Raw genomic sequence first — 72,089 nt, forward strand, 5'->3', positions numbered from 1 at the left:
CTGTGAAGAAAACTTGTTTGTTTTTTCTTCCTAATTCATAATAAGTTAAGACTTTGCTTGTGTTTGTGTGTGTGTATGTGTGTGTGACTGTGTGATATGGCAAGTCAAGGGTGGGGTGTTAATTCTGGGGAGATGTTTAATTTGTCATGTCTGAAAATTAATGGAGCACGGAGAGTCATCCTTGAGATATATAGTCTTGATAACATGCAATTTAATTGTTTATATTAACATGATAATACCTATGAGTTTATAATATACTTGCTTATTATAAATACTTATGTGTATGTACAGAATAAACACAATAAGCCTATGAGATTAGGCATTGTTACCGTCATCCTTGGTGAGAAAATAGAAATAAGTAAACTTTCTAAGGTTACGTAACAAGTAAAAGACAGGGTTGGGATCCAGTCTAGGCAGACTGGCTCCAGAATCTACACTTCAATCACAACATTTTACTCTTTTCATAGTTATTTAAGTGTCCTTCATGACAACCATTTTATCTTGAATTTAAGTGATAATCACTTATGCTATGACTAGAATTGGCTGCAATATCAGGATGTAAAATGAGCAGCAACTGGCCATGAGCTTCAGTGTCTGAAGGTCCAAACCAAGAGGCCGATTCTGCAGGCAAAAATGCATTTTAAAACTATTCTAGGGCCTGGTAACCATGGCACCATTATATAAGTTTCTAAGTAGGCAGGGGAAATTAAAGCAAGAAGCAATAGGCTAAATATACATAAACCTGGTAACATGCAAGATTGGAAACAGGAGGCAGTTGGGAGTGCCTGGAGAATTAACTTTAAGCCAGACAGCATACACATTAGTTTACTGAGTCTGTCGAAACAAAGTGCCACAAACTGATTGGCTTAAACAACAGAAATTTGTTTTATCTTAAGTCTGCAAGCGAGAAGTTCAAGATTGAAATGTCCACATTGCTGGATTCTTCCGAAGACCTCTCTTCTTGGCTTATCCATGGTCCCCTTCCCCATGTCATCAAACGGGTCATTTCTCTGTGTGTGCTTGTATCCTAATTGTCTCTTCTTATAGAGATATCAGTCATATTAGGTTAGGACCCAGACATATGACCACATATAACCTTAATTACCTTTTAAAGACTGTATCCAAATACAAATACAAGAACATTCTGAGTACTGGGTGTTAAGACGTCAATGTATGAATTTTGGGGAATGCAATTCAGCTCATAAGAGGTTACTGAAAATTAAGGCACAGGCAGGTAGAGAATTATGGAAGTCACAAACCTGTTTGGGCACCAACCACTAAGCCAAAATTTTTTGGGCTGAAGTTGATGAGAAAGAAGATGGTTTATTATTCTAATTGGCCCTTTTCCTACTTTTTTCCTCATAAAAAGGCATGTGAAAGTGATCTCAAAATTCTGTTTGCACTTTCTTTTCATATTTTAAAACTATGCCTTAATACTAATTATATAATTTTGATTTGTATTAATATATGCAGTGCTTGATTATAGACATATATCAATCACAACTGCTTTTACAACCTTAGATGTTACAAACATAACCTACTGCCTGGATTCTTGAAGTATGATCCAAAATTTTTTTCCCTTAATTCCAAAATAGTACACCATGGTAATTAATATCTAGACCTAGGAAGGGTCTGATTCAGCATCGTAACTAAAACAATGTGGCCTTTGGCACCAAAAAGATCTGAATTTTAATTCAATTTTGCCCCTTTTATTATGTTGCTTGTGGCAAGCTACTTAAACTCTATGACTCAATATGTAGTATTACTCATCTAGGGAATTTATCAATACATATGCAAATACATGTTTGTATATACCCCTGATTTCTTGGCCAGTTGTCCATATTTGTTAATGAATGGGCATGTTTTCTGTAATTATAGGGCATTAGATGACCACAATTCCAACTTAAAAGCTGGGAGATTTGATCTCCAAAATTTGACCCACTTAGGTAGATTTGTAGATAGAAATTATTAGGTAAATAGTTGGTTCTCTCTCTCTCTCTCTCTCTTTTTTTAAAATCAGAGTGTCATTCTGTCGCCCAGGCTGGAGGGCAGTGGTACCATCTCAGCTCACTGAAACCTCCGCCTCCCAGGTTCAAGTGATTCTCCTGTCTCAGCCTCCCAAGTAGCTAGAATCATAGGTGCTCGCCACCATGCCTGGCTAATTTTAGTGTTTTTAGTAGAGGTGGGGTTTCACCGTGTTGGTCAGGCTGGTCTTGAACTTCTGACCTCAAGTGATCTGCCCACCTCAGTGTCCCAAAGTGCTGGGAATCCAAATGTAAACCTCCACACCCCTCCAATATTTGGTTCTTTATAAAATGTGCTATTATTATTATTAATGTCTTTCTCACTACAGCCAAGACTATCAGCCATGATTCTGTAATTGTTTCACTTAAGAAGTAACTTCAGTATCTATTGGACATCAGAATACCAAACTTTCTCAAGAATATTTATTGGGGGTTACATATAAATGGAATCTGGGTTATATAGTAATCTGTAAATACAGAAAAATATGCCCATTATTCCCCAAATTGGTGACCTTGTCAGTAAATTGGACTCCTGTATATATTATTTAACTCTGATAAAATCCCTAGATAAGTAAAGTATAGTCTCACATCATCTCCTGCATAGGCAGATGTGATTTTGTGAAATATTTATTTGGTCTTCATCCCCATCTCCTGGTATACAACTCCTAAATTCCTTGGAATTTCCAAAGTAATCAGTGTCCTTTTGTATGTTAATGAGTTGACTGGTGGCTGGCAGTCCCTGGGTAGCTTCAGAATGAGGCATGGTCACAGGAAAGACCAAGGCTATGACTAAAGGGTTGGAACTTTCAACTCCACGTCACAACCCCTATGGAGGGAGAGGGGCTGAAGGTTAAGTTGATCACGAATGGCCAATACTTAATCAATTTTGCCTATTTAATGAAGCTTGCATAAAACCAGAAATGAACTGGGCTGTTTGTTTGTTTGTTTTGTTTTTGAGACAGGGTCTTGCTCTATTGTCCAGGCAATCATGGCCCACTGCAACCTCAACCTGCTGGGCTCAAGTGATCCTCCTGCCTCAGCCTCCTGAGTAGCTGGGACTACAAGCGCACACCACCACATCTGGCCAATTTTTTATTTATTTATTTTTTTTGTGGAGATGGGAAAGAAAGGAAGAATGTTAAAAAAAAAAAAAAATGAGGTTGAGTGTGGTGGCTCATGCCTGTAATTCCAGCACTTTGTGAGATTGAGGCAGGAGGATCACTTAAGCCCAAGTGTTTGAGACCAGACCGTACAACATGGTGAGACCTGATTAAACAAACAAACAAACAACAAAAAAAGCAACTTTACAAATTAGCCAGGCTTGGTGGTGTCTGTAGTCCCAGCTACTCGGGAGGTTGAGGTGGGAGCATGGCTTGAGCCTGGGAGGTGGAGGCTGCAGTGAGCCATGCTTGTGCCACTGCACTTCCGCCTGGGTGACAGAAGGAGATCCTGTCATAAATAAATAAATAAATAAATAAATAAATAAATAAATAAATAGAAAAAAAGGAAAAAATGAGAAAAGACATAAAAATAATTCTAGATTCACAGATAGCCATACCATATGTCGGGGCACAGAAAACAAATATGGGGCTCAGAAAACAAAATGAAGACTACAGCAGCAGCCTCAAAAACAATAGCTTTTCTCTGACGTTCTCCAGGCCTCCTTTCTCTCAGTCCCATTCTCCCCTGAGACTATAGAAACAAGAAACTCTCTTCCCCAAGGCATGTCATAGAAACAAGAATGTCTTTTCCCGAATGCCAGCCATAAAACCTAAAATTATTCCATATGAAAACTGGCCATAATGAAATCATTTGACCTACCTTGTTTGACTGTAGGTCGTAAGACGTCCATTTCAGAAAGGGTCCTGCCTCATACTCAGAAGAAAGGAACGCTACACAGTGAAACCAAGAAAAATCTAGACAGACAGGCCTTGCTGGGTGATATAGTTTGGGTGTTTGCTCCCCAGGTCTTACGTTGAAATGTAATCCACAATGTTGGAGATGAGGCCTGGTGAGAGGTGTTTGGGTCACGGGGGCAGATCCCTCATGAATAGCTCGGTGCTGTCCTTATGATACTTATGAGATCGGGTTGTTTAAAAGTGTGTGGCACCTCCCCCCCTCCTTGCTCCTGTTCTCACCATATGTTGCGCCTGCTCCCCTTTCACCTTCTGCCATGAGTAAAAGCTCCCCCAGGCCTCACAAGAAGCTGAGCAGATGCCAGTGCCATGATTGTGCAGCCTGCAGAACCACAAATCAATTAAACCTCCTTTATTTATAAATGACCCAGTCTCAGATATTTCTTCAGAGTGATGCAAGAACAGACGAACACACTGAGTTTTCCCACTCAGTCTGTAAGCATTAGGTCATGCCTTTTCTGTCCAACCATTTCTTCATGACTGTCAATACTTTGTTAAACCTAAGCATAAAAATGGAAATTTCCCCTGTAGCCTGCCGCAAGCATCATCATAAAAGGAGCGAACTTGAATTCAAATTCAGATCTTTTTGGTGTCAAAGGCTACATTCTTTGGAGAGATATAAACAAGGCCAGAAAGAACTGGTTGGAGAAGCAGCCTAAAAGAGTGGCATGACTGGAGACAAGATCAGAGAGTATTTCACTAGGGGGCAGTATATTCTCAGGAGAGGTTCTATGCTAGTTAGGCTGAGGGTGAGCCAAAGTTCAGCAGCCTATGGGGAGGAGAGAAGCTTAACCAACTTGGTTAATGTGCATTTTTGTTTCAATTGATTAGTAAAAACAAGTAGTTCAGCTAAGCATTTATGCAGTAAAGTATAGGAATTTGGAGGGTCTGTGCTTGGCCTTGTCATAGGTAAACAAGGGAGTATCTGTGAGTCTTGTCTAAGTCGTATAGGTAAGGGTGCTTTCTTGCAGTAAGTCATTCTGGAACACAAAAGGGTGTGTGTATGGTGGCAGAGGGAATCCCTTTAACCTTCACCATTTTCTAAGAGCACCAGGCTCAGGTAAAATTAAATATCATCAAATCTCCACTGTTTAATATTTGGCACGTTAATTGAAAAACTTGTTTAAAATGAGAAAAAAGATTTAGAGAACAAAGATCCACATATATGCATTTATTCGAAAACCTTGTATTACAAGACATCGTGGTGTATTTTACCATGGGATAGACAGCTTGGCCTAATTGCACGAGTTGAGTAAAATGCATGTCAGTAAAAAGAAAAACAAAAAACTTCTGTGTGCTGGTTAAAAAAATGATGAGAAGATCATTTTGCCTGATTTTGCTCACTTCAGACATGTGACTTTTTAATATCATTGTGTATAAATATATAATGATATCGGAAAGGAATATATTACCCTGGACTTTTGAAGATGTCTAAAGGTCTCGCACAGAGTGACTGAACCTACAAATCATAGTGCAAAATTGTACAATTCACTACATGCATGAATGGTCAATACATTAAAAGGGATGCATTTTGCGATCTGATATAAATTCTCATTTATTTTTTATTTTTATTTTTTTTTTGGTGGTGGGTGGGCTGTGGATAGAGTCTTGCTATGTCACTCAGGCTAGAGTGCAATGGCGCAATCTCAGGTCACTGCAACCTCCGCCCCCTGGGTTTAAGCAATTCTCCTGCCTCAGCCTCCTGAGTAGCTGGGATTACAGGCCTGGCTAATTTTTGTATTTTTAGTAGAGACAGGGTTTCACCATGTTGGGCAGGCTGGTCTCAAACTCCTGACCTCGTGATCCACCCACCTAGGCCTCCCAAAGTGTTGGGATTACAGGTGTGAGCCGCTGGGCCCTACCTAAGTTCTCATTCCTAGCTCACTAAAAAACTAGTGATTTTAAGCAAACAAACAAACAAGCAAACAAACAAACAATAGTGTTTCTAGGAGACTAGTTTTGGATTGAACTAGATTCTTTATAGGTCAGATCCTAAAGATACTCCTATGTCTCCCAATTGTTTCTTCTTACACTATTTTGCTTTAGGATACTTTGCCCTGAGATTTTAAATTTAGCCTTCATTAATTAAATAATGTAATTCACTTATTCAAAGAATAATGGAGAGGTGTGCATCAATGAATGTGTGTTTTGTTTTTCTCTATTACAAACTAAATCCTGGCTGTCTGTTTGCTGGTGAAATCAACAAACAGATAACCAGGATATAGTGGAGCATCATAACAGCTCACTGCTTGTGTGCTCTGGTCCCTGCGTACCCTTCCTCCCTCCTTGGCAGCATTTTATCTGTAAAAGAAGTATGTTCTATGTGTTTTTGTCATGGACATGTAGAACTCACTTTGAACTAAAAAATCACTTTCTGGTTGAAATCAAGGATAAAATGAATTTCCTTAATGCACAACACATTAAACATCCACAATTATTAAACCACCAGTTTATGGAGCAGTACTTTTTAGTCATTTTATGCCCCATTTTGTGTATATTCCACTAGAATTTTGGAAGAAGGATGGCTAGGAATTTGTCCCCAGCTCACTCCTTCAATAAGAATAAAAGACTTTTCCAAAGTAAAATAGAGCTAATTCTGTAACGCAAGTCCAGGAAATAGAAATCTCCCAGGGTTATGGTTCACTACTCTTTATTCCTCTGCCCAAAATGGCAACTCTCTTTCTTGCTCTTCCTCTCTCATTTTTTCTTTTAATGAACAATTCAGTTACATAGCCATTGAGTTGGGTAGAACAAGGTAGGTGTCCACACCTGGTGATGAAGGGATGTGATGGTTGAGATCACGACATGTTGGAGCCTGAGCAGTGTGAGGAGTGTGTGCCTGTAAGAGGGCTGCTCCCTGGAGAGAATAAGAGCCAAGAGGCGTGAGAAGACTGACCACAGGGAAGAGTGGTCTGGTGTGCGTTGTCATAGCCTTGTGCAGGGTGAAGTGGCATACACACAGGGGAAACCCTGGTTATGGAGCCTGATTGTGAGTGGTGTGGAAGCCATGTGCATGGAGAATGGGGCAACAATAGTGATGAAAGACTGGCTACATACAGGAGCTTGATCAATTAAGTAATTATAGTAAGGATGATAGGAATCTGATTTGTTGTTGTTTTTGGAGAAGGGAGTCTCCTGTCTTGGACTCCCAAAGTATTAGGATTACAGGTATGAGCCACCATGCACAGCAACAAACCTATGGTTTTGGATAGAATCAGTTATTTTATGACATGACATGCTGATTACTTAAAATTGTGCCACGCAGAATTACACAGTAAAACTCACAAGGCTTATGGAGCACAAAACTCAAATACTTCCTTACTGACACACACACAAAAGATTGAAACTTAAAAATGATAGTAAGTTTACATATGGTAAGTGGGTAAGAAGTACATAAATATTATACTAAATATGTCACTTTACCTTGAAAAGGACCTGAAGTTTGCTTGTGGAAGTGGGAAACAGAAGAATTGCAACTTATGAAATGGTGGAAGAGGTTTACTTGAAATCAGACAGAAAGCTGTGACATTAGATGAGCTGGGTATAGCTCATAGCACATGAGATGAACTGAGGTAATATAGAGATTTGTGCATGTGTGCATACTTTATGTCCAGGCTTGTTTCAGCTGGATGCAGTTTTCTGGTTTCATCTTGTGTTTCTTATAAACAAAATAATGCATAAGCAAACACAAAATATATACTACGCTCAATTTGTTCCTTCGTATGTCAACTGTACTGAAACAGATTCTCATTTTCAAAACAAGCATTACAGCAGAACTTATTGAATATTAAAAAATATATATAGATATAGAAATAATTGTAGATGAAAATATATGCCTTCAGAGACATTTATATTCCCTATCTCTACAACTGAGAGGGCTGGAGAAAGGCAACATCCCCCCTGCCAGTAGCAATGAGCACACCTAACTTGCAGATCTCAGACTCTAAATACAACTAAAAGAAATCAGAGGCCAGGTGCGGTGGCTCATGTCTGTAATCTCAGCACTTTGGGAGGCTGAGGCGGGTGGATCATCTGAGGTCAGGAGTTCAGGACCAGTCTGACCAACCCTGTCTCTACTAAATACAAAAAATTAGCCAGGCTTGGTGGTGGGCTCCTGTAATCGCAGCAACTTGGGAGGCTGAGACAGGAGAATCTCTTGAATCTGGGAGGTGAGGGTTGCAGTGAGCCGAGATTGCACAATTGCATTCCAGCCTGGGAAACAAGAGCACAATTTTTTCTCAAAAACAAACAAACAAGCAAACAAACAAACAAAAAAACAAAAACAAAGAAATTAGGAATTGAGAAAAAGAACTAGAATAGGAAAAGGATAAGATGAGCACATCTCAGAGAGACATAGGAACCAGCATGAATAGACTTGCACTGGCAAATCTGGGACAATCTCACCATCACAACAAATGTTTTTATAATGTATTATAAATAGTTTAATAAAATAAAAAATCTATTGTGATAAAAGTTGATAAATGAATGCATTGAAAGATTAAGGAGGGATGGGACATTGACATAGGGATGTGGAACATTTCATATTGCTTTCACACAAAATAAAATGAACTATAAAACAAAACAAGAAACTTTATAGTGGAGAAACATGCTCTCCATCAATAATGGAAGTGAATAATCATTAATAATGGAATAAGTTCAAAAAGAATTCCACCTAGTAGGATGCAATTCAGTATATAGGCTCGCTTTTGTGATATTGCTCTTAAAGTTGTATAACCTAAATGTAATCATGGGGAAACATCAGAAAAACCCAGATTGAAGACATTCTATGAAATAACTAGCCTACGATCTTCAAAAGTGTCAAGGTCATGAAAGTCAGACAAACACCAAGGAACTGTTCCAGATTGAAGGACTAAAGAGGCAAGCAACTAGGTATAAAATGGGACCCTGAACTAGATCCTTTTGCTATAATGGACATCGTTAAAACATTTGGTAAATTTGAATGGGGTATCAGGATCCGATGGTTGTTACAGCCTGAATCGTGTGTCCCACCCCATCCTCAAAATACCTCTGCAGAGTAGGTATTATCTCTTTTTATAACTGAAATAAAGAGGCTCAGAGAGAAAGTATTTTGTCTAAAGATACTTAAATAGTAAAACACTAAGAAAGGATTAAATTCAAGGCCAAAAGAAGGGAGAAGGACTTTGTTCAAAAGAAGGTCTTATATAATTTATTTATTTATTTATTTATTTATTTATTTATTTGAGACGGAGTCTTGCTCTGTCGCCCAAACTGGAGTGCAGTGGCCGGATCTCAGCTCACTGCAAGCTCCGCCGTTCGGGTTCACTCCATTCTCCTGCCTCAGTCTCCCGAGTAGCTGGGACTATAGCCGCCCGCCACCTCGCCCGGCTAGTTTTTTGTATTTTTTTAGTAGAGACGGGATTTCACCGTGTTAGCCAGGATGGTCTCGATCTCCTGACCTTGTGATCTGCCCGTCTCGGCCTCCCAAAGTGCTGGGATTACAGGCTTGAGCCACCGCACCTGGCCATAATTTATATATATTATATATAATATATCATACATTATATCATATAACATATATAATATATGATACATATAATATACATTGTATCATATATTGTATATTATTATATATTTATATATTATATATATATAGAATACATATAATTATATATATATATATTTTGCAGATGGTGTCTTGCTCTGTTGCCCAGGCTGGGGTGCTATGGCATGCTCTTGGCTCACTGCAATCTCTGCCTCCCGGATTCAAGTGATTCTCCTGCCTCAGCCTCCCAAGTAGCTGGGATTACAGGTGCATGCCACCACGCCTGGCTAATTTTTGTATTTTTAGTAGAGGGGGATATTACCATGGCCAGGTTGATCTCGAACGGCTGACCTCAGGTGATCTGCCCGCCTTGGTCTCCCAAAGTGCTGGGATTACAGGTGTGAGCCACTGCGCCCAGCCTGATGGAATTATACTTTCTATCAGATTAATTCTTGGAAGTGTCTGTGTGGTTAACAAAACCAGGGTGCACTATAACTGCTGTCATTTCAGTTAGATGAAGCTGGAATAGATACTATTCCGAGAGATTTTCAATGAACACCCATCAAAATAAGGCCAAGATAAAAGCCAAAATTATTAGTTAGAAAAGACTCGATTTTATACTCCTAAAATAGAAGGGAACTTAGGTCTGGACTTGGACAGGGATAGAGGAAGGTGGCTCAGGAAGTAAAGGGAAGAGTGGAGAGATCTGATAGTTCATGGGTTTGTTAACTCCTCCCATTTGCTAATCTCCCCCGCCGACCTACTCCACGTTAGCACTCACACTCTTACACAAATAACTTCTATCTTCAAAAACAGAAGAAGAAATTGATTGAGCAGACTTCCAATCTTTCATTTCATGAGCAGGGTGGTCTCCAGAGAAAAGAGTATCAGTTTTACTTTCAGTAGAATTGGTCCTTAATCCAGTCTCTGCTTAGCTGTATGCTTTTTTTATGTCATTTAAAATTTTTTTCTGACAGGTTTTCCTTGAGTGGCTGAATTTGATTTAGGTTCTTGTCTCCTCCTATGTGTACCACTCTGTATGCTACCATAATAGAACTTGTTAGTATAGACACTTTAGTATGTCACTGATCCACCAGCTATACTCTAGGAAAAGCTGCAAACAATTTTTTTTTGTGGTCAAGAGTTTTATTTTATATGACTTTGTATTTATAGAGTAAAACTTAGCCAGTGCTTAATGAATTATTATTGAATAAATGAGTAACCAGATAAATTTTAAAAAGGGTCCCTTTGCTTCTTTGAGGCTGATTGCCTTGGTTTGTTCAAGTCATTCAATTATTTATCCATTCATCCACTAAACAAGCTTCCCTAAAACATGTGCTCTATTGAAGATATGAGGTTTACAAAGAAATAAATGAATTGTGTCTGCTCTTAAAAGAGCAGACTTTAAATGGAACATGGAACATTATCGAGTTGTAAAATACATGGAGTGACATCTTTTAACCTTATTTAAGTGGGGAGATGGGAGCTGCATTGTGTCCCTCTTACCTTGTACACAATTAAACTATAGGACCTCTCCTGAGCTAAGCATTAACCTGGCCTGAAGGATGTGAAACCTTTAGATTCTGGAAATACACCAATGACAAAACTTACAGAGAACTTCCCTCCTCTGTGTTGGAGGAAAGTCTGGAGGCAGTTGTAGAGAGTCATGGGGTAATGTTCTGCTGGTTTGCAGAGATTTGTGAATTCCCAATGGATGGTGATGTAGCTTCTCAATTGAGTGTTCCTGAAATGGCAGTGGTCTTTCTGGTCCCCCATAGGTGGCAGGAGGGCTTGGCAGATACATTGAGCTTCTTTTGGCCCTGATTCTAAGATAACAGGAAGCTTTGGCAGCTGAAAAAATCTAAAGAACAAAGAGGTTTCCTTTAGGTGCCAATCCAGGGGAGTTCTGTTTTGGCATCTGGCAAAACTTTAATCCATTCAGCCAGAGATTACTGTTCCTTTCTTCATTTTTAAGATTTTTGTCACCCAAGGTATCTCAGCAGCTGGAATTTAACCCTCAGTGAATAGACAAAAAGAAAACGGACAATCCACCTAATGGTTCCAGCACTCAAAGTGAAGAGAATCAAGAAAACACACAAAGTAAGTGGCTCCTAACAAAACACAGCTACTAGAGAAGTCCCCCCACACCCCTGTTCAGCAGAGTGTTCTTGTCTTGTGCAAGAAACAGGTTACAGACTATGGAAAAAAGGGTTGGGGAAGCTTGAAGATTGTAGCTTTCACCAAAGGATCTGAAATTGCAGTTAGTAATCATGAGTCAATCTTTCAGATTTAGATAAGAAAAAAAAAATAACAAAAACTTCCTGAAATTGATCATGTTAAGTACAACTTGAGATTTCTATTATCATAAATAGAGTATTAGTTAACATCCTAAATGTTTTTTTGTGTGTGTGTTTGAACAGATAAAGTATAATGTTATGTAAGTTTTGCAGATTTTGAACTTGAACAAAAGTAGCACGCCTCTCCAATAAACAAAATTATAAAAGTAAGGAAATTCAAGCATGGCATATATACATGCATGCGTGCGTGCGCGTGCACACACACACACACACACACAGATTTGCTGGACCTACAAAAACGGACCATGATTTGCAAACAATGAAACAAACAAAAATAAATTGATGAAATGGATGAATAGAACCAATGAAATAAAGATCGGGAAGATCTTGTATAAGAGTCCAAGCAGACTTTCCATATGAATAACAAGAGCGCCAGAAAAAGAAAAAATTAACAGTTGAAGAGGACAAAGTTACTAAATAGTAGAACAAAATGTATCTGAACAGAAGACTCAAGTATTACAATTGAAATGCTTCACCAAATTCCAGGCAAGATAGATAAAAAAGATATTATTCTACTGTGAAAAGAAGACCACTAACACAGAATTGGAAAAATAAGGCTTTTTTACTGACAAGAACTGCCCTGTAGAAAGGCAGGAGAGAATGTTTACAAGCCAGGGAGTGAAGATGATCATGAGCCAGTTCCTTAGCACATAAAAATGGCAGACTGACTTACATGTTCCTGAGTATACCCAAGGCCCTCCAAGATTTGCTTTATGACCAGCAGAGCGGGGAGGAGGTCTCATTACCCTGGTAATGAAATGATTCTTTGTAAGGATCAGAAGGGAGAGAACAGTGGACTTTGTAAGCGAGCACACTCCAAAACACCTATTTGAAAGAAGTTCTGATGTGTGTTTAAAAGAAGTCAACAATGTCAAGTAAGATACATGAATAAAATATACATGATGTATGTTTTTCAAGGAATAAAATATTAAATAATCCACTCTTAGTTATAATTTTTAAGTTCATTCAGAAGCTGGCGTTCTGTTAATTATGGGAGGACTGATTGCCTTGTTGGTACCTAGATATATCTTGAGAAAATTTCAGGACTCCAAGGCTAGAAGAAAAATCTTAAAAGCTTCCAGATAGGAAAAATAAGTTACTTGATTTTTCTTAAAAATGATCTTTTGACTATGTCAGTTATCTTTTCTAAAACTTAACTTTTTACAACATTCTATAATGAGTCATTAACTTGATTTTTTAAAAATAGCAAATACATGATAAATAATATATTTAAATTGGGCGTGGACTAAATATGAAGTGTGTGTGTGTGTGGTGTGCGCACATGTGCTTGTTACTGACATGAATTCCAACTACCAAAGAAAGGAGAGTCAAAGACTAATGTTTTATTTTATAACAATATTTAATTATTGGACATTTTATACAAAATAGACTTTGATCAGATAGCATTTGAGCTCATTGCAAATAGTAAACATGCAAAAGGAATTGAGAATAATATTCAGGCAAGGATACAACATTACTAACTAGAACATTTTTAAAATAAAAAGCACTACCTAAAATCATCATATTACTACTTTACACACATGCATTTCTTTAATTTGTTTTTTACATAGATTTCTGACATCTATTCTTGCTTCACGGGTTTCAGTTTTATAATTTTGGGAATTGAAGACATAGTGTCTACATTAAGAAACTGACATGTCTACTCTGTATTTACTCACTGCCAAAAGCATTTTGGGAATCCTGGAGAAGATCTATTCAATTATTTGTTTTATGAGTCACATCCCCTCAATTAGTCATTGAAGAGCAAGAGACAGCATCAGACATAAGGATATCTTTACACCGGCCATTTGAGATTTAAGATCTATTCACTCTGGTCCATACTCTCTTTGGTTACTGCCTTTTTTTTTTTTTTTTTTTTTTTTTTGGACTTGATTCTTGATAATGGGAAAGGAAGCTGGAGAGCAGGAATGGTGTTTAGACTTCAGGTTCCAGCTGGCTGTGGTCACCATGTCCATGGAAGTGATGGTCAGGTTCTCTCAATATAGGCACCTTTAAGAAAACAAGTTGGGGGCACTTAATAGTTTATTTCACTGTGCTTGTCAGAAGTTAGTATTGAAATAAAAATATTTTTGGTAATTATTATTCAAGCTTGGAAAGAACTGGGAATAAAAATTGTTTGAGTTGAAGAAAAATAAAAGAATAAAATATTTATCTCACCCACCCTGACTACATTCCTGCTTTTGCAAACTAATTCTCCCTGAAATTTTGCTGAGAACACCCAAACATCTATCCTTCTCAAGCTTTGCAGGAAATAATTTGGGGAAAAGTATCAACAGAGTAAAGAGAAACTGGAGGATAGAAAGAGGCTGATGTTTTGTTATTCATTTTGATGTGTACTCACTTTTGATGTGTACTCACTCAAATTCTTCAACCTTATGTATTTCACTTGCTTTTGACTACTTTTACCTATGACATAGTTTATAATTATTTTAAATTTCTTTTTTTTTAACCAAATAAACCTGTGGACCATATATGGTATAAAATCTCACACTATTTCTGATAATTCACATTATTTTTATGAATAGCTTTTTTATGGCTCTCAGAGGAGTGAAACAACATTTGCTAACTAAATTCTTTCTTTTCTTTATCTAACCTCTGCTTTAGAAAATACCATAACTTCTGATTTTATCTGGCTGGGCACATCATCTCAATTTCTCTCTCTCTATAGGTAGTTCATTCAGTTCCTTTTTATTTATTGATTTTTCTTTTACATTTGACATCCCATGGAAAGAAAATTTTAAAATTTATTATTTATTATTTATTATTTTTGTAGAGAGTTGCCCAGGCTGGTCCTGAACTCCTGGCATCAAACAATCCTCCAGCTTCGGCCACCCAAAGTGCTGAGATTACATGTGTGAGCTACCATGCCAGGCTAATTCAATTTCATCACACATATGCCACACAGATATCTAGGCTTGAAGTGAGTAAAGCTTTCACTAATGAAGCCATCATTCACATTCTTGTTTAGAATACTGTACAGTACCTCCCAATAAACAGAATCATCATAGCAGTCCTGGTCAGATGGCTGTCCCCAAAACGGCAACTTTAGAATTAAACCTGTGACGGTAGAGGGAAAATGAGTCATGTCGTGATGCTGAAGAGGAAAATCTACTTGCATAGTAGTTAATATCCTGTTATAAAATCATCCCCTTTAGCTGGCATAATTACTTTACTGCCAGAAGATTAGAACATTTTTGAATTTAGCAATTGACTTGCTCATTAATTATCTATTGTAAATAATCTGAGAGCATAAGATACAGGGAAGTGTTCACTTTTTATGCTGACCTGTAATCAGACCTCCAACAACTGCTGTTCCGATAGAGGAACACAGCGCAGCTGCCTGCATGGCCACAGACCTAAGGAAGCAAACAAAAAAGAATCAGTGTCTTTCCTGGACCTCAACCAAAGAAAGTCTCACCCACTGAAGGTGTGGATGACTGCCATCTTCAGGCCAGAGTGTAACATTACACACCAGCAAATTAAGCATTTGTTACAATTTTTCTTTCATATTCTTCTTTTCTTTGAAACTCTTGAGCAGTGTTAGAAAATTCTGAGATACACCTAAAAGAAGAGAATCATCTTTTAATGTAAACTTTGGAAATAAGACTTTCCTTAGAAAGGGTTTAGCACTCTCAAAAAATTGATCCCTGATCTGATTTATTTAATAAATATTGAGTATCCACTCTCTGTCAGTTTCTTTCCTAGGCATTGAGGATAGAGTAATAAATAAAACCACATGAGCTACTATCTATCCTCGCTCCATTTTAATGAAATAGTTATGACAAAATTAGAAAAATCTATCAATAAGTTCAGAAAAGCTAATTTCCACATATATTGTAGAGATACCTCATTGAAGATATTTAAGTATATCTCTATATGTCATATTAGAAGTCATTGCTTTAAACTGAAATTAGTAAAGGATTGTTTGTAATTTTGATAATGAAAGAATGTGATAAAAGGCCATTGAAGTGCATAAAGGTGTTGTATGAATGACAAATGACCTAGGAATGTGGGAATCTTCTTAGCAAAGTGGCTTACTCATAGCAGGCAGTTAATAAAGAGCTGTTTAAAGATTGAATGAGTGACTCCAATGAATAAAACAATAGGAAAATGAGGGTTTTGTTAGTCTTCCAGTCTCATCATCCAAGGGAGAGGATGCACTAAACTCAGATTCCTTTTTTTTTTTTCCTCCTTATTTGAAAGGTTTAAATATTTTAATATATATAAAAAACTGCACAAGTAACATGTAATTGTGAAAACATTAGAAACTGCAGATAACAAAAAGAAGCAGAAAAGTTTAATATTCCTCAGATTGTATCAGAATAAAAACGTAAAATAAAAACACGTATTTTTATAAAAATGCAATCATGCTATATTACTTATTTTCCCATTAAATATGTTTTAGGGGTCTGTTTATGTGAGTCAATGTAGATCTGGACCACAGTTTGAATTGCTACAGGGTATTACACTGGGCAAAGTACTGGTTGCTTCCAGTGTTTCATATTTTTTAAAATGCTGTGAGAACATCTCTTCTGAACAAGCTTATGAACTTGTCTGATTATTTTCCTAATATAAAACCTATCTAGAAATGAGAATATTGTAAAAGGCTACATATACCTCTTTTTTTGAGACGGAGTCTCGCTCTGTTGCCAGACTGGAGTGAAGTGAGGTGATCTCAGCTCACTGCAATCTCCTCCCTCCACATTCAAGCAATTCTCCTGACTCAGCCTCCCAAGTAGCTGGGATTATAGGCGCCCACCACCATGCCTGGGTCCTTTTTGTATTTTTAGTAGAGACGGGGTTGCTCCATATTGGCCAGACTGGTCTCAAACTCCTGACCTCAGATGATCCACCTGCCTCGGCCTCCCAGAGTGCTAGGATTACAGGTTTGAGCCACTGCGCCCGGCCTATATACTTCTTAAGAACTTTTCCAAATAGAAAATTGTACAATTTTGATTCCAATTTTTTACTTTAGCCACTATTCAGTATTATTATTATTCATTCATGCTTTATCACTTTGATAAGTGAAAAACTGGTAGCTTGTTTTAATTTGCATTTCTTTGATTCCAAATGAAGTTGAGTATTTTATATATACTTATTTATTTGATTTTCTTCTTTTGTAAATTTCCTATTATTTTTACAGGAATTTGCCAAGATCTTTTACAAGGTCTTAAAAGATATTTTTGATAACAAGTGTTCTGTGATCAAATAAACTTGGAAAACAATGACTTATACAAAATTAACAGCATTACTAAAGTTATGCTGCCATAATTTGCAAAAATGTCCCTTAAGAATATTAACTTTCCCTTGTTCTATGCTTATCAAAAATCTGATTTGCATTTTAATATTCTGAAGAGACACATGTAAGTAGTCCTGGCCCTCAGGCGGTATTTTATTTGGTGTGAGATATGTAAATTTTACCCAAGTGAATGGACCTTCAAGGCTTGCCCCCCTTCCCCTCTGATATTCCTCTACCTCCTGATCCCACCAACGAATAAATTGAGAAGATGTTTCTAAATCTGCATTTTCAAGGACTAGACCCACAACTCTGAGACTTACCCAATGTCTGACCACCCAGCGAGGCCTGCCCTTTGAGAGCCAAATAGACTAGTTTTATTGCATCTGTGAAACTGGTCTAGGCATGATACTCAAGAATTCTTAACCATAGGCACCTCCTAGTGTGTTTGCACAGTATATGCACACTGCAACACTGAGCAGTTGAGCTCATTCACACATGCTTTTATCATGCTTAATTTGCATTAAAATATTTTCGTGTTTGATTTCTGCAGTCTCTGGAACTGAAAAAGATATGCATATTCTGGAGTTGTCTTCTAAATTTGCAAAAAGGGTTAAAAAACATATAGAAGAAATGTGTCAACTGTACACATGAAGAAGGAAGCAAACTATGTAGTAGGAGATATGATTAAATGAGTTTTTCAAGTATGTACTATTATTGATCTCAACGGGGTTAAATTTTAATCTGCTAAAATTGAAGATAAGATTTTGCTTTTTAAATTAGTGGTCATTCAGACATTTCTAGACATACATTTCCCTCTTCTTCATGCTTTCAATTGGATTTAAAAATTGAGTGTTCTACTATGCAGCCATAAAAAAAATGAGTTCATGTCCTTTGCAGGGACACGGATGAGGCTGGAAACCATCATTCTCAGCAAATTAACACAGGAACAGAAAACCAAACACCACATGTTCTCACTTATAAGTGGGAGTTGAACAATGAGAACACAAGGACATAGGGAGGGGAACATCACACAACCGGACCTGTTGGGAGGTGGGGTACAAGGGGAGGGAGAGCATTAGGACAAATACCTAATGCACACAGGGCTTAAAACCTAGATGACTGGTTGATGGGTGCAGCAAACCACTATGGCACATGTATACCTATGTAATAAACCTGCAAGTTCTGCACATGTATCCCAGACCTTAAAGTATGCACAATTTTAAAAAATTGAGCATTCTGATTCCTCTTTATTTACTCTGAGGGATCTGGACTCTACCATCTTCCTAGCTTTTTCACATGGATGACATTCATACCAAGTCATTCCAATATTGTGGCATCCCTTCCATTCTCCGGCGTTTGCTTGATAGTTGTTCTTCCTCTGGTCATTTAAGTAAACATGTATACCCAACTCAGGGAAGAATCTACATCTGATAGAGCTAGAAGGGATTTTGGAGAATAAATATTCCAATTCTTATTTTACAGAGGAGAAGACTGAAAACCAGAAATGCTGAGTGATACCTCAGAGGTGACGTAACTAGTTAGTAGCAGAGTTGGGGCCATATACCAGTGTTGTTGATTCTGTAGAACTAACTGCTTTCTGTCTTATTCCAACTCATTCTTCTTTGTATGGATTGGATGGAACTGACTGTTCAGTTCATCATATGTGTCTCCTCCTCCATTTTGGAGGGATCAAGCAAAAGACTAAGCCTTCTATAATCTAACTGTGATTATCAAATTTCCCTATCTGCTAGGAGACAGTTGTTTCTGGTAAAGACATTTAAAATAAAATTATTAATTTTTTTAAATTGACAATTTCAGTTAAGATGCCTCTTTCAATGTAAATTTATTCTAATGATCTTCTCTCTCAGGTGCGTCTCTTTGGCTCCAGTAAAGACAATACAGACCATGGTCAGAACTGCTAAAATGAAAACTCTCCCATCACTAATTTCTCAAAGTGAGAGAAAACATCACGGGACCACAGGGGATGGAAAACCCAATCTTTTACTCACGTGTTGGAGGCCCCCAATGCTACTGCCGCAATGCCTGCAAGGCCTCCCACTACACCAGGTAAGCCGTGGAGGTTATGGACCCCACATGTATCATGGATCCCCAGTTTAGTAGTAAAAAGTGGCTAAAATTGTAAAAGGAGGAAAGTTGATTATTTTGTTAAATGTATAGAACTGAAACAGAGCTATAGCTGAGCTCTATTCTTCCATGCAGAATTATTTTATAAGTATTTTTATGTATATTTAAGGTATACAACATGATGTTATGAGGTACACATAGAGAGTAAAAAAAGGTCACTATAGTGAAGAATATTAACGTCTCCATCATCTTATATAGTTTCTTTTTTTGTGTGGTCAAAGCAGCTAAAAATCTCATTTAGAATAAATCTTGTATACAGATATATAATACAACTTTACTACTATAATCCTCATGCTGTGCATTGAGAAGTGTTCATTCTGTATTTCTGCTACTTTGCATTCTCTGACCTACATCTCCCCATTTTCTTCTCCACCCAGAAGAAATTTTGTGTATAGTACAGATCTCCATCCACATCTGAAGTCCACTTAAGTTAAAGGATTTGAGTAGATATTTGTGGCAAAACTGCCCATTTCAGTCTTTAGTGGATGGGTTTGAAGGGAGTCATTTCACATCCTACTCCTTCTCACCTACTGATGACATCCTATATCTCTCTCTCTTTCTTTTTTCTTTGAGATGGAGTCTCACTCCGTCGCCCAGGATGGAGGCTAATGGTGCCATCTCAGCTCACTGCAACCTCTGCCTCCCGAGTTCAAGCGATTCTCCTGCCTCAGCCTCACCAGTAGCTGGGATTACAGGCACCTGCCACAATGCCTGGCTAATTTTTGTAGGTTTTTTTTTTTTTTTTTTTTTTTTTTTTTTAGTAGAAACGAGGGTTTCACCATGTTGGCCAGGCTGATCTTGAACTCCTGACCTCAGGTGACCCGCCCGCCTCAGCCTCCCAAAGTGCTGGGATTACAGGTGTGAGCCACCATGCTTGGCCGACATCCTAAATCTCTTAAAAGAGCAGACTCCTTAATTGCATAAGACAAATAACAACAACAACTTCAATGGAACAACCCCAAAGGAAAGTAATGTCCATGTACTTAACATTTAATTCAAACTAAATTATAAATAATTGATATCAGATTCTTTCCTGTTACACAGAAGTTAGGGCAGTGTAGAACCACTGAACTACTGAAATGGGAGTAGTATTTCCTAAAAGAAGGCAAGTGGCCTCCAAATAAAAATGTTTATAAAACAAAACTTTATAGCTTTTTTCTGCTGGTGGGACATGTGAGAAAAATGGTGCATATTCAGAGTTTGACTGAGAACATCTGCCGTACTTACAGTCAGGAACTTGTATCCAATCACAGAGACCGCTCCTGCAATGCTCCCAAGGGTCATAGAACCGAATGGGTGAATTGCCATATCCGCACAAGTGCCCACGGCAACTCCTCCAGCAAGGGTGGCATTCTGAATGTGAACCTGTGTGAGCAGCAGAAACATAAATGAGGCAAGCTGGATGATGGAGAATTCAGAAGGATCAGAGGATTCTAGAGTTCAAGAGACCCATATCACATTCTTCAGCTGAAAGGGCTATTGGTTCTTTTTTAAAAAGAGGGTTGTTTGGATTTATAGAAGGCCTTTTTTTCGAGAAGGTGACATTTGGTATCTTTCTTGCCAGTCCCTTGGTAGTGAATGAGTAATCAGTTTAACCCATTAAGGCCAGTGGTGGAAGGCATTTGAGAAAATCAAAAGATGTTGTAGTGGGAGGGTAGGAGTGTTTAGAGTAAATATTCTCGCAATGTTTTGTCTATTTGTGCAGTTTTTGGAACACATTTGTGGTTATCATGAACCAAAAGATGATTATGGCCACCGTGTGTTTTGTAGTCTATGATATTCCAATATTCAAAGAGGAAATGTAGAGACGTTGAAATGTACACATTACATATTAAAGACAATAGTTTTTGCAAATGTCACTGGATTGAGGACATTTGAGGATGAAGGAAAAAGGAATTTTTTTTTTTTTTTTTTTTGAGATGGAGTCTTGCTCTGTCTCCTAGGCTGGAGAGAAGTGGCGTGATTTTGGCTTACTGCGACCTCCACCTCCCGGGTTCAAGTGATTCTGCTGCCTCAGCCTCCCTAGTAGCTGGGATTACAGGTGCACACCACCATGTCCAGCTAATTTTTGTATTTTTAGTAGAGATGGGGTTTCACCATATTGGCCAGGCTATTCTGGAATTCCTGACCTGAGGTGATCCACCTGCCTTGGCCTCCCAAAGCACTGGGATTACAGGCATGAGCCACCGTGCCCGGCCAGGAATCAATTTTTGTTTAGCAGAATTTCTCAGAAAAATTACAGTCTGGCTGTTCTGAGAAGCAGAGGTCATCGTACTTTTAAAAGAGAAACACTGAACTGTGCAATTTTTAATTTTCTTGTTTTTAATGACCTCTCATGAGACAATTTGTGGAGAATTAAGATACACGTCCTCAGCTATGCTTAAAAAATAAATTACAATAGCCTTTTCCTCCCCACTCCACCCCACCTGCCCCACCCAGCTAGAAAGGTAGACTGGCTGATCTGACGGGTTACTCCTTTACTGGTGTTTCTCTAGCTCATAGGCAAGAAACTCAAGAGACTAATCTGGGGAAATTTTAAAAAATTTTATTTTGAACTAATCGCAGACACATAAAAGTTGTAAAAATACTACAGAATGTTTCCATATATCCCTCGTCCATTTTCTCAAATAAGATGTTAATCTTACATAACCATGGAAAGGAAATTAGCATTGATAAACTACTAGTAAAGACCTTATTTGAATTTCACCATTATTCCCACTGAAATTTTTTCCAGTATCTTATTGAAGATCCCATATCGCATTTGGTTGTTATTTCTTTGAGAGGAATGTTTGCGGTTGGGAAAATAGAATCAGTGTGCATCATCCCACTCTCTTTTTCTGCTGTTTGATAAATCTTGTTTCTAAGAAATCTTTTCTCAGAACTTGGGAGCAGTTAACTCTATTATTAAAGAAATATACCTCAAATCAAAGATTTTTACAAGACTACCTTCATTCTCTATTAGACTGTAAATTCCTTGAGAACATTTTTTAATTTTCCAGGGTAATTTTTATTATTATTATTGTTTTGTGTGTGTGTGTGAGACGGAGTTTTACTCTTGTTGCCTAGTCTGGAGTGCAATGGCACACTGCAACCTCCGCCTCCCAGGTTCAAGCGATTCTCCTGCCTCAGCCTCCTAAGTGGCTGGGATTACAGGTGCCCGCCACCACGTCTGGTTAACTTTTTTTTTTTTTTTTTTGTATTTTTATTAGAGACAGGGTTTCACCATGTTGGCCAGTCTGGTCTCGAACTCCTGACCTCAGGTAATCCTCCTGCTTAGGCCTCCCAAAGTGCTGGGATTACAGGCATGAGCCACCACACCCAGCCCAGGGTACAGATTTGATGAATAAGTGAATTAATGAATAAATGTTGCTATTTTTAAACATTCTACAAGGTGTGCTTCTGATTTGTCTTGGGAGTTCAGCAGTGATGTGGAAATTACCTACTACTTATCTGAGCAACTGTCAGTGTCGTGAAGTGAAATTTCCATGAGGGCTAAGGCGGCACTTACCATGTTGAGCTTGCCTCGGCGCTCCACTAGGCTGGAGAAGGCAAAGGCTGTGACCACACAGGCAGCGAGAGAGAAGTATGTGTTTACAATGGCCCTGGACTGTTTGTCTCCAGGTTCAGCAATGGCCGAGTTAAAGCTGGGCCAAAACATCCATAGAAAGACAGTCCCTGTAGTGAACCCAAAGAGGGGATATTAGTTCTGAATATGGAAGACAGTCCAAAAGATGCAGCTTGCTTTATTTATTTATTTATTTTTGAGACAGAATGTCCCTCTGTCGCCCAGGCTGTAGTGCAGTGGCTCGATCTCTGCTCACTGCAACTTCCACCTCCTGGGTTCAAGCAATTCTCCTGCCTCAGCCTCCTGAGTATCTGGGATTACAGGTGCAGGCTACCATGCCCACCTAATTTTTTTTTTTTTTGTATTTTTAGTGGAGATGGGGTTTCAGCATGTTGGTCAGGCTGGTCTCGAACTCCTGACCTCGTGATCCACCCGCCTTGGCCTCCCAACGTGTTGGGATTACAGGTGTGAGCCACTGCGCCCAGCCTGGAGGATGTAGTTTCCTTTGGCCACTGACAATGTCTCTCTTTAGGCTTTATTATCTACTGTTAAGAGAAAAGACAAGAATTGAGCCAGCATAAAGTAGTATGCAAAAGATGCTCCTTTTTTCAAAGTTTAATTAAATTTACTATTATTACTTTTTAGAGATGGAGTCTTACTGTGTTTCCTAGGCTGGACTCAAACTCCGGGGCTCAAGCAATCCCACCTCAGTCTCCTGAGTAGCTGAGGCTACCGTCGTTCACTACCATGCTTGGCTTGGATGTTTTTTTTTGAGCATCTCACACCTGTGTTGACGTTAATCTTCCCTGGCCCCTTTTCAAATAGATAAGATTCAAGCAAGTTTATCCACACTCACCAATCATTGCAAACAAGTCTGAGTAGTAAGTGGACTCTTCATTTTTATGCCCCCTTCTCAGTGCAGATCGATACAAGATGCCTGCTACAGCCAAGCCAAAGTAGGCCCCAAATGCATGGATCGTCATTGATGCTCCAATGTCAGAGGCCTGAAGGGACAAAATAACATTCATATAAATAGAGGTGAACCTGAGACTCATTTATGGGAGGAAAGTCAGTGAAAGAATTGCATTGTTGGTTAAACAACTTAAAAAAATTAAAGAGGGACAGAAAGATTGTGTCAGAGAAAGAGGGGTAAAACAGGGAGTAAAATAGAAATAGCACAGAATTTGGGGCCACACACAACTGACTTTCAATCCTAGGTCAGTTACTTCCTTGCGATGTGACTTTAGACAAATTATTAAATATCTCTGATCTAAGGGTTCTGTAAAATGGGGAAATGTTACCCACACTCAACAGAGTTTGTGGTGAGACTTAGATAAGATCATATTTCTAAAGCACTAGTTCCCTAGTGGACACAAAAGACATGCAAGGTTACTTCTCTAGGTGATGGAGATTTTGAGTGAAATATGTATTGCACAGCCTGGCATGGTGGTGCCTGCCTTGTAGTCCCAGCTACTGGGGAGGCTGAGGCAGGAGAATGACTTGAGCCTAGGAGTTTGAGGTTACAGTGAGCTATGATTGTCACATTGCACTCCAACCTAGGTGACAAAGCAAGAACTAATCTCAAAATAAATAAATAAATAGATATAGCTTGTGATAAAAAACGAAGATGATATGTTCACTTGAAATTGCAGTTAAAGCTCACTTAATTGTAATTCAAGACTTGAAACTTCAAAAAACCAGAATTTTTACCCATATTTGTTTTTTTATTTGGCTCTATGATGACCTGAAAACCAGTTGAGGTCCCAGATTCATTTGAAGAGATTTAGATTCCTCTTTAGGATATGGTGTGGATTTGACCCAGTTTTCTACATTTCCATCCCCTAGAGGGAATACTCAGAGGGTCAAATTCTACACATTCATCTGTACTTATAGACAGTAAGATGACACACATCTATTTATGAAAGATTTCCAAATTTAAGTAAAAATGGTCTCCTAGTTGTTGTTCCTTTGTTTGCTAGACATAGACAGACCCAGTCCCCTTGAAGATCCACACTTGGTTGGAATGAGTCAAATATCTTCCCAGCATATATGAGCTATCTAGCAATCTTTACCCTCCCAGCAACACTTAGTCCCCTCCCAGCTGGGAAACCTTGCTTTGCTTCACCAGGTGGCTTCAGGAAGATGGGAGGTGGTGATTAATCATGCTTGGACTTTCCAAATACCATGTGAGCCTGTGCCTCTCTTGAAATGCTCACATATTTGTAAGCAAAATAACCTTCTATTTTTCCCTTTGGAATCATCGAATAAGTCTTCATTCAGCTAGCACACAGAGTTGACAGTCTTTATTAATCGGACCCACTTACCTTGGTGGTTTCATCTGGTATCAGTCAAGTCCTTTCACCTTACTCTAAAAAAGTTTTCTTTTAGTTCTTCATCACCAATTCAAGACTGTGGTTGTTGTTACTTTGGCTTGAAGAACGTTTCTCTCCACTAGTTACTTGAAAACTTCTAGGTATCTTTTAGGTCCAGTGTAACTGTCACTTCCTCAGGGAACCCCTCCTTGATTCTACAATCTAAACTAATCTTCCAGTTACACTTTCTCATAGTCCCACCGTACATATTTTTCATAGCATGTATTGCAATTTATAATAACATTTGTGTGTTTGTGTCTTTGGGTGGGTAGATGTATGTGCAATTCTTTATTTGTTTTCTGTCTCTCCCACTAGAGTGTAAGCTCTATAAAAGCAGGAACTTTCATGTTTTGTTTGTCATTGAGTCCCCAACATCTAGAAAGTTGTCAAAAATATTTGCAGTTGAATTGATGTTAATAGAAATATAAACAAAATCACAAAGTACTAGAGAGTGCCCCGAAGTGTTCTTTATTTATTTATTATTCCTGGGAGGAATCAATGAAATATTTGTGGAGAAAAAGGTTTCATTGAGGCCTTAACAAAAACCACTATAAGGCTTTATATAGGGCTATTCACCTAGTAGTAAAAATATAAAAAGGAATTGATCATTGATAGGCAAAAGAAGAGTTGAGGAATTAGAACAATCTGGAGGTGAATTCGGACTCTGGCAAGTCATTCAGTATCTGTGATGATCAGTTTTTATGGTGTATATATGAGATAATAAAAATAATACCTACCATGCAGTGTTGTTGTGAAGATGAAATGAGATAATGTTTACAAAACTCCTACTTAACAGTAGGCACTCAGTAAATGATGGTTATTGTTAGTATTTGCTATGGTATCACTCTCACCAAGATTTGCTCCCATATACCATAGACACCCATTGTTTTTTGTAGCCAGAACTGATGTCCAAAGCTAGGTAAGTATAAATTTTCTAACTCTTACCTTAAATATTTCACCAACCAGATATTCATTGCCAGCAAATACAGCAATTTCTATAATTGTCATGATCAGCATTTGGGTGGGGCTCGTTTTTCCCAGGACAGCTCCAAAAGATATCAGAACTGTGGCTGTACTGAAGTCTGCATTTATCATGCTGAGGGGAAACAAGAATAAATTGAAGAGTAATGCACACCTAACATAAAACTGACCAAAGTGCAATCCCATCTCCCACCAGGCCCATCCGGTGCTTCCCAGACTTACTCATCATCTCCCACTTCCTTACTCCTCCTCCAACTAAAGAGTTTCTTTAGTTGGTCTAATGTATATATTTTAACTTACCTTTTATCTCATTTAGGGTTTTACTTTATATTTGTTGATTTAATCAGTGAATTATTTCTGGAGTATGTGTTTACTATTGCACAACAAGAATACATGTTTACGCTTTAGAAACAATCTGAAAAATAATGAATGGGAAACTTTTGCTCCCTGTAGCTGAGGTGGAAGGAATAATACTTTTATGGAAGAGGGTTTCTCATACCCTCAAAGTCAAACCAGAGATATTACAGACATGAATGTATTATCCAGCTCAGTAGAGCAAGGCATTGATTCAGATTTTTGAATTTCAACAATTTTCTGTTACATAAGGAAGACAATTTGCCAGCCAGCACAGTAAATGATAGTGGACCACCAGAGAAATGATTGATCTGAAAATGCAATGGCTGAAAAATAAAGAATTGTTTAGTCTGTTTGGACTGCTATAACAAAATACCATAAACTGGGTTGTTTATAAAAAACATAAATTTATTTCTTACGGTTCTGGAGGTTGAGAAGCCCAAGATCAAGATGCTGACAGACTTGGTGTCTGATGAGGGCTCCCTTTCTGATTGGTAAGTGGTGCCTTCCAGCTATGTTCTCACATAGTGGAAGGGGTGAGGAATCTCCTGTGGACCTCTTTCACAAGGATGCTGACCCCATTCATAAGCACTCTGCCTTCATGACCTGGTCACCTCCCAAATCCCCCACCTCTTAATATCATCATGTTGCAGGTTAAGAGTGTAATATATGAATTCTGGAGGACACAAACATTCAGCCCATAGTAAAGATGCTCACTTTTTGATTCCAATGGTAATTTTCTGTCCCTGGCTATGCAGGATTCCCTGTACAACAGTGCCCCACTGGAGGCCCAAAGCAGCAATGAGTAGGTTGACACCCACACTGCTGAAGCCATATTTCTTCAGGAAGGTCATGAGGAAGCCAAACCCAACAAATATCATAACATGTACATCTTGGAACACTGGAAAAGAGTAAAGGAAAAAAAAATCTGCATTAGGAGAGCACGAAGAAAGTATTGCATCATAGTATATCCCACGTATTAAGTGCTACCACCTTTGTATAACACACTGGGAAAAGAGAGCATTAGCTGGGAAGCAAAAGTTTGGTTCCAACGCCAGCTTGACTACTTACCAACCAAGAGACTTTGGCAAGTTATTCAGCGTTGGAGCTTTTTATTGGGAAGACTATGCACTATTACAACAGTGTGCCTGTCATCCTGTTCCTGAGGAATTTTACATTGTTTTACACGTGAAGATAGCCTTACAAAGCACAGAGCAAGCATCACCCTTTCTTGCACTTTACCAAAACTCCCAGGAAACAGAATATTTTATCTTTTCATTTACATAGCTTTGTGTATATACTTCAGCTTTATCATTTGTCATGCTATATTAGCATTTATTTAGCATTTGTCAAACGATAATAGTCAATAAGGTGTCCATCTCCTGCACTAGATTGTGAATTTGTTGATTGAAGGGGTTTGGACACATTCATACTTGGCTCTCTTTAACTTGGCCTAGTAGCTTGCATATCAGAGAGGAAGCAGTATGTTTCTTTGATGGATGAGTCTCCATTCATCAAATGTGTATAATAGCACCAGCCACAAAAATCTTACCAGATCATTATTTGAGTCAAATGGGATAATCTCTGTTAGCACTTTATGAACCATGAAGCATTAATAAACATAAAGGGTGTATCCTCTTCAGTAACAAATATTCAACTTGGTGTCTGGGGATATGGGCTCAGGCACCTGAATTCAATCACATGATTGTGTGACCCTGGGCAAGTCACTTACTCTCTATGGGCTTCAGTGTTTTCATCTGCAACATTGTAAAGGCCCTATTTCACAGAATAATCCAAGTGGGATCACCTGTGTAGGAGGATTTGCATACAATAAAGTATTATACCAATAAAACATACGATCAAATGCAAGATAGTGAAAACATGAACTCTTCAAGAAACTGACAACTAAGTTGGTAAGACATATATATGGATAAGCCATATATGAAATTGACATTTTTGACTGGAAATAGTCCTTTGATCTGAAGGGAGGATCTGGACAGTACATAACAGCATCCACTGCAGTGGACAAACCTGAGTGGGGTACCATAGTCTCTCTCTCTCTCCTTTTGTGGTGGGGCGGGGAGTGGGGAGGAGATGGAGTCTCGCTCTGTTGCCCAGGATGGAGTGCAGTGGCATGAACCCGGCTCACTGCAACCTCCGCCTCCCAGGTTCAAGAAATTCTCCTGCCTCAGCGTCCCAAGTAGCTGGAATTACAGGTGCATGCCACCATGTCTGGCTGAGTTTTGTATTTTAGTAGAGACAAGGTTTCACCATGTTGGCCAGGCTGGTCTTGAACTCCTGACCTCAGGTGATCTGCTCTCCTCGGCCTCCCAAAGTGCTGGGATTACAGGCATGACCCACCATGCCTGGCCCCATAGTCTCTTTTCAATTAAACATCACCACTGTGGCCAGAGGTTTAAGTGGAAATAGGTATGAGGAAGGATATGCCTTGAAAATATGTCCCAGAAGAAACCGACATTAAAGGTCAATTAATTTGCCCAAAGGGTGAACTCAGGATTTGAACTCCAACCTGACTTTCCTGATTTCTCTGTTCATTGAGCACTGCAGGGGTATAAAATGACCAAAGCAGAGCTCTGGCTTCCGAGGCACACAGAGACGTTACTACTTCTTGGCTCCTCTCTACTTCTGTTCTGCCATCAGGCTCAGGGTAGTGTGTTGAGGGTAAGAGACTATGGTACACTACTCAGGCTTGTCTACTGCAGTGGATGCTGAGATGCGCTACCCAGATGCTCCCTTCAGATCAAAAGACGTATTCCTCCCATTTTCCCTGACTGTCAGGAGTGCTGCCAGATGAAGCCCTAAGGTCTCAATTCTCTCTGGAAAATGCTGCTGTTTTGCTCAAGGTCATAGCTCTTCTCTAGGGTAGTCTGGACACAATAACCGATTCACATGAGCAACCCCTTGTTTCAGAAAATGACCACCTAAACCTGGACAATCCTAGCTTCAGAGCCTCCTGCAGGGTCAGCTGAGGACTTCTACTTCTCTCCTCAAATCCTTTTCCCTCAAGTGTTGATCCTTAAGGTGTTGATTCCCACCCCATACCTACCCAGGGTACCCTGGAACTGAGATTTTACCTGACTCGCTGACGGGCACTTGTCATGTCAGTTAATATCAACCTGTTTCCCTTTCTGCTTTTTGAAGTATAGATAACCACATCATTCATTTTTCTTTACACATTGATTTGCCACCATTTAATTTTTTTTTTTTTTGAGACAGAGTGTAGCTCTGTCGCGCAGGCTGGAGTGCAGTGGCCGGATCTCAGCTCACTGCAAGCTCTGCCTCCCAGGTTTATGCCATTCTCCTGCCTCAGCCTCCTGAGTAGCTGGGACTATAGGTGCCCGCCACCTCGCCCGGCTAGTTTTTTGTATTTTTTTAGTAGAGACGGGATTTCACCGTGTTAGCCAGGATGGTCTCGATCTCCTGACCTCGTGATCCGCCCGTCTCAGCCTCCCAAAGTGCTGGGATTACAGGCTTGAGCCATTTAATTTTTATATGTAAAAATTTGATCTAGATCATAGAATAAGTTGGAGGGGAACTTAGAGTATATGCATGATTCTTACTATGGTTTTACTAAACCTTTATGGTACTCAGTTTTTTTTTTAAGGAATACTTGGATTACATGATGTCTAAAGTGTCTTAGCTCTACAATTTATTTTATTTTGCATTTAGGTCAGGACTCTAAGACACACAGAAGTTAGGTGACTTGTTTATAGTCACAAAGTATAATAAAAATAAGGACTCAGTTTTTTTTCATTTTGTTCATTTTTTTTAATTACACAAAGTTTTTCTAACTTTTTTTTTTTTTTCCTTAGAGCACTCTGGTTCTCCCTGTAATCTATTGATTTTAAACTGCGCAGTTACCAACTGATATGGTTTGGCTCTGTGTCTTCACCCAAATCTCATCTTGTAGCTCCCATAATCCCATGTGTTGTGGGATGGACCCGGTGGGAGATGACTGAATAATGGAGGCAGGTCCTTCCCGTGTTGTTCTTGTGATAGTGAGTGGGCTGGAGTGCAGTGGTGCAATCTTGGCTCACTGCAACCTCCACCTCCCAGGCTCAAGTGATTCTCCTGTCTCAGCCTCCCAAATAGCTGGGGTTACAGGCATGGGCCACCATGGATGACTAATTTTGATATTTTTAGTGGGGACAGGGTTTCACCACGTTGGTCAGGCTGGTCTCAAACTCCTGACCTTGTGATCCACCCTCCTTGGCCTCCCAAAGTGCTGGATTATAGGTGTGAGCCACCACGCCCGGCAGTCTGATGGTTTTAAAAACAGGAGTTTCTCTGCACAAGCTCTCTCTTTGCCTGCTGCCACCCATGTAAGACGTGACTTGCTCCTCCTTGCCTTCCACCATGATTGTGAGGCCTCCTCAGACATGTGGAACTGTAAGTCAAATAAACCTCTTTCTTTCATAAATTACCAGTCTTGGGTATGTGTTTATCAGCAGTGTGAAAATGAACTAATACACCAACTAATTTAAGAAATTGTTTTATCTAATTTCATAATTTCCCTTAGTGGAACAATTGTTCTGCAGCATTCACCCCTCTTCCCCTTTGATGGAAAACCAGATATTTTATATTGGGGTAAAGAAATTTCATATATTGACTGTGCTTCAATATTTTTCCCTCTTCTGATGTAATTCTTGTTACTGCTTTTCGCCACAAGGGGGCTTAAGAACCTCATTTATTATTTAAATTAGTAAGAGCTTAAAAAGTTGTGGAGGCTCTTGACAGATAATGATTCGGTATGAAAGATATGAATAAAAAGGTTTATAAACAACTAGGATTATTGCGTTATCATTTATCCTGCTTTAAGAGTTTGTGGGTGGGAACCAGGGAGAGGGCCACAACTATAGTTGTGTGGTACAAGGCTCTGTCACTGAAGGAATAGTGTCCATTTTATAGAAGAAAAGGAACTCCTTTAGGGGTTTGCACTTTGGAGAAGACTTCCAACAGGTTTTAAGGATTGTCAAGTCTTGTCTAAATAAGTGATTCTCAACAAGAGGTAATATTAGCCCCCAGAGTACATTTGACAATGTCTGGAGACATTTGTGGTTGTTGCAACTCGAGTAGGTAGAGTGGTGCCACTGATGTCCTGAGGGATGCTGCCAAACATCCTGTGGTGAATAGGACAGCTTCCCACAAGGAAGTATTGGGTTCAAAGTGTTAAGGATGCTGCTGTGGAGAAATCCTTATCTAAATCAACTATGCTTTTAAGGATTAATAGTAAGTAGTGTAAAACTTTCATTTTCTTTAAATGTTTTATACCAAAACAGAAAATGCTGGCTTGATTTACTTACAAATTTCTGCCCAGTAGCACAGCAAATTTTGCACTCTGTTTTGGGCCAAGATAGCAGGGTAGAGGGAACCAGGTGCCTACGTTTTCCTTGCTCTCTTCCTCCCATTCCTTGCTGCCCCCTGAGATCATAGCAACTCAGTGTTTTTTATTTCAAGCATTTTCCTGAAAGTTTTTAACAGAAAATAAAAGAGGATAGTGAAAGCTATAAAAGCGAAGAAATCTCAAGGCATTAGAATCCTACACTGTTCTTAGCATTCCCATCTCCCTGGCTGTGATAAGTTGTGTCTTTCACATTTATTTTATTTATTTATTTATTTATTTATTTATTTATTTACTGAGACAGAGTCTCACTCTGTCTTGCCTAGGCTAGAGTGCAATGGCACGATCTCGGCTCACTGCAACCTCTGCCTCCTGGGTTCAAGTGATTCTTCTGTCTCAGCCTCCCCATTAGCTGGGACTACAGGCATGTGCCACCACACCTGGTTAATTTTGTATTTTCAGTACAGGTGGGATTTCACCATGTTGGCCAGGTTGGTCTCGAACTCCTGACCTCAGGTGATCCATCAGCCTTGGCCTCCCAAAGTGCTGGGATTACAGGCATGAGCCACTGTGCCTGGCATCTTTCACATTTAGAGAGGCATCACACTGATCAAAAACACTGTGTCAGCTCAACGCTAGCTAGTAATTTATATTCCATTCTAATTGTTTACTAGCTGTGTGTCTTTGGATAACCAGTGAATTGCTCTGAGCCTCAGTTTCTTCATCTGTAAAATGGGACTAATACTTCATAAGGCTCCATGAGGGCATGTGTTTTATCTACCTCCTCATGTCTCCAGTATCTGGTACAGTGTGCGTGTGAAATATATCCAGAATAAACATGTAAACTCTGGTGTACATCTAACATCTAACAAACTTTTATGTTTTGATATTGGTGTATATTAAGGACTATCACATTTAGGCTCAATCTTAGAGGAGACCACTATATTTAGCTGTTTTCAAATAGCCAAACCTGTTTCTTTGCTATTAGTTGATGACATGCATAAAACCCCCCATATTATCAGCTGTGTAAAACACAATTTCATCTCTTTCTATGTGTAAATATGTGTTTGTCTGTATATATCTTTATATATTTTAAGCTCACAGTGCCTTATCTTGGAAAACATCAATTGCTTTGAATTCTACAATTTTTGTTTAGAATACAAGGATATAAGATCACTCAACTTGATATTTTCACTGAGTAAACTCATTTTCCCCACAAATAATATATTCTCACCCTTTAAAAGTCGACTGATGTTAGTGAAGACCAAGAAATATTTTGGCAAATCTGTTGGAGACAATAGATCCATGTAGACAAATATGGCCTAAATTCCTACCTGATAAACAATGCTGCCTATAGAACGTAGTGGTTAAAACACAGGTTTTGGAGGCAGACAATCTGGGTTGGAATCTCACTAAGCACTTTCATTTACTAAACATTTGACCTTGGACAAATTGCTTAATCTTTCTAAACCCCAATTTTATCATAGGTATTGCTTCTTAACATGTGTATTCCAAGGGTTGTTTTGAGGATTAGAAAATACACAGTAAGTTCACACAGTGCCTATGACAAATTAAGCATCATTATAATCAGTGGTTTTATTATAATTTAAAATTTGTCCTACTTTTCTGCTAAAAATAAATTTGGGTTTGAGGTTGGTAACCAGAACCTGACAGGATACAATTTCACCATCATCATTGCCATCACCACAACCATCAGCAGCGTCAGCATCCTCAGCATCATCTCATTCATTAGTAGAGTTTAATTTATGTTGTTAATTTTGTTCTATTCTACTTTTATGTCTGCAATAGGATATCTTGCAAGCCCTAATGTATTAGCCTGTTTTCACAGTTCTAATAAAGACATACCCAGGACTGGGTAATCTGTAAAAGAAAAAGGTTTAATTGGCTCACAGTTCCACAAGGTTGGGGAGGCCTCACAATCATGGTGAAAGGTAAAGGAGGAGCAAAGTCATGTTTTACACGGTAGCAGGCAAGAGAGCTTGTGTAGGACAACTCTCCTTTATAAAACCATCAACTCTCATGAGATTTATTCACTATCACGAGAACAGCACAGGAAAGACTGGCCCCCATGATTCAATTACTTCCCACTGGTTACTTCCCACAACACATGGGAATTATGGGAACTACAATTCAAGATGAGATTTGGGTGGGAACACAGACAAACCACCTCATTTCACTCCAGCCCCGCCCAAATCTCATGTTCTTGCATTTCAAAACCAATCATGCCTTCCCAACAGTCCTCCAAAGTCTTAACTCATTTCAGAATTAACTCAAAAGTCCACAGTTTCATGTGAGACAAGGCAAGTCACTTCCACCTGTGAGACTGTAAAATAAAAAGCAAGTTAGTTACTTCCTAGACACGGTGAGGGTATAGGCATTGGGTAAATACTCCCATCCAAAATGGGAGAAATTGGCAAAAACAAAGCAGCTACAGGCCCCATGCAAACCTGAAATCCAATGGGCAGTCCTTAAATCTTAAATTTCCAAAATGATCTCCTTTGACTCCATGTTTCACATCCAGGTCATGCTGATGCAAGAAGTGGGCTCCCAAGACCTTGGGCAGCTCTGCCCCTGTAGCTTTGCAGGGTACAGCCCCCTCTCCAGGCTACTTTCACAGCTAGAGTTGAGTGTCTGTGACTTTTCCAGGTGCACGGTGCAAGCTGTCAGTGGATCTACCATTCTGGGGTCTGGAGGATGGTGGCCCTTTTCTCAGCTCCACTACACAGTGCTTTAGTAGAGACTCTGTGTTTGGGCTTGCACCCCACATTTCTCTTCTGCACTGCCCTAGCAGAGGTTCTCTATGATGGCTCTTCTCCTGCAGCAAGTTTCTGTCTGGACATCCAGGCACTTCCATACATCCTGTGAAATCTAGGCAGAAGTTCCCAAACCTCAATTCTTCACTTCTGTGCTTCCACAGTCCCAATACCACAGGTAAACTACCAAGGCTTGGGGCTTGTAGCCTCTGAAGAAACAACCAGAGCTGTACATTGACCCCTTTTAGCCATGACTAGAGCTGAAGCAGCTGAGATACAGAGCACCATGTCCTGAGGTTGCATAGAGCAGGGAAGCCCTGGGCCTGGCCCATGAAACCATTTTTCCCTCCTAGTCCTCCTGGCCTGTGATGGAAGGGATGGCCGTGAAGGTCTCTAACATGCCCTGGAGACATTTTCCCCTTATCTCGGTGATGAGGGAATGTTTGACTCCTGATTACTTAATGTAAATTTCTGCAGCTGGATTAAATTTCTTCCCAGAAAATGAGTTTTTCTTTTCTACTGCATCAGCAAGCTGAAAATTTTCTAAACTTTTATGCTCTGTCACCTCTCAAATGCTTTACTGCTAAGAAATTTCTTCCACCAGATACCCTAAATCATCTTTCTCACATTCCACAGATCTTTAGGGCAGGGGCAAAACTATGCCAGCCTCTTTGTATAGCAAGAGTGACCTTTACTCCAGTTCCCAACAAGTTCCCCATCTCACTATCACCATTTTGGTCTAAGCCGTTTAACAAGTCTCAAGGAAGTTCCAAACTTTCCCACATCTTCCTGTCTTCCTCTGACCCCTCCAAATTGTTTCAACCTCTGCTTGTTACCCAGTTCCAAAGTTGCTTTCACATTTTTGGGTATCTTTACAGCAGCATCCCACTCTACCTGTACCAATTTACTGCATTAATCTGTTCTCACACTGCTAATAAAAATATACCTGAGACTGGGTAATTTATAAAGGAAAGAGGTTTAATTGACTCACAGTTCCACATGACTGGGGAGGCCTCACAATCATGGTGGAAGGTGAATGAAGAGCAAACTCATGTCTTACATAGTGATAGGTGAGAGAGCTAGTGTAGGAGAACTCCCATTTATAAAACCATCAGATCTTGTGAGACTTACTATCACAAGAACAGCACAGAAAAGACTTGCCCTCATGATTCAATTACCTCCCACTGGGTCCCTCCCACAATATGTGGGAATTTGGGGAACTACAATTCAAGATGAAATTTGGTTGGGGACACAACCAAACTATATCACTTAATAATTCAACATGTTAAAATATAACTGATTATTCTAACTCACTCTCTACCACCCAAATGAAACAAAACTCTCCCTTCTTTCTATTTCATATATATATATATGTATGTATATATGCCAGCTGCTTGGAATGATGTCCACTCCATCCCACACCCAACACTTTGTGTGTGTGTGTGTGTGTGTGTGTGAGAGAGAGAGAGAGAGAGAGGGAGAGTCTTGCTCTGTTGCCCAGGCTGGAGTGCAGTGATGTGAACATAACTCACTGCAGCCTTGACCTCCTCCTGCCTCAGCCTCCTGAGTGTCTGGGATTACAGGTGCACGCTACCTGACTCAGCTAATTTTTTATTTTATGTTTTGTGGCGACAGGATCTCACTATGTTTTCCATGCTGATCTCAAACTCCTGGGCCCAAGTGATGTTCTTGCTTCAGCCTCCCAAAGTGCAGGCATGAGCCCAGTCCCAATACTCCCTTACCTGAAAATCTTCTAGATACCTTTTAAGAATCATTCTCTGAGTGTTACTGTACACAGTTGCCACGTTGTGCATATCCCTCTTGTTTTATTTCATTTGTTTGTCTGCTTTGTTGCTCTGTGTCCTCATTTATCAGTTATTTAAATAGACTTGATGGACCACTGCCAGTTAGACACTTTTGCAGGAGAAAGTGAATGCAACCCTTAAGATAGGAGTCATTGGGTGGCTTGTCTCAGAGAACTCAACAGAAAGTCTGCCACTTGTAGCTTTTTAGGAATTGCCTCAGTTATTCATAAATAGATTACTGGTGAGGGCCATTGCAAATTCATCTAATTGGTACTATATTGGTCTTATTCAGAAAAATTTTGCTTATAGACTAACTGGTGAAAATCACAAAGTTCATTTTCCAGTTAAAGTTTGGTTAGCTTTCTTGTTTCATTTTGTTCTGCTTTTTAGTGGCTCGAGGCTGGCAAGGTAGTTTGCTATACATATAGCTTTTTGGCCTTAGTGAGTTCCAGTCTTTTGAACCAGTGGGTTGTATTCTAAACTCATCTTTTTTTGAGAGAATAGTATCCTTAGGGCACTATCTTCCTTCCTCCCTCTAAATATGTTATTTTTACATATTTCAAATATTTAGAAAAGAGAATACAATAAACACTTATATACTATTCACTCAGATTTATCAGTTATTAATATTTTCACACTTGCTTTCTGTGTTTGTGTGTGTGTACATCTCCTAAGTAAAAGGACATTCTAAATACCATAATATCAGCATCACATCCAAAAAATGCCAACATCGATATAATAACATGATCTAATATAAAATTATATTCAGATTACTCCAACTATCCCCAGACTGTCTTTTTATAAAATTTCTGGATTAATTATTCACTCAAGTTTCATACATTTTCTTTGTCATATGTCTTTAGATGCCTTTGATTTAGAGCAGTTCTCTTACATGCTTTTCATTGCTGGTATTATTTCATTTTTTATGTAGAATGCCCTACAATTTGGATTTGTTTGATTGTTTCACCATGATGAGAATCAGACTAAACATTTTTGGCGAGATATTATACAGATGGTATTGTGTACTTCCCACTAGATCACACCAGGAAGCACATAATTTGTTTTTCCTATTACTGATAATGGTAGGTTTGACCACTTGGTTAAGACTGTGTTGCCAGATCTCTCCATTATAAATGTAACTTTGACCCTGTAAATATCAAGTAATCTCTGGGTGATGCTTTCAGACCATGTGATTGCCATGCTGTCCAATAACTTTTCACCCAGCGATTTTAGATTCCATGATGAACATTGCTGAAATGGATTATTACACTGGTAACTTCAAAATTGCAATTTTCTGTGTCTATTCTCCTTTTGTATTAATTAGTATTCTTCTGTAAAGAAGAGCTTCCTCCTTCTCCTCTTTTTCCCTTTTGTGCAATATTTCTGTGGGCTTATTGAATCCCTTTTTCCTTATTTGAATTTCTATTACCATTATGTCATTATTATTTTAACACTCTATGTATTCCTAATTTGGCCTGTTGATGCCCCTTCAAGCAGGATCCTGCGTCCTTTTCACATGGCCCTGTTAATCTTTAAGCACTTGGGTTACCTTGTGCTTTCTTTGCCCCAACCTGGAACCAGCAATTTCTCCAATGAGTCTCGGAGTGGGGAACAATATTTCAAATCCAAGGTCTTAGTACTATTTGTGCCCATGGCTTCCAGGTCTTTTAAATAGGCAAAACTGTTCAATTCAAAGGCACCATATCGGTTCTGCTAGAGACTAGTATTTTATGTTAGGTCATATATTATGGACAGTATATTAATTCAGTTTTCATGACAATTCCAGGTAACAAAACAGCAGCAAACCATTTCCTAGGAATGGTTTACACAGCACAAATCAGCTACCTTCATTTGTAACATGAAGATTTGCTGAATTTTTTGGTGAAAGTCATGAAATGATTTCAAGTGATATGTAGATCCTTTGCCAGTTCACCTCTGTCTTCGGTGGTTCCCAAAGTGTGATCCACAGATATCTGGGTGTCCTGCAGACTAACTTCCAGGGAGTCTGAGAAGTTAAAACTATTTTCATTACAATTCCGGGATCATATTTGCCTTTTGTGTATGACATGACTTTTTAATACGTATGAATCAGCCTGGTGAAATACAAATATATGTAAAGCACTACTGAAATGTGATGGTATCTCAGAAAAAAAGCCCTTTTGTGATTGATTGAGTTGCTAATTGAACAAGAAACATTTTAATAAGATTCCATTGTTTCTTGAAAGAAAGACTGACACATACATTGCTGCTTCTCAGACTTGAGTATCTGGCAGATATTTTCTGAAAAATGCATGAAATGAGGCTATCATCCCAATTTAAAGAACTGACAGTATTTATAGCTGTGATATATTCTCAATTTTTAAACAATTAGAATTTCAGAAAATGTGTTTCTGCTATGACAAGCTTATCAACTTCCTGATACTCGGCAAGACTTTTCTAGAGAGATTGTTGATGATATTAACAGATATTCTTTTTTTATGTTATATATGGAAATATGTCCACATTTGGAAGATATGTATAAGTCAGTGAATCAATATTTTTCAAATGAACAATATAACAGTATTACAGAGTGACACATGAGAAAATGAGTCAATCAAAGTACAAGATAAACTAAAGGATTTTTAATGCCACGGAGTATAAAAAGATCATTAACATGATTTTAATGTCCCCTAGATATTAAATACCTAGCATCTGTGGAATTCTAAAAAAAAAGTAAACAGTCCCCAGAGAGCTTTCTCTTTAACCTTAATTTTCTCTAGTCCATCTACATGTTAGCAAGGAGTAGCTGACAGACACAGTCAAACTTCAGTGCTTTTTAAATTATTTGACTCAACAGGGTGACCAGCACTTTGATAGGTGCTATGGAAGCCAAAAACCATGGAGTATAGCTAGTTTATCAGATGAGTATCTCAGAGGTTATTCATGGCATGAAACATGATATTCAGGTACATAACATAGTTTCAGAGTGCTTAGGGCTGTGTGCAAATCCAAGGGTTCTGTAACATAATTCCCTTCTCTCCCATTCAAAAAGCATAACAGAATACAAGTGATGAGAATAAATTTGTATTTTCTGTAGTTTACTTAAAATGTAGATTAATATACAACTTCATTTATTTTTGAAATACTCAAATCTTTTACCATACTGCAATTGAGAACTATCATAACGTACTGTGAACTTCTTGGGGGAGGAAACGAACCTTTTCTATGCTTGAATCCCTGCACTGGCACTGGGCATGGAACTAGGTAGGCACCCAAAATACTCATTTGACTTGAACATTATTTTCTATTAATAAATATAAACAATCTGTTCTCCATTAACTTATACCATTACATAAACTTTGTGTAAGTCAATTGTTTGAAATGTAGGGAAATACATGTATATATAATATATATTATATATATGTATATAACACCTCAGTCATGTACTTTCTCAGTCTATTCTACAAACGATTTTAAGCAGGAATAATATAACTGAACTGGAAGATGAGAACTTTCCAGAATTTTGAGTCTTGAGACCCACCCTTACTGAAGAGAGAACTTTTAATTGTGTATAGACTGGGCTATGGACAGCATTTTGAATGAATGAAGGCTACCTTTCATGTAAAATTCCACTTTGTGGCATTCTAGGTGCATAGGAGACAAGTTAATTAATTGCATGCAGTGGATGCCTTGAGTTATTAGGATTTTGTTCTCTCACATAACCCTGGTGGAGAGAGGCTGAAAAAACATCTCTTGTCCAAATGCATTTATGTCTCTAATCTTGCTTCATTTACAGCCATGGCATTTTTTTTTTAACCATCTAAATATATGGTATACATTTAGACATTCAGATGTGTCTGGTCGCACATCTCCTTGTCTGCCTTCCCCCATGGAAAGTAAACTTCCTGAGGACATGGACTTTGCCCATTTTGTCTTGTTTTTTCATTTTCTTTTCTATTTAAAATTGATACATAATATTTATACACATTTGTGGGATATATGTGGATGGTATTTTGATAAATGCATATGAATTGTAATAAGCAAGTCATGTTATTCAGGATATCCATCACCTTGAACATGTATCATTTCTTTGTATAGGAAACATTTCAAATCTTCTCTTCTAGTTATCTCAAAATATACAATATATTATTGTTAACTACAGTCACCTTACTGTACTATATACACTAGAACTTATTCCTTTTATCTAACTTTATATTTGTAACCATTAACCAAACTTTCTTCATCATTTTCCCTGTTCCAACGCCCTTCCCAATCTCTAGTAATCATCATTCTACTCTCTACCTCCATGCAGAGAAAAGGAAATTCTTACACACTGTTGGTGGGAATGTATATTATAATGTAAACAATATGGAAGTTTCTCAAAAAACTAAAAATAGAACTATCACATGAACCAGCAATTTCACTACTAGGGATATTTCCAAAGAAAATGAAAGATATGTTTGCACTCTTATGTTTATTGCAGCACGATTCACAATAGCCAAGATACGGAATCAACCTAAGTATCCATCAGTTGATGAATAGATAAAAAATAATGTGGCATATATACACAATGGAATACCATTTGGTTTGTTTTATTCACTACCTAGTGCCTACAAACTTAAGAGACTGAAGATTGCTTGCAAGAATTGGTAGTTTAATAAACATTTTCTTCATGAATCATAAAATCAAAAAATTTTCATGTTTTTACAAGTGGTGTAGAAGAGTGATATGACTACTAAACTATATTTTTAAAAAGATTTATTGAGATATAATTGACATATAAAATTATATACATTTGAGGCATACAACTTGATATTTTGATATCCGTATACTTTGTGAAATGATCACTACAGTCAAGCTAGTTAACACATTTATCACCTCTATGTTGTTACCATTGTGTGTGTATACCTGTATGTGTTTGTGTGTGTGTGTGTGTGTGTGTATACCTGTGTGTGTGGGGGGGACGGGGGATGATCAGATTGAATTGAAGCTATATCATCTCAGGAAATTGCAAGTATCCATACAGTATTGTTAACTATCATCAATTATGCTGCACACCAGATGTCCAAAATTTACTCATCTATTGCTAGGTTACTGAAAAATGACCATGTTTAGTGACTTTCCTTCAACCTGGTCTTGATCTCAAATTGTGAACTGAAGTTTTACCTAGGAGATTTGATGCTGAAACTCAGAAAGTTCAGCTTGAACGACGCAATTATTAAGCTCTTAAAGTCTTAAGATAACTTTATTTAAACTATATTAATCTTAGATCTTTTTTTGGCATTTTTAACATTGTATTTCATCTCTTTGTTTACAAGTGTATTAGACAGTGGAGTCTTAGAATAAAATAATCATATTTGTTTTATTTTTGAATAAATTTGCTGTAGCACATGCTTAGTGCTTAATATTTACTAAATGAATAAATGGATGAACGAATGAAATGTACAAAAGCATACATAGTTGAACAGAATATTTTTCTGTTTTATTATCTAACTTGCAAATTATAAAACTTAATTTAATCAAGAACCCTCTTGGACATCTATGCAGTGTAAAGACAACTGGACTTGGAGTCTAGTTTTCTCTGTCTTATTATCCTAATTCTGTCCTTAACTTTCAATTTTATATTTTTGTTATGTCACTTAGCAACTCTAGGCCATTATTTCTACATGGGAATACCCCCATTACATTAATTCCCTATAAAAAGTAGGAATAAAAAAAAGAGTGTCAAATTGTTTTTTTTAAAAAGCTTAGACATATGCTATGAAGTCTAATAAACATTATACCATTTTAAATAATTTTTATTTTTTTAAGATTATTTTAACCTTACTTAAGAAAAGTAAATAGTCTATATGATAGTTACCTACTACTGTCTCCCTTCTTGGTTAATGAGGTAATGGATGTGTTGGTTTATAATAAGGACTCAGTAAATGGTAGTTATCATTGTTATATTACCTATTTTACAGCCTACCCTTCCAAACTTGAAACTAAATTTCTCTCTTTGCTTAGTCATCATTCCAAAGGAAGGATGTTGTTTTTAAAATATGTTAAGTATTCACACATTTCTTTTCATCTCAAAGGAACAAACCGACTTCCTTTCAGAATATTGTAAAACTCTGAGTACACCTTTTTGATTAAAAATCCATTAACTTCCTACATCATGCTAAATACCCCTTCTTATTCCTTAGGGTCTTCACATGAAATCTAGGGTTCCCTTCTTATAATTTCATTTTCTTAGCACTCTCTCTCCTCGAAAGTTACCCTTGGCCCTTTCAGTGGGGAATGCAAAGGAAGTGTGATACTTTTCTTTGCAGAACTAGTGACCAACTGAAGGAAAAAAGAAGGTCAGTTAGCAGTAAATAAGCAATACAAAAAGAATAAGTTATTTTAATTTTCAGCTTCTTTTTCTGATATTTTCATAGGAAAAAGTTCTAACCAAACACCTTAATCACAGAGAAGAAGACCAGATGTCACAGCACAAGCATGTAATATCTTAGCACTCATAATCATCATATAATTCTACAAGGAGCTCAAGGGTTTATAGTAGTCAATTGTTTCACATTCTGAGAAACTGAAGAACCCAAAAATGTATAGTAAGTAGTAAATTGCCTACTCACGAGGATATAACTCAAGGAATTTGCCCATGTCTGTTGAGGTGGTGATGTTGAGCTGCTGGGGAGTAGTCTGGTCCATTTCATACTCAACAAATAATGCAAATAAAACAATCATGGCAATTTCCAGGACTATGGCCATGAGAGGGAATTTGAGCCTCATGTTTGTGGCAAAGGACAGAGGCACACTGAGAGCTTCACAGGCTGTGAGATGTTGATAAGAACAAAGGACTGCTCTGTGTGTGGAATTCGACTGCATGTTCAAGGCACCCCCATGACATCACAAGAAAAAAAAATGGGCAAGACTGGTTAAAATGCCCCACCCATTGGGGAAAATTATGCTGTGTAATCTAATTGTCATTCTAAGTGTTGATTTGAAGAATATGCAATGAAATTGTGAGAAGCTGGATGATGCCAATGATCTATTGCACAGGCCTCTAGAATCATGTTTAACTTAATTCAGTAGACATTTTTTGAGGGCTTATTGTATGCCAAACATCGTGGAAGGCTTTGTAGAAGGCACGAATCTAAAGCAAAATATAGAATTGGTCTATTCTTGAGAAAATTAAGAATCTAGCTGGGAAAACATAAATATAAGTGAATGATTATATAAAAACAAATATGTGATATAATAGTGGTTATAAAAGTATTATAAAACATAAATAAGGCAGTGACATTTTTTGCCTTAGCCCAAGAACAGTAGTATATAAAATAATACGGATATGAGAACTAAAAAATAAATAGGGTTTTGCAAGTAAAACAGATAGAGGGAATGGTACAAAGCTTGGAAGAACGTGGCATGTTTTGGAAATGGCAATTAGTCAGGCAAAGCTGGAATATAAAACAGATGAGGAGAAAATGAGGAAGTGGCAGAGGTAATGTTGTAATGGAGGGGACTGTGTTGTAAAGACCCTCACATTCAATACCAAGGATGCTAGATGTTAAATATTATCCATGAGCAATGGGGAATATATAGGACTGTAAGGAGCAGTTTTGTGTATTTATGAAGTTTTTCTTGACTCCTTACTCTGGTTTACACAAGTGTAAATATAGAAGTAAACAAATGAGTTGTGATATATGTTTTAGTCTTAAATAGGAAGAGAGTAAACTTAAACAGGAACATAACTAATCTAGCATACTGATAGATAGTCAATTGTAAATAAGATGCTAAGCAATTCAAAACTACCATATGGGTGGAAGAATTCTTGTCTCCACTTTGGAATTGTTCTCATAGCAGAATAAACCTATTTTTGAGGACTAAGAGCTACCAGTTAAATGAAATTTCTTTCATGAAATCCAATTTCCAAAAGATTCTATGTAGAATTTGAAGAGAGAGTGCAAATGACTGCCAAGACAAAGTCTACATTATAACAAATGTGTATAAAACAAAGCAGCAACATTTTTTTGATATTTCTGGTATGATTTTTCACAGTAGAACATGATATATTAGGACTAAATGATCTCTGAAATTTGATAAATATACAAATACTTTGAAAAATGACTATTTCCGTTGTTCCTTACAGGATAGTACAAGAGGAGTGGGTTCACATTCTTAGCTATGAAAATACTTGTGTACATCTCACACTTTAATTTTTGGTTTTGCAGTAGCCTAAAGAGTGTTCATGAGAACTCCAACAAACCCTAAATGAAAAGTATATATGTTAATAAACTATACATAAACTTGTGAAAACCAAGTATCAAATGATAAATTGCAAGAACATCTAAACAATATCATAAATCAGTTGTTTTAAACTCTTTAACAAAAAGTGACACAATATATTAAATAACCCAAGACCGATGGCAACTCTCTTTCTCTGGGACATTTGCAGCAGCTCAGCAACCACTCAACACATGGGGAGTAGACGATTCTACTCATGTAGGTAATGGGACTGTGCTAGGACTTGACTTCAGTCTGTTTATCTCTGAGGAATTCAGATTTGTTGCCTTCTTCTGAATGTAGACATTTGCATTGAAATAAGTTGCATCATGTACCATCGGGAAAATATTTCTCTTGTTCAGCTCTTCACATAAGCTTCTCTTTCTAATTGGAAATCTTTGCACATATTGTCTGCCCCCTATCCTGTATACATCATCCATCATTCTTCAGTTTTCAGATAAAATGATACTTCCTCAGAAAAACTTTCCTTGATCTCCTACCTTAAACCAGGTTTCCACTATTATCTCTCATTGAATTGTGGTCTTTGCATTTAGTACAGTTGGCTGTGTGTGCTATATTTATGTAGTGTTTGTATTTACGTATAATTTTTAAGAATGTCTGTTTCCCTTACTGGCCTGTTAGCTCCAGGACAGGGGCTGTGTCTCTTTTGCACCTCATTTGTTATCTAGAGTGAATAATACCATGTCTAGCACAATATATAATTGATAAACATCATTTGAGTGAATTGAATTAAAGGCAGACTTGAAGGGAGAAACACTCAGCAGGCAGGTCAGCGGTGTGAGGAAGGGAGAGAGGAATAACTTTAATACATTTCATTTTAAATTAAAAATATGTAGAATCCTGACAGTAGCTTTCATACTGCTGTCTGCTGTCTCATTACTTCCATCAATGAGGGCTTATCATCAGGTTCTCTGTGCCTGGAACAAAAAGGAGGATCAAGCTCAAGTCATGAAACTTGGGAGGGTCAAATTCCTGGCAGACCAACACATGGTAGTGTGAACCTGAAGATTTCAACAGCATTTTAGAAATCTCTCTCCTGACAGTTCTGAATCACAAAGGCAATAGGCTGAGGGTGTGGGTGTCCTAAAGTGGAAATGGTTTATCTGTTGCCTTGTCTGCCTATGAAACTGCAGAATGGCTTTCTTCTAGTGCCTTCAGTAAATGAGGTAAAATCGGAAAGAATCATGAATAGGTAAGCCATGTTTTTGTGCAAACCAAACCAAACAAAATAAAACACACACCATGCCAATGAACCTTCAAGTTCCCAGCTTGTATCTTGTATACACAGATACAAATGAAATATTCCTGGTTAATGCAGGAGCCAGTGGGCTACATGGGATCTCAGACTGATCTTCAACTTGCTGTGCGACTTTAGGAAATAAACATAATTCCTTTATCTTATTTTCTGAATATATGTAAAATGTAGCTAATTGTTATTATTGGGAATTTTAATTTGAGTTTGCTTATTTTTAATAGCAAAGAATAATTGAAAGAAGACCACCACTGTTTTAAATTGTCTCTTTCTCTCTATCTTTGTGTATCTGTAATAGTGGCGGGAGGGTGGGAAGTATTTAGGAAGATGAAGGTACTAAAATATTTTTAGCATTTTCTGTTCTGGACACTGTGGTAGGTGGCTATTTACCCACCTTGTTTAGTCCCACTGCAGTTTTACACACACACACACACACACACACACACACACACACACACATTATTATTATTTTGAGACGGAGTCTTGCTCTGTTACCCAGGCTGGAGTGCAATGGCACGATCTCAGCTCACTGCAACCTCCACCTACCGGGTTCAAGCGATTCTTCTGCCTCAGCCTCCCAAGTAGCTGGGATTACAGGTGTGCACCACCATGCCCAGCTAATATCTGTATTTTTAGCAGAGGCGGGGTTTCACCATGTGAGTCAGTCTGGTCTCAAACTCCTGATCTCAGGTGATTCGCCCACCTTGGCCTCCCAAAGTGCTGGGATTACAGGCATGAGACACTGCGTCTGGCCTGCAATTTGATATATTTTTATTCTTTGCATGCATAACTTGCTCCATTAGTTTACATATGTAGCTACCCAAGCACCCAACTGCCGTACTGGTATGAGGTCCAGTGACTCTCTTTTGGTGCTTCTTTCATGTTTTCCTTCCAAAAAGAGACCTTGGGTTTTATTTAGTCTAACAGGATGGCCAATCTAACTTGTCTTCCTTCCCAAGTGGGGAGCAGACACAAACATTTCTTGCTGCCATAGGGGATGTGGTGCAAAAAAGGTCTTTCTTCCCACAAAGGCTCTTTGCACTTTCTTGGGTCTATGGTGGATGGCCCTGTGCCCTCACGAAGGGCTTTCTTTCCAGCTACCTGGTGGCACTCAGCATTATTTCACAGAACACTGGAACTGAGCAGGGTTACAGGACCAGATAAATCAGCACCAGCATTTCCAAAGCAGCTGCCCAAGGCTTTGGAACTTGTCTTAAACTAGGAATGTTTAACATTTTTGTGCTATGGACACTTTTGGCACAAGCCTCTGAATCTCATATCAAAATATATTTTAAATGTACAAAATAAAATACATAGGATTACCAAGCAAACCAGTCATAGTGAAATACACTGACCAAATACTGTAATGTAAAAGAAGAACTGATAGCCAACTATCTGATATAGATGCTTCTCTGTAATGAATGAAATAACATCTAGTGGCATGTCTAATAGTTTCCAAGTTGGAGTAATGAGTATAAATAATATTTTGAGATACCTGTGATGTCTATTAGTGACAGTTATCAATATTATTAATGATGCTGTTTATTTTCTACATTCACAATAGAAAAAATATTAAATTTCAGTTAAATGTATTCTTGTTTCCCTATTTAAATATATGGACCATCTGAATTACATTTATAGAACCCCAGTTTAAAAACACCTGTTTTAACTATAGCCAACAGCTTTATTTCGCTTTTTCTTCAGTCTCAGGAGGCTTCCTATCATTTCTTGCCCCTGGTAATTCTCACGGACATATCAGTTTATGTCAATGAATTGTGTTACTTCTGAATTCCAGGGAGACATTGAAGAATATCAGTCAAAATCTTCCTAGGAGGCCCCTATATTCTTTAGACAAGTTGATTTTTCACCTTTCCTGTGATTAACTTTGCAGAAGAAGAGCTACAGCGCCTCTGAAGTGATCTTTAGCAAAGACAACAAAACTAACTTCTCCAAGTTAAAAGAGAACTCTACAGACAGATGATAAGCTTGAGGCTCAGAGAGTTTCAGCAACTTGTTCAAAGTTGCACAGCGGGTAGATAGCAGAGCCAGAATGAATACAGGTTTGCCCAATTTCCTAAATTTTACTTCTTTCTGCTATAGCCTGTTGTTTTTCTTTTTATAACCATTTATTATTTATTTATATGGCTACATAATTGCTTGCACCAAGATATCTCATATACTCCATACTGTTTTTCTATGTGAGATAACATGCTCACACTGATCTCAAGGTGCTGACAATATCAAAGAAACTTCTGAAACATAAAAAGGGAATAAAAAATTTTAGAACTATTTTCTGTTTGCAGTTTTTTATTTTACTTTAGCTTGAAATGTGCTATCAAATGACGATATCAACTTTTCTACTTGGAACACTTTTTTCTCAACTAGGAGAGATCTAGATCATAGAAAACCTTTGTATGTCTCCATTTAGATATTCAATAGATATTCCCAAACTTAGGCTTAATTACAGAATCCTAAAATTGATATGAATTTCAAACTTTGCAGACCAAGAAAAAATATATGTATGTGCTTTTAAAATTGAGAATATTGAAACTACATCTCTTTTCTGTTGGGGACTGTTATATGTACATATGTATATTATATATAACATATGTTACATATTTAAATGTAATTATATATGATTATATATAATTGTATGTACATATATATGTAGTTTTTCCGAGGGAAAGCGATTCACTCTACCTCCACATGCATATTAAATGGACAAATGTCATCAACCAAAGATCAGGCACAAAGTGTTTTCAAATATGATCTTCACCATGTGTAAGTGTTGAGCTAGAGTTTACATTCTATAAAGGCGTCCCCTTTTCTGTGGGTTACTCTTCACTATTGACACTTCCAGAATTTTCAGAACGAGACATCTTACCTGTAGCAGGGATGAATAGAACCTTGAAAGTGTCAGGATTGTGGCTGAAGGTAATGTTTCATTAAGTACATGGCTAATATTTCCTTCTCTCTTCTTTCATCTTGGTCTGGTATTGTTGAACTGAAGAAATGGGCTGGACGTGGTGGCTCAATGCTGTAATCCCAGCACTTTGGGAGGCCGAGGTGGGCGGATCACGTGGTCAGGAGATGGCGACGAGATCAAGACCAGTCTGGCCAACACGGTGAAACCCTGTCTCTACTAAAAATACACAAATTAACTGGGTGTCTTGGCTCACGTCTGTAATCCCAGCTACTCGGGAGGCTGAGGCAGGAGAATCGCTTGAACTCAGGAGGTGGAGATTTCAGTGAGTTGAGATCGCGCCACTGCATTCCAGCCTGGGTGACAGAGCCAGACTCCGTCTCAAAAAAAAAAAAAAAAAAGAAAGAAAGAAATGGATCTTCTATGGAGCATATGTGTTGCTTTCCTGCTTTGAAAATGGGGATAATTGCCTGACTCCTTAGCTGGATGATTTATATTACATGTAAAAAAAATTCCTGGTTTAAGAATTAGAATGTGTAGACCACAGTTTTCACATAATTATTTATTACTTCATCCATTAGATTTGAGCATCATGAGGAAAGCCAACTGTTTTATTCACTTATTTTTATTTCTGATTTGACTCATTGTGGAAAATAATGTTATAATTTTACATTTTTCAAAACAATTTTATTGAGATATAATTCACACATCATACATTTCACCCATTTGAAGCATACAATTCAATGGTTTTTTGGTACCTCCACAGATATGTTTAACCATCACCACAGTACATTAAAAAAAATTCTCATGTATTTATTAGGCATCCGTATTTCTTTTATGAATTATGTGTTTGTAGATTTTGCCCATTTGTCATCTTATTTTTTTTTCCCAACATTTGTTTTAGGTTCAAGGGGTACATGTTCAGGTTTTTTACATGGATAAATTGCATGTCACGGGGGTTTGGTGTACAGATACTTTTGTCACCCAGGTAATCAGCAAAGTACTTGATAGGTAGGTTTTCAGTCCTCACCCTCCTCCCACACTCCACCCTCAAACAGATCTTGGCGTCTATTGTTCCCTTCCTTGTATCCATGTGTACTCAATATTTAGCTTCCACTTAACAAGTGAGAACGTGTGGTATTTGGTTTTTGGTTCCTGTATTAATTCACTTAGGATAATGGCCTCCAACTGCATCCATGTTGCTGCAAAGGACATGATTTTATTTCTTTTTACGGCTGTGTGGTATTTCATGATGTATATGTACCACATTTTCTTTATGCAGTCCACAATTTATGGGCATCTAGGTTGATTCCATGTCTTTGCTATTACCACAGTGAATTTTAGACATTTTCATCACCTCAAAAAACACCATATTCTTTAGCAATTCCTACACCCTTTTCCTAGCCCTAAGCCACCACAAATCTGCCCTTTCTCTATGGAGTCCCCTATTCTGGACTATCATATGAGTGGAATCATATAGTATGAGGTCTTTTGTGATAGGTGTGTTTTACTTAGCATAATGTTTTCAAGGTCTATCCATTTGTAGCACCTATCAGTACTTCATTACTTTTTACGGCCAAATAATATTTCATTATATGGCTATAACACATTTGTCTATTCATCATTTTCTCGGCAGACATTAGGATTATTTTCAACTTTTGGCTATTATAAATAATGCTGATAGAAACATTAATGTATAAGTTTTTGTTGTAGACATGTGTCTTCATTTTTCTTGAATATATATTAAGTAGAATTGCTAGATCCTATGGTAATTTGACAGTTAATCATTTGAAGAATTGCCAACAATTTTCAAAAGTAACTTTTCTCTTTATCTTCTCACCAGAAGTGTATGACTGTTCTGATTTCTTCACATCCTCACCAATATTGTTGCGTTTTTATTTTAATTCTAGCTATCCTGGTGGGTGTAAAGTGATGTGTTCTTGTGCTTTTGATCTTCATTTCCCTGACAAACTAATGATGTCAAGCATCTTTTGTGTGCTTTTGTCCATTTGTATAGTATATCTTTCTTGGTGAACTGTCTGTTCAGATTCTTTGCTCTTTTTAAAAAAAGAATTGTTGAATTGCACCAAACCATGTTCTCCTTAAGATTGTCACTAACTCATATACCATAAAGTGAATCTCTTAAACTGTCTTTGTCACTATTTTTCTCATCCTTAATGTGGCAGTGAGGATTCTTGCTTTGTCCACCTGAAGCAATTGTTGTAAGATTTGGTGAGAGAGTGTATATAAAGGCAATTTATACACTTTAAAGAGATAAAAAATCTAAGTTATTAAAGAGAAATATGGTGATAATAGATGGGACAGTGTTTTGGATTAAAATTAAAGCCATTGTATAAGTACAATGAACTGTGAAAATGAAGAAATACTATTTAGGCAATAAAGTCATCAAAATGGTTATAGCTCATCAACATTAGGAATCAAGCCAGGCACGGTGGCTCACTCCATAATCCAAACACTTTGAGAGGATGAGGTGAGAAGATTGCTTGAGCCCAGGAGTTCAAGACCAGACTGGGCAACATAGTTGAGACCCTATCTCTACAAAAATACAGAATAAAACAAAAGAGTGGTGGCACACACTTGTGGTCTCAGTTACTTAGGAGGCTGAGGTGAGGACCACTTGGGCATGGGAGGTGGAGGCTGCAGTCAGCTGTGATTATGCCACTGCATTCCAACCTGGGCAACAGAATGAGACTCTGTCTCAAAAGCCAACCAAATAAACAACACGAACAACTACAAAACCCACAAAGAAACAAAACATTAGCAATCAGACAACATTTTAAATGTTTTATTTTGAATAATTTTAGATTTACAGATGAGTTGCAAAGATAACAGAGAGTCTCTTATTGCCCTATGTTCACTTTCCTCTATGTTAACATCTAACATAATCATAGTATAATGACAAAAATCAAGATATTAACATTGTTTTAATACTATTAACTAAACACCAGACTTTTCACTAGAATAATTTTTCTGTTCCAGAGTCCAATCCTGGGTCCTACACTGCATTTAGTCACCACAATTTCTTAGTCTCCTATATTTTATGACAGTTCCTCAGTCTTTCCTTGTCTTTCATAATCTTGACTCTTTTGAAGAGTACTAGTCAGATATATTGTAGAATATTCTTCAGGTGGGGTTTGCTGATATTTTCTCATAATTGGACTGGGGTTATACATTTTTGGGTTGACAATTACAGAGGTGGAATGCCCTTGTCATCACATCATATCAGGGGGTACTTCATATAAATATGCATTACCATTGGTGACATAAATCTTGATTACTTGGTCGAGGTAGAGAAGAGTTTTAATTTTGAAATATTCTCTCTCCACAGCCTTGCCAAGAGAGGATTATGTCCCAAACATATATTCCTAATTTTACTAATAATAAATGACTGTGGTAACCACTACACAAAATAAAATAAAGAACAAAAGAGAAGGAGGAGCTAGAGAAAGAGAAAGCGGTAGAGAAGGAGAGCGAGGGGACAGAAACCTACGTGTGGGTTCCAGAGAGATCCCGCCTGATTAGTGTCCTGGCAGTTGGGCCCATGGGAGTACACAGCTTAAGTGAAGGGGAAGTCACATAAACCAGACACGGCCTTGAGCAAGCTGCTTTTCAAAGATAAGGTTAGAATGGAAGGACTTCCCAGAAAATATGACAGATCTTTATTTCTTTTTTTTTCTTCCAGAACTTGATCTCATTCCCCACTGTATTTTATCAGCATGCCTCAGCTTGCTGAGCCTTAGACACAGATGTGTCTTCAGAGTAAGCATTTGGTGGCATTTTTAACATCTACTGGCACCTGATACCTGCAAGGCTCTTTACCCATGCTAACTACAATCCTTAAAACAGTGCAGCAAAATAGGGGTTTTAATTTTTTTCTCCTATTGTCATTATACAAATGGGAAAACTAAGACATGAAATGACTGTTGAAGTCTAATGACATTTAGAAAATTCCAGTATCCACATTAAAATGAAAGTCAGTCAGTCTGACTCTAAAACTGTGTCATTCTTTTTCTTCGACTAAATTGGTTTTAATGCTCTTCTACTGTCTTTCAGATATTACTTATATCCTAGAAAAAGTGCTTCTCTTAATAGAAATATAAATAATTACATAGATCTATATTTACATATATTTATAGTTTTTAGATGATAAAATCTAAAGTTTTGGTTTTTTTTAAATTATTCATACCATATAGAACAACGTAAAGTATGAATGTCCACTCATTCACTCTTACGCTGCTGGCAATAGTTTGATATTCATCTTTCTGATCTCCTTCTATACATTTATACATAAATATGCTCTCATATACATATTTCTGATTTTATAATATCAACATTGTAACATAATACTTTAAAAACTTCACCACGTGTCTTGGAATATCAGTTTTACCTTTTTAGTTTTAAAGATGGTAAACATATTTCATAGCATAGATGGGTCACATGTATTGATATTTTGATAGAACATCAAAAAAGGTTTTTATTAGAGGATTACAACCTAAATAGAAATTGCATGCTGAAACTTCAGGGATTATAACAAGCAGGGAAGGGAGACGTTTAGGAGTATTTTGGAGCCTTCAGTATAAATCAATGCTTAGAGCCTCAGACCTTGAACCCAGACTGCCTATTTCCCTATCCTAACTACAGTGTTGACTTGATGTGTGAATCTGTGCAAGTCACAAATTCTGTAATTGGTTTTGTTCTCTAAAACATGCGAATAATAATGACTTTGCAGAGTCATAATGAAGTCACAATTAGGATCATAATGTTACTGAGTAAAAAATTACAAAGAAAGCCTGAGACGCAGTAGGGACACAGTAAGTGCAATATTACTTTTATTTTGTCATTTTTGGCTACCCACATTCAAGACTCTTTCTATTTTGAAGGAATTTTAAAATAAGAGCCTTGTTTCCTACTGTAGAGTCTCTCATTGGGGCAGATATTTCCAATCCTCGCCCCCAGCCATTTGCCAGGTTAAAATCTATGACTTTAGCTTGGTTAGTTGGATTCTCATGTCTAGAACTTAGAGAATTTTGAAGGCAGTTAATGAAGAATGCATGGGAATTGAAAACTTGGGGGATGTTTGTGACAGCAGTAGTGGCATTTTTGTAAACTAGAATATTCTTATGGTATTATTTGCCTGTGACATCAGCTTGCTTAGGTGGGACTTGTTTTGTGACTTTGGGTTTCAAGGCTGAAGTTGATTTTGTGAGCTTCCTGGTACTCTCCCAACAAATGCCATTTTCTCCACAGAGATTTGGCTTCTGTAGTTTGTAACTAAGAAGATTGGTGATTCAGTATCATCTCTGTACCTCCTATAATCTTACTATTCACTCAAAACATTTATTGAGTTCTTCCTCTGTATTGGAAAAAAAAAAAAAACTACAGTATATGATATTGCCTCTCCTTAACAAATTCAGAGAGGTTGAATTTAGGGTGTTTTTGCAAGTCAGAATCAAGAGATTGTTTATCTATAAACACACATTTCTGGAGAAAAGAAAGTCATGTTAAGCTAAATAAAAAATTTTGTCTATTAATGTTTTTAAAAAGTTTTTTGAATTCAGTAATTTTGTTTTGCAATCATTTTGCATGTAGGAAAAGCAAATTAGTAGGTATTATGCAGGTGTAATAACTGTAATTTCTGGTTTTGATTGAATTTCTACAGACTCCCTTTCAAATTGGCATTGGATTATTCTTATGGCTAGAACAGTCTGTCAATTTACAGTGGCTTCTGCCGACACAATGCATCAGCTTAAGACTCTTTCCCTTTTATCTGACTCAAACCCAACTTCTCAACTACAGAAAGGAAACCTCAGATTTTATGTGAAAAACTGATATTAATTTGTCTATTATGCTTCCTCTACCTTTTGCTTGGAAAGATCACTTCCTTTAGAGTTTTTGTGGTCCATTTAATGCTTCCCTGTACTGTTATTATAAACCAGATTTTATCCATGTCCACATATTTGAATGAAAGAAGTCAACACACTGGTTGATTTGCTCTGGTTCCCACAATCTGTAGGACTGGGTCTAATCATAGGGTGAAAATCGTACCAGTGATCAATTTGATTATAATTTCTGGGTGGTAGGATTATGGATAATCATAAATGTGATTCTTATATTTTTATATTTTCAAATTTTCTTAAACTTATATGCATTATTTTTATAGTAATGAAGACACTATAAACATTTAAAAACATTGATATGTTAGGGGAACCAGTAGGGATATAAAAATAAGCTAAAATTTTTGCAAACTCTAACTCAAAAGGACGTTTTATTTCTCATTCGTGGCAAAAATGAAAGGCCTTGGAACCAAAATTGTGAAGTCACATAAAAATACTTAAAGATCTTTATGTACCTTCTTTAGCCCAGGAATGTGCCTAACTTTGGAACAGCTCCATGGCTTGCAGTACACCTTGATTCATCATCTCATTTAACAGTGTACCTATTATCCCCATAGGCAAACACAGGAAGTTACTCTTTCATATTTAGGCTTGTGGATACACAACATATTGTGTTTCTTGAACTTGGAGAAAACAGATTGTTTTAAGTTAATGAATACATTTATGACAGACCCCTTCAGCTGCAAGTCACAATGTGACTGAATCATCATTAATACAACAATGAATTTGGCTGTTATTTAGGCAAATGGAATATCAGCAAAATACAAGGCATTTTTTTTTAATTTTAAGCAAATAAATCTCTATATCTGGCTTTTAGCTACTATGAAAGAGAGGGCCAACTACTTGGAAAAGAAATACAAGGGCCACGTGGAAAAATGAAATGTTTCTGGACAATTTGTAAGTTAAATAAAAACTCAGTGAGCATAGATTTACTAAAGAAAGACTGCTCTTGCTTGTATGTACCATTGATTAATATTTTAAAAGTCCATTTGTCAGATCTATAACTAGCAAATGGTTATTTATGAGTTTACCTTTTCCCCGTCAAGGTCTACAGTTATCCTCAATTTAAGTTGAAAATAAGAGGCTAAATATATTGTTTTGTTTCCTAACAACAACAATAAGAGAAAATCAGAATGGAAACATCAAGATTCTTCATCCTCTGATTGTGTCTGGTTCCTACCCAGTTTAGTTAATTTATTCAAGCTATCAGAAAACTTAAAAGTTAAAGAACATCAAATTTGTTTTAGACAACTATTAAAAAAGTAAATACATTATTATTTTAAAATTATATTTGTTTATATCTACAACTATATTGACGTTTTTGCCTAAATTGGCTAATTAAACAAACCAGTAATTTACTCAAAATTTACTCCACCTAACTCAATTTACTGAACCAGTTGAAAGGATCAACATAATTATAATCTGTGACTTACTGTTTTTACCCACAAGCCCAGCTAACAGAGAGATAGCGGCATTGGGAGGCAGGGATTATGGGAGAAAAATTGGTTTCAGTAACAAGTAAGAAAGAAAGAAAGAAAAAAAAAAAAAAGAGAAAAAGGGGAAAAAGAGAGAGAGAGGGAGGAAAAGAAGAAGGAAAACCAGCTGTTGTGGTTTACATTGTGCCTCTGTCTCCACCCCTTAAGATAGGTTGAAGTCCTAACCCCCAGTACCTGTGAGAATGACTTCATTTGGAAATAGGGTTTTTGCAGATGTAATCAAATTAAGATAAGGTAATATTGAATTGGGGTAGGCCTAAATCCAATAACTGGTGTCCTTCTAAAAAGAGAGAGATTCGAAGAAACAGAGGAAACACACACAGAGGGTAGACAGACAGCAAGGTGAAGTATGCAGGCAGAAACCAGAGTGAAGCAGCTACAAACCAAGGAATGCCAAGAAGAGCCGTCACCAGAAGTTAGGAGATAAGCATGAATGGTTTCTCTCCCCAGAGCCTCCAGAAGAAACTATCCTGCTATACTTCGGTTTTGGATTCTGGTCTCTAGACTTGTGAGAGAGTAAATTCTGTCGTTTTAAGCCACTCAGTTTGTGGTACTTTGTTACAGCAGCCCTAGGAAATTAACATGGCAGCTACCCAGTTTCATAGTTTTCCTGTCCTCGTCTTCAAAATAAAGAGCATGGAATACTTCTCAGGGCTCCCTTGCTGAAATGGGTCTTTTCCAGACAGAAGAAGCATCTACAATTTGGGAAATCCTAGAACAAAACTTTTTTCATCTTAGGATTTACTGTACAAATCAGACACAATTTTAAATTAAGACATGTAGAGTCATACTAGGAAATAAATTCTTCTAGTGTATCAGCTTCCTTGAAAAGTTTCACTATCATGAACTATTTTATTAAGGATTAATGTTTTGTTATTTTATAAAAACAGTAATTTTTTTATATTATACATTCTCTCCCAAGAATTTTTAGGACTTTCTGGGTGGTGTCTCACCTACAGTGATGAAGAAAATTTTGCCAGCAGTAGTCACTATTCTGCTTCACATGATAGAATGGTAGTGGCTCTACTGGGTCCTGTAGTTTCTGAGTGTTGCTGTTACTTCACCTGTGTTCTCGCTCAGACGCAATAATTTTCTTGCTTTGTAATCACCTTGTAGTTTCTGCTGTGGTTATAGTGCCCCAGGGGATATTGCAAACCCATGACTCTTGTTAGTTACAGCTATTAAGGGATACTCCCCTGAATACTGTCACCTTTCTTGCTGTTCTTCTAGGACAACAGTTTCTACCGGTGGTTCCCAATCCTCTGCTGAGTACAGAAGTCCCTAATAGTTTCTGTTGGTCTTCCATCATGTTACTACTTTGCTTTTCTCTACCAAGCCCTGTTGTCTTTCCTGATGCCAGCATCTTCCTCCAGGCATGGCAGCACCAGTGCTGCTTCACCAGGTATAGCAATTCCCACTAGGAACTTTGCTCAGCCCACGCCACTGTTAGTGATGAAGGCAGAGGAGCAGATGTCAGGGTGGGCACAGAATGATTCCTTTATCCTCTATATTGCTTTGTAATACAAGTGTTCCCAAGGTGCTACCTATAATGGAGCTTTATGGAAATCAGTGAATTAGACCTTTTGTTTTTAATTTAATGGACAGTTATTACCTTTATTCTGGTAATAATAAAGGAGATAAATAAAAATAAGTTGGAGATATCAAAGAGAGTGGAGAAAGGATACATAATTGAGGAAGCAAACTCCAGGAGAGAGGAGGGTTGGGGCTCAGAACACAGGTTAACTTTGAACAGAAGGTGAATCACCCTGTTAAAAGACAAGAATTGTAAGGAGAGATTTGCATATCAGTTAGCCATTGGTGTTGGACTCCAGGTTCAAATCTAGACTACGTCTCTTATTAGCTCAGTATCTATGGGCACAATATTTAATCTGTCCTCATCTCTGAAATGAAAATAATAATAGTTTTCAACTTATTGTGCCGTTAAAAGGCTATTACATGTGAGACAGTGCATGTGACTGACGCATCTAGCATTGTGCACACAAGAAAATGCATTTAAAGTTCTTAGCACAGAACCTAGCACATAGTAAGGCCTTTCAGAATGTGCTATTATTAAGAGTATATATATATATATACTCTTATATATATAATATATATATCCATATATACACACACACATACACATACAGAAAAGTTATGGTAATATCTTTCGTGCCTACTGCCCCCTATCTTTTATAGTGAAATGGAAAGCAAGGTCTTAATTTAATATAAAGCCCAGTAAGACTATTTAACGAATTAATAACTGTGCCTTAATTGCTTAAAACATGAATTAAATTTTTCTCTACTTGGGTAATTCTACTTCCCAATTTAAACTTTTGTGTGCATTAAGAGTCATGGCAAAATACTGATTGGTCAAGAAATAAAAGTAGAGAATAATCTTTGAAAAGGTGCAAGACAGTGGTCTATTACTCAAAGTAAGCAAGGTAGGAGAAAGAGATGAATGAAGTTATTAAAACATTTGAAGTTGAGGAAAAAAAGAGATGGTTTAAAGCCTTAGTTTCATTGTTGTTTTTAAACTTTTGAATACATGATAACTTTATCTTCTGAAAGCTGATTTCTGTCAAGGCGGGGGACTTAAGAGGGAAGGCAAGGCGACTTTTGGATAATGTCACATAATATTCATAGACAAAACAGTAATGTTCTTTTACTACTCTGAATGATATCAAAAGTTGGGACAAGGCTTTTTTGGTATTGCTTGACTCCTGGATGTGTGTGAAATCAATGGAGAGTTACACATCCTCCTCCAAAAAGGCCTTTTTTCAAGGTATTGCTAGTGATCTGCAACATACAGTGCCTTGGAGACTGCTATGACTTACAATCAACTTGTCTTTCATCTGGTGAACTGTTTGCCATGCTATATGTATCTACTATATTCTGAGCTGATGTAGCAGCTTGAGATGTCCAACCCTTACAGAAATACAGAAATGTATTGCATTATACATTATATACTGGATAAATTATGAACACTCCTGAAAACTGCTACTCTCTTAACTTACTCCAGATTTCCCCTCTCTCAGGAATAATTGTTTATTCTTCACAGTCCAACCATGTTCTATTCTTTTAAATACTGTTTTCTCCCTTTACGAGTCTTGTGTTCAGCATCTTCTGCTCCTTAACACTTTAAGCCAAAAATAAGTGTAACAATGAGCTCCTCAAAATCTAGATCTTCTCTACCTAGTCAAATCATTACACATACCTTCTTAAGTATGCTGTTCACAATAAAGCTAGGCCAGAGTCACTTCTTTTTTCCGTGACTTTTGTTTTGGATTTAAATCTTTACTTTTACTGTCTAAGAGGGCCATCACTGTCCTCTTAAAAAACTATCTTCCATCCATTTATCATTGTCCCCACTCAATTTTTATCCTCTGCAATAGCTTTTCTAATTACAGTCTGTTCTCTGTATCTGTGGGTTCAGCATTTGTGGATTTGAAAATATTAAGAAAAAAATTCCATATTGAATCTATGCAAATGAAATGAGGTGTAAGCGTTGTATTAGATATTACAAGCAATCTAGCAATCATTTAAAGTTTATGGGAGGATGTGTACAGGTTATATACAAACACTAGGTTATTTTACATAAGAACTTGAGCATCTGCAAACTTTGGTGTCTGAGGGGGTCCTGGAACAAATCCCCATAGACACCAAGGGATGGCTGTGCTCCATTCCCCATTCCCTTCAATGACCTACTACACCCTTATCCCTTTTATATTTTTCTTCAATTTTAACATTTAATCATAACCACTTGATATTGTTTATTATTTTGCATATATATTTAGTGTTCCAAATCAGTGTAAAGCCTTTGAGAAGCAGAATATGTGCTATGCATTTATCTTGCTCACGTTGAACGAGATAGTAAGTATAGCATTCCAAGGAATGCTAAAACATTTTTGCATTTCTCAGCACTATTACTTACACCAATCCAGACACAGGTGGGAAAATTTGTAAAACTAGGCTAGGCCAGAGATTTTTTAACCTTTTTTTGTGCCGTAGAGACTTTTGAGAATCTAATGAAAAGTTTTATTGCTTTTCATGAGAAATTGTCAAACATTCATTTCTGCAATATTTTGCATACACTATCAAAGGATTCATGAATCTTTCAGAGTAACTTTCCCATGAACTTTGGCATAAAAACCTCTGAAACAGAGCATATAGGGTAAGTAGTTCTTGACTTAATAATCTTCATAATTTTATCTCTATTTTGTCTTTTCAAATATGACAATTTTCTCTATATTTTGTCTATTCAGATATGACTCATAGAACTTGCTTTGATGCAAGATTGTCTCAGATCTGGTTTTCAGAGACTTTTAAATACCACTGATGAATAATTATTTAATAACATTGATTATGAAAAACACTCCCCCTTGTAGGAACACTACAGACTGTAGATGCCTTGGAACACTGCCCATTCATAAAAGGTTACCTGAGGAAACTGTTTTTCAAGGTGAAATGACAACCAGTGCCATGTGAGATTAAAGTTTAAGAATAATATGATAATTTATTGAGCACTTATAACTCTGTTAGCTGATAAGCACTTTTCCTGTATTCTCTCACTGAATCCTCATAACCACTTGATACAATAGGCATTATTTTACTCTCTTTTCTTAAATAAAGAATCTCAAGGCCCAAGAAACTGAGGAACTTGACCTAAGTCACAGTGCTAGTAAATGTTGGAATTAGAATTTGAGCTCATTGAATTGTCTCTGGAGCCTCTTCCCATAATCATGATGCTATATTACCACTTTGATTTTGAATGACTCTGCACTCAGAGAACATGTGTTTGGACAGAAAGTGCACACTCTTTTATGCACCCCTTTCCTTTTGACCATCTTTTATTCTGGAACCAAATATGCAGGAAATGTTTGCATAACCATTGTATCCTGAGTACCATGAAATGCAATTCTATTTGTTTAGGCAGAAGACATTTTGTCCTTAATCTAGCTCTAGCTACAATCATTCACAGCCCTCAAATTAATCAGTATTTATAGAATAGCACTGTCATTCCTACACTGAAAGAGTTTTTTGTTACCGTGAAAGAAGGAAGAAGACCAGCACTTATCTCAGTACTCCTGAAAGTTTGTCAGTGCCCTTTAGTACCAAATATGCCTTTCATTTTAAAATCACTTTGTAGTTTTCCTTTTCTCTTGTGCAGTTCTGTGCAGGGAATTTTACTGACTCTTACTTCAAAAGGGAAAAAGTGATGGATAATTGAAAGAGCAAAGACTTCTGACTCTAAATTTAGCATTCTCTGTATTTTATTCAATATTACCATTCTTGTAGGCTTTGAAAGTTATAAGATAGTCCCAAGCTCTTGATAGAGTAAAGCAGTAGGTAAATGGCTGTATTTAAAAATATTATAAGATTTTGGGATACTCAGTTATATCTGTGCCCAGCTTTGGTTTTAAAATTAAGAGCCATTAAATCTTCAAAAATAATAGGTTTAGGTCATCATGATTCAATACATTTTTAGATAATCTATTCTCTAAAAATAATCTTCCTTACTTTCTTCCTTCCTCCCTTCCTGCCTTCTTCCCTTTGTATTCCTTCCTTCCTTCCTTCCTTCCTTCTTCCTTCCTTCCTTCCTTGTATACAACCCAGCTCTCCTCTCCCTTCCTTTCCCTTCCCTTTTCTCTTTCCTTTTCTTTTCTTTTTTTCTTTTCTATCTTTCTTCTTTCTCTCTGTCTCTCTTCACCACGTCCAATCTCTTTCTTCTTCTTCTTTTTCTTTTGTAGTGAGAATACTTAGTCCACTCTCTTAGCAAATTTCAAGCACACAACACAGAGTGGTCAATTGTAGTTACCATGCTATACATCAGATCTCCAGAACTTACTTATTTTGCTTAACTGATACTTTGTACCTTAAAACAACATCTGCCAGATTTTTCCTCCTTCTTTCCCTTGGCAACCACCATTCTACTGTCTGCTTCTGTGGCGTTGACTATTTTAGATTCCACATGTAAGTGAAATTATCCACTAATTCTCTTTCTGTGTCTGACTTTTTTAACTTAACATAATGTCCTCCACATTGATTCATGTTGTCACAAATGGCAGGAGTACTTTAAACTGAATAATATTCCATTGGGTATATATTCCACATTTTATAAAATTGATAATTTTAAGTTATCAAATAATTAGATAGGAATATTATTGCTAGAAAGGAGACAGAAAGCCAGGGATGTAAAATTATTCCTTTCAGGCAGAATTTTTGAATTCTCGGTTTAAAATCTAGTATTAAAGTACAGTACTAGATTTAAATCTATACTACTAGATTGAACTAGATTTATAGTACTCTGTATATATATGTGTTGCATATATTTTGTATATATATACACCATATGTATTTTGCTTGCTATTTTAAAATATAAATTTGTACATTTTCATCCTTTCTTTCTCAATATCTTTCTTCTTATTTCTCCTCACAGATTAATAAAGTGTGCTGTAAGAATTAGGAGATGACAAAACATTTATAGGGGCTTCCCACCCCTTCAGGGGACTTTGTGAAGAGACAATTTCAATGTGTTTTTCTGTGTTATATTCATGGATCCTGTTGCATGGAGTAACGAAGAACAGAGACCACACATAGTAGCAGATGGAATAGAGACATCCTCAAAAGAGGGGAAGAAACCTGTTTTTAATAATTGCAATTATTTTGCACCTCTCCCAGAATGACCTATTTGTCATCTCCCAGGAACAAGTAGCGACAGTAGCCTTCCTCCACGCAGAGCCTCCATCACTCAGTTTAACCCCACATATGCCCTCACAAACAACACATTTCATTATTCTTCTCTAATGAGAAATACACTGATGATGATGATGATCATTTTGATGTCAGTCTAGTACTTACCTCTTCTTAGATACAAACACTAAAAGTAATAATCCTTCACAACTTATAACTTTTTTTTTCAGCATTTGAGTCTCATGAGCTTATTAAGCTATTATCTCAATTTTGCTGAGTATAGTACAGTGTTTCCCGGAGTATAATCTATAGAGAACCCACATCAGCAACATTCAGGATGCCTGTTGAAGTACAGATTCCTAGATCTTACATAATCAACATTTCTGAACAGATTCTTAGATCTTACATAATCAACATTTCTGAAGATGACAAACATGAATTTTAAACAAATTCCTCACATAATCTTTAGTCGTACTCAAGGTTGATAGCTACTTGAACAGTACATTCAGATCTCAGTGTGCTTACATCCTCCCATGACTTCTCCCTCAACCACAAGAGCTATTTTATTTATACGTAATTTGCAGCAATAAATCCACCTGGATGTGTTTTGGATTTTTAGAAGTTCTGAAGTACTCGTTCTTTCTCATCTAGGTTTTGTTTTCTTACTTTAATTTGTTTTCCAAGTCAATATATTTTTCCTGAATATATTTCTTGAACATTAGCCATGTGCTAGAAAGTTTTTTGAAATAAATTGTATTCTCCATACTGGCAAACTATGGCACTGTATGTCTGTGTTTATGGAAGAAGACAGAAAATTATTTGAGGGACTATTTTCTCTATTCTCCTATCTTAGATGCATAAAAATGAGGCTACTTTCTTATGCATGATGAATGCCTTAAGGCAGTGGTTTTCAAACTTTTTGGTTTCAGAACCTTTACATACATTTTAAAATTAGTGAGGATTCAAAGAGCTTTAGCTTACGTGGCTTACAGCCGCCAATATTTACCCTATTAGAGCTTAAAATAATTCTATTACCTATTTCCATATTTTAAAACTCATTAAAATTTGTACTACTCTCAGAAGAGATCAGAAAGACTGATGTCATCATATGTATGCACATATATATTATATATATTTATATATATAATTGTTTCTTAGCTGCTGATAAATTTGTGATCTGAAATTGTGTCATGTTCATCTTTGCAATTCTTATAAAATATGCACTCAACGAATATTTGCTAAGCTGAATTGAAACAGCTGAAATAACAGTAAACTAGGTTGAAAAAGAAATTACTTCCTCTAAAAATTGTAGTTGCCTACACTTCCTGCTTAAATTAAAAAAATACTTCAAATGGCATACTACTGGAGAGAATATTTTAAACATCATTCAGATCACAGGCTAATACGTTATCTTCTGTTGACAGCACTGAAGACTTTCTCTAAAGGGTCTTCAAATGCTCAGCAGCAAAGAGATAGATTATGTATAAAGCAGAATCTTCCTTTATGATCTTTGGCATTTTTGAAAAATTAATGATAAGTATACTATCAATGTGTAACTTTCAATTATCAATTTGCTATCAACGTGCAATTTTCTCCTCCTTAAGCCTGTATACTAATGAAGATGAATATCAGTTCTAAATGTGCAGAAGATAGATGGGTATAATGAGGAAAGTTCTGAACTGGAACATTTAGATTTGAGTTTCAGCACTGATACTGTCTGGCTGTGTGATATTTTAGAGTCAGCAACCCTGAACTTTAAATTTTTATCTTTCCAATTAAGAGGTTGAATTATTATAATTCTGAAACAGGTTGTGGTAAAATGTCAAAAACTGGAGACTATCTCTAGCAGGTTGTTTTAATTTTAAGAATTATCAAAAAGTCTCAAGAAGACACCCTAAATACTCTCTTCACATTCCTATGATACTATTTCCCTGAAAACAGCTAGAACATTTATTGAGTTAAAATGATAAGCCCTTTACTTTTAGCTGTATAGCAAAATATTTTTACATGCACAATTTTTGGAAGCAACTGCAGGAAACTTATAAACATTTCTCTTTGTTGAACAATTTTTACCTTCTAGATTAGGATAAAAGGCAAATATCACCCAGATTATATTTTAAACATGTTCATTCTTAACTAAATTTGATAGTGTGGGCATTTGGGAAAGTTTTTTCCAGTATTTCAGTTCTCCAATGACAAAAATTCTGCTCATGTTCTTTGGAAATAAAACTTTATACAAAGATAGTTTTCTTTTTACTTACCAATATGTTATTTTTCACATGGTATTAACCCACTGACACGCAATTGACATAGTAAAATAATTTACAATAAAATATCATATTTTTATAATTTTAAATGCATAAAAAAATCACAGGTTCAGAAAAGGATTACTATAATTGTCACTTGCACACCCCAACCTTCATGTCTTCTTGTGTTAATGTATACCATAACTTGATTGTAAGATTTTTCACCAAAGAGGCCAAACTTATTTGTCACTAGATAATCCACACAACTCTTCAACATTATTGTGACATAGTATGTGCTCAATAAATATCTATGTGGTAATGATAGTAGAAAAAATGAAATTAATGAGAGATTAGGAAACAAAAAGATGCTATCCAAAATACAACAGAGTTGAAAAGAAAGTCTATAAAATTTAATAAAGTTAATGATAGAAATTAACAACAAAACCTTTAATATTTCTCTTATCTTCATGAATTGCCAAAAAGTAGTTTTAGGTGGAAATAACTTTCTGTGCATTTGAGATTTATACAGATTCTTTTTCTGTTTCTTCGTTTCTGTCACTCCGTCAATTATTTACAATATTTCCCAGAATATCTATTGTCCCACATTGTCTATTGTTTCTGTCTTTATGTTCACCTGTACCTAATGTTTAGCTCCCACTTATAAGTGAAAACATGCAGTATTTGGTTTTGTTTCTGTATTAATTTGCCTTGGATAATGGCCTCTAGCTGCACCCATGTTGGTGCAAGGGACATTATTTCATTCTTTTTTTATGTCTGCATAGAATTGTATAGCACATGTGTAATACCATTGATAGACACCTGGGTTGATTCCATGTCTTTGCTATTATGATGAGTACTGCAATAAGCATATGCATGCAGGTGTCTTTTTGGTATAACAATTTATTTTACTTTAGGTATATACCCAGCAATCCCACATATACAGAATATATACTCAGTAATGGGATTGCTGGCTGGAATGGTAATTCTATTTTTAGTTCTCTGAGAAATCCTAAACTGCTTTCCATAGTGGCTGAACTAATTTGCATTCCCACCAACAATGTATACACTTTTCCTTTTCTCTGCAACCTCAACAATATCTGTTATTTTTAGACTTTTAAAATAAAGGTCATTTTGACTGGTGTGAGATGGTATCTCGTTGTAGTTTTGATTTGCATTTCTAGAATGACTAGTAATGTTGAGCATTTTTTTGTATACTTGTTGGCTGCTTGTATGTCTTTTTTTGAGAAGTGCCTGTTCATGTTCTTTGCCAACACAAAGACTGTAAAAAATATCTCTGGGAAGGATGATACAGCCAACAATTTCCCAACAAGTTCTTAGGGACCTAGCAGATGTGGGACTGGAACCCTGAGGCTCCCAGGTAACTGATTGAGACAAAGCAGATGAGAGAGCCTCTGAAAAGAAGAAGGATTTTTTTTGTTAAGACATAAGAGAGAGAGAGAGAGAGAGAGAAGATATAAAGTAAACTTTATTAATTTAATTGTTTTACCTACAACTATATCTGATTAGGCATTTGGAAATTTGGCCGTTTCTAGAGAATTAAGTCAGCAGTAAGGGTCCCACATCTTTGGGCATTAAATCATATTGTCAGTTCCCTTACAATTTCCATGGTTAGTTTGTGTTAGCTATCTAAATATAATAAAATGAAATAAATTTAGAAAATAATACCACTGCTAGGTGCAGTGGTTCATGCCTGTAATCCCTACACTTTGGAAGGCTGAGGTGGTCGTATCACTTGAGCTCAGGAGTTCAAGACCAGCCTGGGCACCATGGCAAGACCACATCTCTAGAAAAAACACAAAAATTAGCCAGGCGTGGTGGTGCATACCTGTAGTCCCAGCTACTTGGGAGGCTGAGGTGGGAGGATGACTTTAGCCTGGGAGGTGGAGTTTGCAGTGAGCCGAGATAGTGCTACTGGACTCCAACCTGGCTGAGAGAGTGAGACCCTGTCTGGAAAAAAAAAAAAAAGAAGAAAACTACTTATATAATTACTTATATATATTATTATAATATACATTCAAACATTTTATTACAAACATTGTAAGAAAGAGCTGCTACTAAAATAATTATCTAAAAAGAATTACCCTGATTCTAAAGCAAAAAAAGACACATCAGGAAAACAAAACTACAGAGCAACACATCTATAAATATTGATGCAAAAATCTGCACAAAATACTAGCAAACTAAATCCACGTCAAAGGATTATACAGCATGACCAAGTGGGATTCATTCCTGGACTGCAACAATAGTTCAACATACTAAAACTAATCAGTGTAATATGAACCATAACCAAAATGAAGACAACAAGTAAATATTGTTATTCATTTAAAAAAGCATTTGACAAAATTTAATTCCCTTGTATTTAAAAATTTAAAAATCTAAGAATAGAAGGAAACTACTTCAGCATAACAAAGGCTATATATGAAAAGCTTAGAGTTAACATCATACTCAGTGAGGAGAAACTGAAAGCGTTTTTCCTGACATCAGGAAAAATGCAAAGCTGCCCACTTTTGCCACTTCTACTCAACACAGTATTGGAAGACCTAATCAGAGAAGTTAGACAAGAAAAATAAATAAAAGGTATCTAAATTGGAAGGAAGAATAAGATTATATCATAAGGTGACATAGTCTTACATGTGGAGCACCCTAAAAATACAACACACACATAATAAAACCTGATAGAACTAACAAATAAGTTCAGTAAACTTTCAAGACACAAAATTAACATGCAAAAATTCAATTAAATTCATATACACCAAAAAGGAACAATATCAAAAGGAAATTAAGAAAACAATTCCATTTCAATGGTATCGAAAAGAATACTCAGGAATAAACTTAGCCAAGAAGTCAAAAGACTGTATACTGAAAATTACAAAACAATTCTGAAAAAAATTAAAGAAGGTGTAAATAAATGGAAAGATATCCACAGGAAACTTCTCCAGGCAGCCTTGAACCAACCCAGTTCTTCCACTATTCTCACTTGTAGTTCTCAAGAATAACTGTAGAATATACTGGGATGCAACACACGAATAGAGGAGGAAGTGACTGGAATAGTACAGGCCCTGTTCCAGCCTCCTCTAGAAACAGGATGTCCTTCAATGTTTTAGCCTCGCAAATTCTATTACCCTTAGAGTGTAAAGCCAGAGATGAACTACTCTTCTGGGCCTCTCAGCTGCGGTACAAAAGGATTATGTTCTGACAAGATTCCATCTTACCCTAGGTGGCTTTCCTGAGCCTTGGAGGCTGGGTTGTAATGAATCCTAGGCTTCTGTTGTCCCTTCCTGCCTATTTGTAAGTAATAATAAGCCTGCCTTATGTAACTTGTTATGTGTATGAGTGTTCTGTCTCACTGGACTCAGACAAGTTGGTTACAAGTGCATAGTGAATTCACTTCACAATATCAGTATTTATGGATTGGCCAACAGTATTTTTGAGGTGTCAATAATACCCAAAGTGATCTATAGATTCAGTACAATCCCTATGAAAATCTCAATGATGTTTGTGGCAGAAATAGAAAAATTCATCCTAAAATTCATGTAAAATTTCAAGGTACTCTGAATAGTCAAAACAGTCTTCAAAAAGAACAAAGTTGAAGGCATCACATTTCCTGATTCAAAACTTACAAAGCTACAGTAATCAAAACAAGGTGGTACTGGCATCATGACAGACATATAGACCAAAGGAAAAGAAGAGAGAGTTGAGGAATAAGCTCTCACACAGATGGGCAAATGATTTCCAACAAGGGTGCCAAGACCATTTAATGGGATAAGGGCAATCTTTCAACAAATGATATTGGGAAAACTAGATACTCACATGTGAAATAATGAAGTTGAACCCTTACCCCTATATAAAATTAAAATGTAACACCATATAAAACAAACTAACTAAATACAAGAGCTACAATGGTAAAACTTCAAAGAAAACAGGGGAAAGTTTCATGACATTAGATTTGGCTATGATATATATATTTTTGGATTGCACCAAAAGCACAGGCAACGACGACAAAACATAGATAAATTGTATTTCATAAAAATTTTTGTCTATCAGAGAACACTATCAGATTTTTTTTCCTGTGGAATGAGAAAAACATATTTACAACTCATAGCTGATAAAGAGTTAATCTCTAGAATATATAAAGAACTCTTACAAATCTACAAAAAAATCCCAAGCAACCCAGTTGAGAAATAGGATTTTAGACATTTCTCCAAAGAAGACATACAGATGACCAATAAGCACATGAAAAGATGCTCAACAACACTAATGATTAAGTAAATGCAGGTCAAAACGACAATGAGATACCACTTCATACCCTTTAAGGTAGCTCTTATCAAAACAAAATGAAACAAACAAACAAAAACCCAGAAAATACGAAGCGTGGGTAAGGAAGTGGGAAAATTAGAACACTTGCACATTACTGGTGGGAATGTAAAATGGTGCAGCCACTTTGGAAAATAAACAATCAAAAATGGAATGTTGATATGTTTAATATGATAGTTCTTTAAAAATTAAACATGAAATGGTAACATGATGCAGCAATCCCACTGTGGGTATGTACTCAAAAGAAATAAAAGCAGGAATTAGAACACATATTCTCACACAGATGTTCCTAGCTGCGCTATTTACAACAGCCAAAAAGTGGAAACAACCCAAATATCTATTGATGGATGAGTGGATAAGCAGATGTGGTATTATATACAATGGAATATTATACAACTTTAAAAAGGAATGAAATCCTGACACATACTACAGTGTGGATGAACTTGGAGGACACTATGCTGAATGAAATAAGCCAGATGCAAAAGGACAATTTTGTATGTATGTGATTCCATTTAGATGTGGTATCTAGAGTAGTCAAACCTTACAGACAGAAAATGGGTGGTGGCCAGGAGTTGGAGGGAAGGAGGAATGAGGAGTTATTGTTTAATGACTACAATGTTTCAGTTTGGGGAGTCGAGAAAGTTCTGGAAATGGATGATGGTGGTGGCTGCACAACAATGCAAATGTACTTGATGCTACTGAACCATACATCTACAAATGATTAAAATGGCAAATTTCATGTTCTGTATAATTTACCATAACTTTAAACCTGTTCCCCCTGCCCCCGCCAGCAATTTGCTCCATATACCTTCAAAATAGCTGGAGGTATCTTCTGATCACAAGTAGAGCTTAAAATACTCCCTTAACACAGCATTTTATCAATAATTAATTTAGTACATTTTTCTCATAATAGTACTGTTTGAGGCTGCAAAATAAAGCACCCCCTGTTACCTTCTGGACAAAGTTTTTGTTAATGACTGCTCTGTTTCTATCACCTGTCAGAGCTTCCATTAATGGCTCCTTTATTTCAAAAGTCCAGATAATACCACGGAAGCAGGCTGCTGGTGTCATTCAGTTCCTTCAGTTTAGAATTTTTTTCTGAAGAAAATAAAAATTTTCAACAAACCACTGTCTCACATTAGGAAAAACTGTCACCAGCAGTGGAGCAAGGGATTGTGAAACTTAAAAACATAAAAAAAAGAAGTCGTGCAATTTGAATTTTGCATCAAGATGGCTTTCATACTTAAAAAAAAATTCTGGTGGCATTCTAAATTTGACAGTTTTAAGAATTCTATTGGAATGGTTTTTATCATTCATCACTCACACGTGTCATATAATTCTGACAACTCATTTCAGAACATGTTTCCATTCCAGTACAAAGAAGTACCTAGTATTGCTATTTTCTCACTGCGTTTGTGTTTTTTAAAGTTATTTCCTCTCTTTCTTCCTTCGCTCCCTCCATCCCTTTTTACTGCCTGCCTGCAATTTTCTTTCTTTAAAAAATAAGACAGGCATAGTTTGCACAGCAAAAGATTACATTTAACCAAATAAAGTGTTTTAGGACATTATAATAACGGAATTTTAAAGTGGAGTAGATTATCATTTTTAAAAGATTATCATTTTTTCTATATAATTACTGTACTATGCATTTTACTCTACAAATACTGTATCAAAATATTCAATGAACTGTTAAGAGAGAAATTATGTTGCCAAGCTCTGAAAATATGAAATTGTAACATTTTAAAATGACATTTAATTTTGTTTTAAAGATTGTACATGACCCATACAAGTGTATTTGTTATTTTAAAAAGTAATAGAAATTATAATTAACTCTTTAAAATATATCAGCCTCTCTGTAATTTTTTAAAGTTTTACTTTAAGTTCTGGGATACACGTGCAGAACGGGCAGGTTTGTTACATAGGTATACACATGCCATGGTGGTTTCCTGCACCCATCAACCTGTCATTTACATTAGGTATTTCTCCCAATGCTATCCCTGCCCTAGCCCCCCAACCACCAACAGGACCCGGTGTGTGATGTTTACCTCCCTGTGTCCATGTGTTCTGACTGTTCAACTCCCACTTATGAGTGAGAACATGCAGTGTTTGGTTTTCTGATCTGGAGAAATAGAAATGCTTTTACACTGTTGGCGGGAGTGTAAATTAGTTCAACCATTGTGGAAGACAGTATGGCGATTCTCAAGGATCTAGAACCAGAAATACCATTTGACCCAGCAATCCCACTACTGGGTATATACCCAAAGGATTATTAATCATTCTACTATAAAGACACATGCACAAGTAAGTTTATTGCGGCACTGTTCACAATAGCAAAGACTTGGAACTAACCCAAATGCCCATCAATGATAGACTGGATAAAGAAAATGTGGCACATATACACCATGGAATACTATGCAGCCATAAAAAAGAATGAGTTTATGACCTTTGCAGGGACATGGATGAAACTGGAAACCATCATTCTCAGCAAAATATTTTTGGGTTTTTTGGCCTTAAAAACATTATTTTTT

The 72,089-nt window shown here is 37.0% G+C and overlaps 1 protein-coding gene across 1 annotated transcript; it reads right to left on the reverse strand.

Moving 5' to 3' along the window:
* Positions 1-13,172: 13,172 nt before the first annotated feature.
* RHAG (Rh associated glycoprotein) lies at positions 13,173-43,264 on the reverse strand. Its single transcript, XM_003897714.5, has 10 exons — positions 43,033-43,264; positions 27,216-27,399; positions 26,109-26,259; positions 23,648-23,795; positions 22,735-22,901; positions 20,454-20,591; positions 19,091-19,212; positions 15,128-15,198; positions 14,826-14,899; positions 13,173-13,831 (listed from the first exon to the last, which is right to left on the reverse strand). Exons 1-10 carry the CDS (start codon positions 43,187-43,189, stop codon positions 13,757-13,759), a joined length of 1,287 nt encoding a protein of 428 aa, XP_003897763.3. The 5' UTR covers positions 43,190-43,264; the 3' UTR covers positions 13,173-13,756.
* Between the last annotated feature and the right edge of the window lie 28,825 nt (positions 43,265-72,089).

The sequence above is a fragment of the Papio anubis genome, chromosome 6, assembly GCF_008728515.1.
Source record: "Papio anubis isolate 15944 chromosome 6, Panubis1.0, whole genome shotgun sequence".
Lineage (NCBI taxonomy): Eukaryota > Metazoa > Chordata > Mammalia > Primates > Cercopithecidae > Papio > Papio anubis.

Bases quoted from the DNA above. Each gene is read 5' to 3' on its own strand.
- RHAG (XM_003897714.5), bottom strand. From the start codon at position 43,189: ATGAGGCTCAAATTCCCTCTCATGGCCATAGTCCTGGAAATTGCCATG. The intron at 15,199-19,090 runs GTGAGTAAAAGA...TTGCTTCCTTAG, and splicing joins GCATTGGGGGCCTCCAACAC to GTCTGTGGCCATGCAGGCAG. The intron at 13,832-14,825 runs GTACTGTACAGT...GTTTTCTTAAAG, and splicing joins ATGATTCTGTTTATTGGGAG to GTGCCTATATTGAGAGAACC.